The sequence below is a fragment of the Mirounga angustirostris genome, unplaced genomic scaffold (genome assembly GCF_029215605.1).
Source record: "Mirounga angustirostris isolate CCGP_5_RB_7025 unplaced genomic scaffold, mMirAng1.0.hap1 SCAF_2, whole genome shotgun sequence".
Lineage (NCBI taxonomy): Eukaryota > Metazoa > Chordata > Mammalia > Carnivora > Phocidae > Mirounga > Mirounga angustirostris.
In genome coordinates, this window is record NW_026991710.1 from 55,816,506 (window position 1) to 55,888,594 (window position 72,089).

Below are 72,089 nucleotides of genomic sequence, written 5' to 3' on the forward strand. Positions count from 1 at the left end.
TGTTTTGAGTAATTCTGAAGCTTAGCTTTTGAATTTCACTTCCATTCACACATAAGAGATTTTTCTCCCTTTTACACACACAAGATAATTTGTACCAGGGTGAACTGATATTAAAATGTAGCAAGTTAATTATAGCAAAAACTCACTCTTCATTCCTTTTAAAGATGTCAATAAACAAAAACACTAATTTAGTGTATGAGTTACTAAGACTTTTCCTCCATTATGTTTAATCATAATTGTGACAACTAATGCATTTTTACATTCAATTTAGAATTACAAAATGAAGATATTCACTATTTTTTTCTTTGCTTTTTTGAAAGGGAGCTGATTCATCTGAAGAGGTAAGACATATTTTCATTTATTGGAAAACTAGGTAAGTGACCATATATAAAATTTTAATGTTCTCTATTTTAACAGAAATTTGATCATCATAGAAAACATCACAATGTAAGTATTTTCTTGATAATGTGGTATAGTACAAACATGTTTCATATTGTCGTCTCTATTTCTTCTATAAGGAGAATCGATGCATATCTCTGAAACATATTTATATGATGAATGGTTAAAATACACATTGATTTTATTTATTTTTGACACTGGTAAAAGACCAAAAAGTCTTGTGCACTAGCACCATTTAATTGGAAACTCACAATGCCATCCTAAAGAAACCAATTATTCTCTCAGAACTTAAGTATCTTTGTCTGGCAAATAATTACCTTGACCTAAAGAATACTTGAAATTCTAATTCTATTATGTATAATATATACCTACTGGAGAAAAAAGGCTGCCAAAAACATATAAGAGGTGGTAAGTTTCCACCTTCTGATTCTTTTGGAGGCTGATGAACTCATTAGGTTAAGTTAACTTGACCATGTTAAATAAGATAAGAAATTTCATTTCTTTAACATTTTTCTTAACGAAATATATCCTTGATATCTCATATTATTTTGACATGTCATATCAATGTGATAAGCTCTCAAAAATTCTTACTAATATAGTATATAGATGCATTTGAAATGGTACCATGTAAGATTCAAGAGCAAGGATGGATGATATTTGGACTGAAAGAGGTGAATATTAAAGAATATGGGAGTTCTAAGAGACAAGATCACTAGAAGTTAAGAGTGAGAAGTAGCACTTCCATCTAACCTGGAATTCATAAAGAACCTCCTTCCTGGGATATTCAAGGACAGGCAAAGTAAAAACTTGGAGGTAATATTATAATATTACCTCTTGTGAGTGGCTGGCTATAATCAGTGGCCCTATATGTATTATAAAACAACAAAATGATCAACAAACAATAAAAATGTGACTGGTGCATCATTTCTATCTTCTTTTAAACATTTTTTTTATAAAAAAGTGAAAACCTAACCAAAAGTTTGAGAAAACAACCATGTATATGATATATGAGTTCCTACCAACTTTAACAACCTGATTTTTAATCGAAATTATTGTGAAATATTTGCAGGTCATTGTCTCATTTCTCTGCCACTGTCCCTTTCCTTTTGTTTGTATGCAGGGATGGTATCCTGAAAACTTCAACTATCATTACAAATATCCACCATATCAGAGATATGACGATAAGTAACTTTACAATGCTGCACAGTAACCCAGGACAGGATTACAGAGGTAAGCTGGGTCTAGTGACATTTTGTACTCCAGAAGTATCAATGGGGACAGTCTGAACAAGAAAAAACAAAAGCAAGGCATCAAACCAAAAGCAGCTCCAGTTTAGGAAATGGAACCTAGTGTAGCTCTCCTAAGGGGTAGTTATTTATCTGTTTCCAAAAGAAAACTTCTGTCCTGGGATGGTTAAGGGGCTGGGATTGGGGATGGGAAAAACTGTGTTTGTATCCTGGTCCTGACAACTACTATATTATGAGCTTAAATCATTCCTAATCTTTCATAACTTCACTTTGCCATGGGCAAACCAGCATTGTAATTAAGACAAATCACATAAAAGACTTTGATCAGAATTGTACATAAATGTCACTCCAGGCAGCCCTGCCACTAAACCTGTGCCTAGATATTGTTTAAAACTTTTCCTTCTAAATCATAATCTTTGGAATAGCTGCAAAAACACCATCTGGGAAATTGTCAGAAATGTAGAGTCTGAAACCACACCCAGCCCTATTGAATTAAAATCTGCATTTTAGGGGCCCTTGGATGGCTCAGTTGGTTAAGCGTCTGTCTTTGGCTCAGGTCACAAGCCCCATGTTGGGCTCCCTGCTTGGTGTGCAGCCTGCTTCTCCCTCTCCCTCCGCAGTGACCCCTGCTTGTGCTCTCTCTCTGTCAAATAAATAAATAATTAAAAAAAAACAGAATCTGCATTTTACTAAGATCCTTATATGACTCATAACACAATAAAGTTTGGAACTTTGTCTTGGGGATTCTGATGAGCAGTTAGAATAGGGACCACTGCTCTAATACAATACCAACAAGAGGAAAGGAAGTATTAGCAATTTACTTTGGGATGACAATTTTACCTAAAATAATATTGAATGTTCCAAATTCTATGAAAGATTCAATATTTCACTATAATATAATGCAATATTTTTGGAGAAAAATGAACTGTCATGCAATTTAGAATTGAAATAGATCCAAAGGATTTCAATTATTTTTAAATGCACATGGAGAATACAATCACATTGAATTCCCTGTTGTCATTAACGGCAGAACAAAGAATCTGAACTTGACTCCCTAAGCATTAGGTAATAGCGAATAATATTTAATCAAGGGAGGTTATACTAAAAATATTGCTTGGGAGAGATTAACATTCAATAAATGAGTAGGCTATAATTAAGAGGAGGGTGGTGGAATTGAAATAGCTTGGTGATAGACTCTGGGGAAATATGAAAAATAGACCGTAAGAAAAAGCAATCAATAGGTTTAAAGTTGGGTTGAATGAAGCCTACAGCAGGGAGGGTGACAAACAAAGAAATGGATGCAAGTTGTCAGAATTGGATTAGGGATTCAAAGTGCTGAGCACTATGGCATTCAGAAAGAGACAGTGCTCTGCTCTTACCCATCAGTTTCTTGGTTTTTGTTTTTTTCCCTACAGGAAATTTTCCTTTGTACATGTGTTTTGCTTTGTTTCAGTTAGGGATGTTAAAGACAATTTGGTTATGTTAAGTTTAAAAAAGAATAGCGTTCAAATTGAAAAGCCAAGGGAGCTAAAATGCAGAACTAAACCACTGAATCTCAAGTGAGAAGTGACACAGGAAGAGAAAAGAAGATAGAAAGTCATTCAATCAATTTTTCAATATTCATTCAATACATTTTTTGTAAAGATTTTATTTATTTGACAGAGAGAGAGACAGTGAGAGAGGGAACACAAGCAGGGGGAGTGGGAGAGGGAGAAGCAGGCTTCCCGCCGAGCAGGGAGCCCAATGCGGGGCTCTATCCCAGGACCCTGGGATCATGACCTGAGCCGAAGGCAGACGCCCCAGGACCCTGGGATCATGACCTGAGCCGAAGGCAGACGCTTAACGACTAAGCCACCCAGGCACCCCTGTTCAATACATTATTTAACTCTGTGAAATGCTGCAGACACAGGAAATGTAACTACCATCAGCCCGAGTCCCTGTGCTCCACAGCTTATTACGGATATAAAAAGAAGCAACATGCAATCATTTCATAAAGAAGTGATGTGAGTGGATGGGTTATTTAGGGCAATTATAAAAGCAGGAGTATGTCAGCTGAGTGAGAGGGATCTAGACAGACCATGAAGAAGGCCATTGAGAAACTACCAAAATAATTTAGGATGAGAAATAAGAGCTTAATGAAAAAAAGAAGAGAGAGATTACAATTTCCTCTATTGTAAAGTCTGATTGTGCCAGTTCTGTAGAATAATTCTGGTAAAGCTTTTTCCTGTGAATGATTTTAGCCATGGTACTGTTTTTGGTCAGGGATCCTTTGTCATGTCAAACCAAAACAAACCCAAACTTAGATAAAGAGAGACTTTCTTCAAAACAAAATCCATTGCATGGGGAGAACACTTAAATCTCAGAAATCTGCAAGTGTCTCAGAATCCAACAGAAAAGTCTTTTCTTTTACAGGCTAAAGAGAAGTCAGCAAAGATTAGCAGAAACTTTTGAGGGGAACTTGGGCAAGCAGTGGGAAAGGACCAGTAAGGTCTGTCACAAAGTGCCCACTGTGGTTAGCCGATTCTCTGGGTCAGTGGATAAAGGACACACTCTATCTTTAGTGCCTATTCAGACTTGGGGACAAGCAGAGCTCAGAGCCCGTAGGAAGGAAAGAAGCCTGATGAACATTTCATCTGGACCAAGCAAGGTAAAAAATGGGCACCTGCGAACACTTGGTCAGTCTCTGAGGAACGTATCTAGATACAACTCAAAGCCAAGAAAGCATAAGGGTATTGACAATGACTTGAGGTGTAGTTCAAGTTTAATAAAAAGAATATTTTCTCTTTCTCCACAGGCTTGGCGGAAAGTCCTATTTTCTCTCTTACTCACGATGATTCTTCCTATTCAGAAATCCTCTACCGATCTAGTCACATTTATTAGCCCCAATATAATACATTCACCCAATGTATTTTAAAATTATGTTTTGAAAAGTAATTTTTAAAAGTACAGTTTTATTTGCATTATGTTATGTATTTTATCACTATTTAAAAATGATTAGACCCACCAATAATTTCTAGTTTTTCCAAAACAAAAAGAAATCCAATCAAATAGTGTTATAGGAACAACACACACTGGAGATTAATGATCAATATTTTTAAAACAATAGTAATAGTAGTCTCTGAACTATTTGAAATTTTCCTCTTTTTTTCCTCTATGTTAATAGCACTATAAAAATTAAAAAAAAAAAACTTGTCATGCATAATGAATTGATTTATCAAGAATATACTGTTTCTCCCTTTGTATTTGTTTCCTGGAGTGGCCATTACAGATTATCAAAACTGGTGATTTAAAAAAAGAAATTTATGCTCTCATAGTTCTGGTGGCAGAGCTTTGTTCTTTCTAACAGCTCTAGGGTATAATCTTTCTTCACCTCTACCTAGTTTCTAGCATTTTTTGGCAATCCTGGAATTCCTTGGTTTGTAACTGCATTATTTCAATCTCTGCCTCTCTTGTCAAAGCAATTTTCTCCCTCTCTCTGTCTCTTTTCTTATGAAGACACCAGTCAAATGGATTAAGGGCCCACTCCATGGGTTATGATGAACTCATCATAACCAATTACATATGCAGTGACCCATATTTCCAGAGAAGGTCACTTTCTGAGGTCTTGGAGTTAGGATTTTAGTCATAAGGGGGGAGGGACACAATTAAACCCATTTCACCCACCTGACTTTTGATTCCCAATATAAATTTTCTGCAGCTATTATAGGTCAATGCTCATAATATGGCATTCAGAAATCTTCACTATGTCAACATTTCTAAAGAAAAGACATGCAGTGTTATTTCATAATCTTCTGGGACATGATTATGGAAGAGTGTAGTTTATGACATACTTGAATGGTTATTTAAGGGGCATGAAATTCATCTAAACAATCTCATTTTAACTTTGAAATATCCTACACTAGAAGACATTCCAATTCATGCAATTTGCATGAAATCACTAGAACATTAATCAAAATCTTACTTTAGTTGTAATCATACTCCTAAGTAAAATGGATCCATTTTTAGCAAGTGACTGGAAAGAAAATCTCAGCTGTACAATGCTTGTAAATATTGACAGTTAAGTTTACAAATTATGCTGAATTACAATTTTTATGAGATAGAATGTTTTATTCACCCAAATTCATGGAGACAGGGTTTCTCTTCTAGAGAAAAAGAGTCAAAACTAAAGGCAAATTTCTAATCACCAGAGAGATACACAAAAGAGAGAGAACCATGGTGGGACCAAAGACATTTGCAAGGAACAAAAGGAGGGTGCTAAGGCTCAGAAGATGGGGAAAGAACGGGAGATAAAGAAGGTGGTAGAATGCTGAGCTGTATGTATTGTGTGTTCCTCCTGAACTGCCTTTTGGCCCTCTACCTTGCATGATTTGGTGTGTAAAAGACTTCTGAGGTTTAACAAAACAAAATAGAACTCTTTGTTGAGCCCCTCCTCCAGTCTCAGTTTAATTTATGGTGGACTTGCTCAGATTAAAAAACCTAAGAATAGTCATTAATTTTTTTCTCCTCTGCCTTTCACTCTTTACCCATAACGATGTATATCTGGTAGACTGTACCTGTAATACATATACTACATGTATATACTCCACACACACACACACACACACACACACATTATATACACTCATTTGTGACCACAAAGAGAGTTTTATTTGTAAAGTGGTTCAGGTACAGTGCAGTTGCAAATACATATGTCTCAATACAGCACTGTTAATACACTTAGGCACTGAGAAATAACTCTGCACTGTGGTTTTCTTTGAAAAAGCTTACTTTCATGTATCAGCCTTTAAGAGTCAGATCAGTGGCCTAGCACTCAAGTAGACATCCTTACATATACATCCTTTTTTTAAGTTTTATTCTGGCTCTCTCCCTTTCTGATGTCATGATTCTCTTGTGTGATAACAGCCTAATGGTGTTGAGGGAAGAATTCACGTAGTAGCATACATAAATACAATGTCTGACATAGAGCAAATGCTTAAAAATTGCAGCAAGAGTGATTACCACTTTCCATGCTTGAGAACTGAATGCTTTCCCAGAAGTAATATTATTAAATCTGTACACAATCCTCCTGGATCAGTCTGATTACATCCCAATAAAGAACCCAACACAGGAGAGAATTCAGTTACATGCCCCAAATCACACAATTAGTAAATGGTTAGTGAAAAAATATCAGTATTTGGGTCCACTGGATCCCAAAGCCCAGGCTATAAGACTCCCACATTGCTTGATTTAGTTTCCTATTGTTGCTACAACAAATTACTGTGAACCTAGGGGCTTAAAACAACAAACTTATGTTTTATATTTTAAACCATTTTACTGAGATTAAGATTGAGATGGAATAGCTGTACATATTTAACATATATAACTCGATCAGTTTGGGGATAAGTACATACCCATGAACCACCATCCAGACTGGAGATATACGCATCACTTCCCAGTTCCCTCCTTCCCCCTTATTTATTTATTGTTATTACAGTTTTGTGTGCATGTGTGTAGTAACAACGCTTAACATAAGATCTACTCCCTTAGCAGATCTTAAGTAGACAGTAGAGTTTGTTAGCTGTAGACACCAAGCTGCACAGTAGGTCTCCAAGACTTACTTATCATGCAGGACTAAAACTTACTACTTTTGGACCATCACTTTCCCATTTCCTTATCACTCAGTCCCCCGGGCAAGCATTCTACTCTATGCTTCTTTGAGCTTGACTATTTGAGATTCTCCAAATAAGTGATATCACAGAATGTTTGTCTTTTTAATGTCTGGCTTATCTCACTGAGCATAACATCCTTCAGGTCCACCTTTGTTGTCCCAAATGGCATGATTTTCTTTTTTTTCTAAAGCTGAGTAATTTTGTAATGTATGTTTATACCCCATTTTTGTTATGTATTCATCCATCAAAGCACACTTATTTTTATATCTTGGCTACTGTGAACCATCCTGCAATGTACATGTGGGTACAGTTGTCTTTTAAGCTCCTCATTTCAATTTCTTTGGATATATTCCCAAAGTGGAATTACTGACTCACAAGACAGTTCTAATTTTTAAAGATCAACCACATTGTAGGGGCGCCTGGGTGGCTCAGTCGTTAAGCGTCTGCCTTTGGCTCAGGTCATGATCTCAGGGTCCTGGGATCGAGCCCCACATCGGGCTCCCTGCTCCTTGGGAAGCCTGCTTCTCCCTCTCCCACTCCCCCTGCTTGTGTTCCCTCTCTCGCTGTGTCTCTCTGTCAAATAAATAAATAAAATCTTTAAAAAAAAAAAGATCAACCACATTGTATTATTGAGTTATAATTGACATACTGCATTATATTAATTTCAGGTCAATCCTAGTGGTATTGCTGTATCACATGGCATTTCTATTTTTACTTTTGTGATGAGCCTCCCTACTGTTTTCCATAATAGCTGTACCAATTTTTTTCTGAGAGAGAGAGAGCACAAGAAGGGGGGCAGAGGGAGAAGGAGAGAGAGAATCTAAGGCTCCACAATCAGTGTGGAGCCCAATGTTGGGCTCGATCTCACAACCCTGAGATCATAACCTGAGCCAAAATTACACGTGGATGCTTAACTGACTGAGCCACCCAGGGGGTCCTACTTTTACCAATTTACATTCCCTCCAGTGCACCAGGGTTCCCTTTTCCCCACATCCTCACCAGCACTTATTTTTTGTTTTTTGTTTTTTTTAAATAATGGTCATACTGAAAGAAACCTTGCAAGGGTAGACTTCCCTCTCCCTCTCCCACACTTTGTGGTGCTGTTGTCTTACATGTTACTTTTGTTTTAAAAATATTTTCCTTTTAGAGTTTTAAGATATAAGTAATTAAGGTGATTCATATTTATCCCATTTCTACTATTTCTTTGTGCTTCCTTTGAGTAGTGACAGATTTCCAGGGGCTATTGCTTCTCCCTGCCATGATTTCCTTTACTATTTCTTGAAAGCAAGTCTTCTGGAATCAGTGATTATTTTGTCTTCATTTAGAAGCATATGTTCACTGGTTATAGAATTTATTGGAGAGATTTTTTTTTAGTACTTAAAAAACTTTTGTCACTCTCCTCTTACTTTAATTTTTTTTTTTTTGCAAAATCAATTCAACTGTCATTTGCATCTTTGCTACTCTGGTTACTTCTAAATGTTTTCTTTACGGCTGTTTGTAAGCAATTTGATTATAATGTTTGATGTAGTTTATTCATGCTCTTGCACTTGTCATTTGGTTGAACTTCTTGATCTGTGGTGTATAATATTCCTAATATTTAGAAAATTCTCAGCTATTGAATCCTTCCTCTTCCTCTTTACTACAATATCATATATATTCACACACAGTTTTTCCACAGATCATTCAAGCAGTTTTTTGTTGTTGTTGTTGTTGTTCACTTTCTTTTTCCACGTTATTCCATAGAGTTTTACTGCTGTATTTTCAAATTCCCTACTCTTTTCCTCTAAACATGCTGTTAACAATATTCAGTGTACTTTTCATCTCAGGCATCATATGTTTGAAATATGCTCATGCTTTCCTCTACTTAAACACATAGAATACAGTTACAAGTAGATTTTTTTATTTTATTATGTTATGTTAATCACCATACATTACATTATTAGTTTTTGATGTAGAGTTCCATGATTCATTGTTTGCATATAACACCCAGTGCTCCATTCAGTACGTGCCCTCTTTAATACCCATCACCAGGCTAACCCATCCCCCCCCTCCTCTAGAACTCTCAGTTTGTTTCTCAGAGTCCATAGTCTCTCATGGTTCGTCTTTCCCTCTGATTTCCCCCCCTTCATTTTTCCCTTCCTGCTATCTTCTTCTTTTTTTTTTTTTTGACATATAATGTATTATTTGTTTCAGAGGTACAAGTCTGTGATTCAACAGTCTTACACAACTCACAGCACTCACCATAGCACATACCCTCCCCAATGTCTATCACCCAGCCACCCCATCCCTCCCACTCCCCACCTCTCCAGCAACCCTCAGTTTGTTTCCTGAGATTAAGAATTCCTCTTATCAGTGAGATCATATGATACATGTCTTTCTCTGATTGACTTATTTTGCTCAGCATAATACCCTCCAGTTCCATTACAAGTAGATTTTTAATATGCTTATTTACTAATTCTATCATTTGTGTCACTTCTGACTCTGTTCATATCAATTGAGATTTCTCTTCACTGTGAGTCATATTTTTCATCTTTGCTCCATGCCTGGTAATTTTAATAGGATGCAGGACAGTGTGTTTTGCTTCTTTTTGGGTGCTTGTTTTTTCAGTGTCTTAAATGTTATTGATCTATGTTCTGGGACACAGTGAATTTCCCTGTAAATAATTTTTCATTCTAGAGGCTTGCTTTTAAGCTTTATTAGGCAATCAGGGCATTTAGAGACATTTAGAGCTTAATTTAAGCTCCTATTAAAGCATTCTAACAGTGCCATGTGGTTTACAAGTTAATTCCACTCTGGCTGGACTTAACCTGGTCTATCTCCGCCCCATTTGAGCTGCAGGGATTACACAACATGTTCCTTTTTTGATCAGTGCCCAACCTCATGGGGTTTCCTCACATTTATTTGTACTACTCAAAACTCAGCAGAAGATTAGGAGCAACCCTCTGTAGATCTCCAGAAGTCTTTTCTCTGGGCAGTTTTCTCCTGCCTTTGAAATGTTCTCCTCCTCAGTATTCTGCTACATTAGTTGTAGTCCCGTGCCTCCAGTATTCTCAACTATTTCTCCTCAACTCAAGGGAATTGCCTATTCTTCTAAAGCCCCACATTCTCTTTCCAGGTCATAAGCTGTGACAATCACATGACTTATCTGGCTTCTTTCCCTTTTTGTGGAGATTATATTTTACTTTCCTGTTGCATAATGTCTTAAAATTGTTGTGTCATATATTTTGTTCTTTTTTCAGTTATTTAAAACTGGAGGACGAATCTAGTCCCTGATACACAAACTTGGCCAGAAGCTGAATCACAGAATAAAAGTCTTTTAAAGTCCTGAGAGTGTTCCCAAAACCTGTATTACCTAGCCATTTTGCTTCTATGACCTCAGTTCCACCAAATTTCCTCAACTCCAACCAAACTGTCTTATTTTCTGTATTTTTAAAGAGTATCATGTGTGCTCCCATCCCATGGCCTGGACTGGAGTGCTCTTTTCCCAGCATTCAGTACAGTTGACTTATTATTTCCTGCAGATTTCACTCTTCTGCTCGGGAAGGCATTACCTGGCCACACTTTCTAATATTGAAAACCTATCCCTACCAAAACTTATCTCCTTTCTCCAAATGAAGTTTCTCTTAGTGTGTATCACTATCAAACCAACCACCTATTACATAATTATCTTGTTTTTCATGCCTCCTTCCAGTTAGAGTACAATTTCCATGACGTCTGAGATTTTTGCTGTTGTTGTTCATGGTCTGTTGTATGTGTATAAAAGAGTTCACAGCATATATCAAGTACTCACCATTTATTTGTTAAATAAACTGCAGTTACATATCAGCATCTATCTTCATATTCATTCTTATACATTTTTATTAAATATAAAAAGAAATCTTGCATAAACAATATAAAGAATTGTGTTTCTGTGATATTTGCAGTATATTTTCATAGCTGTGTTCAAATTTGAACTTGACCTAAAAGAACACATAGGAATTTATCATGTACCCCCACAGAAAATGTTAGCGGGGCATTCTTGGTCAAAGGCAAAATGCAGAGTCACAGAGATGTGAATATCCATGGTGTTCTCAAGGAAGAGTGTGAATGACATTTAACAAATAGCAAGAATTGGGGCCAAAGATATCTGTTGTGTAAAATGCAAATTGTCTTGAATCTGATATAAAATATCTTTAATATTACCTTAGACATAAGAAACCGGGGCACCTGGGTGGCTCAGTGGTTAAGCGTCTGCCTTCGGCTCAGGTCATGATTCCAGGGTCCTGGGATCGAGCCCCGCATCGGGCTCCCTGCTTGGCGGGAAGTCTGCTTCTCCCCTCCCACTCCCCCTGCTTGTGTTCCCTCTCTCGCTGTGTCTTTCTCTGTCAAATAAATAAATAAAATCTTTAAAAAAAAAAAAAAGAAACCAAAGAAATATTTTTAGGCAGTTAAGTTACCTGATATATACACTATGTTAAAAAGTTTTGTGAGGAAAATATATTTTTGAAATGACTAATAAATTTTGGAGACCAATTACAAAGCTAGAATGGATTGTCCATACAAGAGATGGGGAGACGTCTGGTGCAGAAGCAGTGGGCTGAGAGGTTAGGGAGAAGAAGCCATGAACATGGAGACTTTCAAAAAGCTGGGGAGTCCGTTAAAGAGTGAATTAGGTTGTGACTCCTGGGAGCACAAATTGATGGGATGGTACTGAGATAAGAAAGAACTAAAGATCACTGTAGATCGAGGGAATGAACAAGTGCAGACAAAGCAAGCAATGAAACATAGAGAAAGACGATAACCATAGGAGTAAGGTCTTAGAGGAACAAAAACAAGTAGATGGGCGCCTGGGTGGCTCAGATGGTTAAGCGTCTGATTTCGGCTCAGGTCATGATCCCAGAGTCCTGGGATCGAGTCCCGCATCGGGCTCCCTGCTCAGCAGGGAGCCTGCTTCTCCCTCTGCCTCTGCCTCTCTCTCTCTCTCTCTCCCTGTCTCTCATGAATAAATAAATAAAATCTTAAAAAAAAAAAAACAAGTAGATGGCCACTCATAGTAATTTGTAAATCATAGACAAGTTTTGTGGAGTTTAGAGAAATGAAAAAGCATGGCTGCATGACCTCCAGCCTCTTTGAATTCAAAAGTAATCAATAAGAGTCAAAAGGTGGCTGAAAAAGGCAAGCAAGGCTGAATGTAAAATTAAAGAAGTTACTGAACACCATGACATGCCAGGTGTCAGGGCAGGGGCTGGAACTACCAGAAGGTTCAGTCAGGTTTCCACCACTTTGGAAGGAAAAGTGATTGAATGAAGTAGTTCCATAAAATGCAGTATGATTAATTGGCAGCAACAAAGAAAATATGAGATCAAAAGAATTTCTTTTAAATGCTGGAAAATATGACTTTAAGAGAAATCAATTTATGAATGGCTGCTGAACTACGTATACTCTAATTGTCCTTTATTGTTCACAGGTACAGTGGTATGTGTGATAAATTTTAGAAAAACTCTTACACAAAATTATATGTTAACATAATGAAGCTTCAACCTTTTCCGGCTAACCAGCAAATTGGCTTTCTAAACATGACTATGACTCCAATAAATACAATTATGTGTAGGCATTGTGCACAAAAGTCATCCTGGTGGCACTTAGGCAAAACCTAGAGTGTTGTGTTTAATCAGCTTCACCATATTTCAAACATATTAAATCAGTCGACATTATATAAAAAGTAGATTCACTTAAATATTCCTCTCTTGTCCTACCCTTAAAAATTATAACGTGTGCCAAGACTGGGATATTATTTGTATAAATCAAAATAGACTAGAGCCGAGTTAACGCTTCCTTTCACAAGAGGTTGCTCTCTTAGGAAGCCAAGGTCTGGCCATATCTTACTTTTTTACACCTGGCTTTCACTTTATACTTTCACCTCACCTGCAAAGTCAATGTAGTCTTTTGCATTCGTAACTTCTATTTTAGAGATTTCCACAAAAATATGTATCTACTTTATACAAATTATTGCCAACTTTATAAGTCTTTACATTATGTTAGATGACATAATTATTTTTATTACTATGATAGCAATTTTATAGAATTAAAAACCAGAGAGAAAAGAAAAAATCCATTCCAGATATTTATTCAGGGTATTTGACAGTTGGAAAAGCATTAGAGAACTATTTTGGTCCAAAACACCATATTCCTGTACAGGAAAGCGGGTGCCAGGAGAAAAAGAAAAAAAAAATAAAGAAACTTTTATTGAATCAAAAAACTAGTTCAGAGCAGAGGAAGGACACACACAAAATACAGATAATCTTTATACATTGTAACATTCTCATTTTCAGCTATCATGCTCTAAACTTAACTGTGCTAAAGCACTCCTTGGAATCTGTGGGGAAAAAATCTGGAAGAAAAACAATTTCTAATCATAGCGACTTCTTAGAATTCAATTGGCTTTTTTTTTTAAGCCATTTTGAATGGCTTTTGAACCACAGAATTACCATACATGGAGGAACAACATTTAAATAGTACTGAGATAACCCTTCCTAGATCATTCAATGCCTGGTCTCTGGTCTTCTATTTGAGAAACAAGGTAATTTTCATGTATTCTTTCTCTCACATTAGGGCCTTGTGAACAATATTTCAAACATATTAATAAAAATTTTAAAAATTATAAAAAATAAATGATTTGGGGATATTTTCTTTTAATTGATACAAACTCATGATTTATCTTCTTGTTTTTTTAAAAAGGTGCAATTAATATGTAGACACTGCAATATTTACCTTGACTCTAACTCATGAAGGGCAATGTTTGATTCTGATGGCAGGACCAAGGTAACTAGGCTTATAGAAATCCAGCAATCTTTTCCTTTGTGTGTGGTTCCTGGACAACATTTTTCATCTAGAAATTGGAGATAAGAATACTTAAAAGACATACTTACTCTAAAGTTTATAAATAATATTATAAAAAGTCCAGCATAGTATTTGCCATAGAGCATTTGCTGAATAACTACAACTGTTTTAAATTTCCATTTCTAATATGTTCAATATATGTCTATTTCAGAGCTAACAGTTTTACATGTTTCAATGTCTTTCACCTATATAAAATACTATTTCTAAGAAAATTGATTGGAAAACAGTTTTATAAAATGCATTTATTTCAGATGTTTAATAAAAGGCGTTAAAATATACCTTACAATTTTCAATAATGCCTTTGCAATGTGAAATACATCCTGTCCATATTATATGCGTAAAAAATACTTTCATCTTAGAAGAACAAATGAACACATCAGCTACGTGTCATTATTACTCAGTGTAAAGATGAAGAAGTTTATACTATGGGACTGGAAATTATTTTAAAATTCTACGATGCCAATATTAAGAGATAATTTAATACCTGTACGTATATGCCCTTTTCAGTCACATAGGTTGTATCACAAACACATTTTGATGTTGCTTGGGTAAAAATTAAAATTATTCTTTAAAGTAGATTTCAAATGCACATAGTATAATGAGCAAAATGTATGGAAAATACATTAGAAAAACTTTATTTAAATCTTCGCTTACACTTAAACAAAAAAGTGGGGAAAAGTTGAATTATACTCGGTCAAAAACCCAGAGTGAGCTGGTTGGAGGCGACCTCAGACGTGGCGCGTCCCATTTGCTAGATGTGGTCAGCGAGGCCCCGTGATGTTCAGAGGCTTGGGAGCTTCAGCAGCCAGTCCGGGGTCAAGCAGAACTAGTAGCACACCTGATGTCCAAGCCGGTTACTTCCACCTGCTACTTCTTAGGAGGGAGCCAGGCTGCATTTCGCCTCACCCGATATCTGATACAAAAGGGTGCCTGTTGTGTTTTGTGTGTCTGATGGTCGTTCTTCACAAAGTGCCTGTCAGTGAGAACAATCCCAGACACTGACTATATCTGAATGGCCCTTCCACACTGCAGCAAGTATGGCTTGAAATTAGGTCCTGTGGAATGAGAACAACATAATGGCCCTTTCAAAATAAACTGTGATATTCATATTCATGAGCGTTCTTTAAAGCATCTGCTTTTGTGTCTCTTCATTGCCCTTTCTCCATTATCTGCTGTAAAGATAATAATAGAGAAATGTCAGAACATGTCATTTGTAGCAGACAAAATCTGTTCTTGATTTTCTATATATGTCTTCACAGCCCCAAGGAACCATGAAGTTTTTCATCTTTACCTGCCTTTTGGCTGTTTCTCTGGCAAAGCATGTAAGTATAATGGGACACATAATGGCACCCATTCTTACTTAGACAATTCAGAGTGAACCTTTAACTACACACAGAATATGGGGCATGGGCAGCAATGAATTGAGATTAAGGATATAACCTTATAATCCATGATCAAATATAGTATTGACATGTCTTACACAGAATGTGAAGAACAAACCTTCTGTGAAGTGTCTTCATAGTAGGTGTCAAAGAAGCTACAGTTTTAGGAAGAAAGGCATCGATTCGTATCCATCATATGTTAGATTATTGTTGGAATTTTCTAGAGGAGCATTCCCACTCCCCACCATGTCTCTGGAAATGCAAGTGGGTCTCACCACCGTAATTTAGAATTCCGAAGTCAGCTGTCCATGAAATGACAGAATTTCACCATTCTTCATAAAAGTAGTCCAGAAACCATGATGGCAAAATACAAAACAAGGACCTGCGACAGAGGACTGAGTTAATAGGTCTGGATTTGAGCGGTAACTTTGTACATGATTCCCCAGTGAGGTTATAATAACATCCATGTCACAAAATAGTGAGTCGATAAGTAGATAATACGTGAAAGAGCTACACAAACACAGATACATATATACACATATATATAATATTATATATGTCAGTCTATCAGCATTCTTAGCACACTGTTCTCAGGGGAACCTGCATACCCACATCCCTCCAACCCCAACATCTCACTCTCCCATTAGGGCAGATTTCCTTGTGGTGCTCAGCTATAACACACACCCCCATTTCTATGAGATACAGACAGACAGGCATTTGTACCTTCTTCCATTTGTACCCAATTTAAGAGTAAACCTAAAGTCAGACCCCATTTCTGATATAAATAAGCTACTTTAAAAAAACAATAAAAAGGCTTCAGTTATCACTACTGTACAGGATCAGTGGCTTCTTCTCTATTAAACTCCACTAGATATAACCACACAGGCACTTGTCCTAATTTAACAACTAATTCAATTGAAGAATATTTATTTATGTATGAATCAACATATTCAGTAAATCTTCCCCAGTTTGTTCTCACAAGGAATAGAGACCTAGAGATCTGGTCCTTTAGTATTTTTAATCAGTTAGACTAATATTTTATAATTTCTCAAAATTTACTCTTTTATGATCAAATAAATTTGCTTTTAATTGAAAGTCTCTGTAGTCTCTACCCAAGTCACTGATTTGATGATTTAATTATGTAATTTTTTATTATGTTCAGTTAGCCAACATATAGTACATCATTAGTTTTTGATGTAGTGTTCAACAATTCATTAGTTGTGTATAACACCCAGTGTGTAATTTTTAATATACATTAAAATAAGTGCATCTTAAAATAAAAGCATGAGGAGTATATCTAAAGTAACTACTACTATTCACTATTAAAATTTTTTAAAAATATACATGGACCACCTTTTTGAATTTTGTCTATTCATTCATTTAACAAACATTTATGAGAAAGAAATATACCCCACACAGTATCCTACGCTCTGGAATGCAACCGTGAATACAGCAGATATAGCCTATCTCTCATGGTGCTGATATTTCAATTTACCACTGTTGGCAAATTTGTTACTAATTCAGAAATGTTGATCTTAGTCATAGCAAACTATAGAAAGAAGATGAATTCATCTTTATGCTGTTCTGTATGCAAGATAGGTTTTCAGTATATATTCAATGGAAGTAAATTATAAACAATGTGTGGAGATAATACGTCTATTTTTTTTTTAATTTAGGAAAGAGTAAAGAAGATAGATGAAATGGTAAGATATTTTTATTTCTATGAAATGTATTTAATTGACAGTATTTATACTAATATTCAATATAAAGTTAGCCTATACATTGTTTCTGTTTTAGTAAACCAGAAAATAATTTTTATTTTTATTTTATTTCATTTTATTTTATTTTACTTTTTGAGAGAAAGAGAGAGAGAGTGCATGCGCAAGCAGGAGAGGAGCAGGGGAGAGGAAGAGAGAGAATCTTAAGCAGGTTCCATGCCCAGCGCAGAGCCTTACATGCAGCTCGATCTGATCCTGAGATCATGACCCAAGCCGAAAACAAGAGGACCTTGGTCCCCAGAAAATAATTTTGAAAATGTTTAAAATTATCACTTCACCCTGCCTGTATTAATTATAGACCCATAAATTTCCCTTATACTCATGAAGGAGAGACCATTACTTAAACAGAAGATAATGTTTATCCTTCTCAATAGTTTACCAAGGTGATTAGCAATAATTATTTATAAAAATTGATTTAAATGTTTTATTTCAATACATTTTGGTGTTTCATACTAATGATCAAGTGGGTAATTAATATGGAACATTTATAAAGTTACTACTGATATTCTAAAAATAATGCTGAAGATTCCATTTCTTTTTGCACCAGATATTAAAAATTATATTAGTTTTTACTATCTCAGGAATCGCCTAGCAGTTTGTCTAGTGAGGAAAGATACTCTTTATTTTAAAGTGAAACAACTATTTTAAGGATAGTGGCTTTCCATAAGTGTTATACAATACTTGGAAAATTCTTAGCAAATCCACATTTAAACATTCAAAGAATGTAATAGGAAAACCATACTCATTCTCAAAATCATTTTTAGGTGGCTCTAATTGACAGTCTTCTAGGAAGAATTATTTATTCTACCCTGTTCTCTCTGAAAATATGCATAGGAATCCATAAGAAATTGCATTTCAAATCAAGCTTGTGACAAATCAAGAACTCGCCAATTGCCTTCACCACAGCTTCACTTTGGGAAACCCTCTCATATCATTTAGAGGAGCAGTTCACACAGGGTTGTCACCAGATTAGTTACATCAGTAGCATCTGGAAAATTAGGAGACATACAAATTCATAGGCCCTGCCTCATACCTATTGAATCAGAAAATTTGAGTTGGAGCTAAGCAATCTGCATTTCAGTGAGGTCTGTAGGTGATATTGATCAGGTTCAACTTTGGGAGCCACTTTCAAGGAGGTTGAGTTGAGGGTTTGGGTAAGGAAATGTGTGTAGGTCACCAGTACAAGGAACACCTCCTGTAGTGGGAAAAGTCACAGTGTGAGAGTGTTCTGAAAGAGCAGGGATCATTAATTAACCAGACTATTTCTTTAATCTGAAGTTCACGCTATGTCATCCTTGTATGGGGGCCATGCCAATCTTCTCTGTATCATTCCATTTTTAGTGTATGTGCTGCTGAAGTGAGCACTGAAATTCACTCTATGAATGTAGAAATTATTACAGTGAATTTTATATTAAAAATGCATTTTGCTTGGTGAATTGGCATCATTTCGATTTCTTCTAATTAAAGTTTTAATCATTTGGTTTTGTCCTTATATGCTCTGGCCCATAGAAAAGATTCCATTCTGATCTTAAATATTGATACATTCGTAACCGACAAAATGGGAGAAGATATTTGCAAATGACATATCAGATAAAGGGCTAGTATCCAAAATCTATAAAGAACTTATCAAACTCAACACCCAAAGAAGAAATAACCCAATCAAGAAATGGGCAGGGGGCGCCTGAGTGGCTCAGTTGGTTAAGCGTCTGCCTTTGGCTCAGGTCATGATCCCAGGGTCCTGGGATCGAGTCCTGCATCGGGCTCCTTGCTCCGCGGGAAGCCTGCTTCTCCCTCTCCCACTCCCCCTGCTTGTGTTCCCTCTCTGACTGTGTCTCTCTCTGTCAAAAAAATAATAAAATCTTTAAAAAAAAAAAAAAAAGAAATGGGCAGAAGACATGAACAGACATTTCTGCAAAGAAGACATCCAAATGGCTAACAGACACATGAAAAAGTGCTCAACATCGCTCGGCATCAGGGAAACCCAAATCCAAACCTCAATGAGATACCACCTCACACCAGTCAGAATGGCTAAAATTAACAAGTCAGGAAATAACAGATGTTGGTGAGGATGTGGAGAAAGGGGAACCCTCCTACACTGTTGGTGGGAATGCAAGCTGGTGCAACCACTCTGGAAAACAGTATGGAGGTTCCTCAAAAAGTTGAAAATAGAGCTACCCTAAGACCTAGCAATTGCACTACTGGGTATTTACCCCAAAGATACAAATGTAGTGATCCAAAGGGGTATGTGCACCCCAATGTTTATAGCAGCAATGTCCACAATAGCCAAACTATGGAAAGAGCCTAGATGTCCATCAACAGATGAATGGATAAAGAAGATGTGGTATATATATACAACGGAATATTATGCAGCCATCAAAAAAATGAAATCTTGCCATTTGCAATGACATGGATAGAACTAGAGGGTATTATGCTAAGTGAAATAAGTCAATCAGAGAAAGACAAGGATCATATGATCTCACTGATATGAGGAATTTGAGAAACAAGACAGAGGATCATAGGGAAAAGGAGGGAAAAATGAAACAAACGAAACCAGAGAGGGAGACAAACCATAAGAGACTCTTAATCTCAGGAAACAAACTGAGGGTTGCTGGAGTGGTGGGGGGTGGGAGGGCTGGGGTGACTGGGTGATGGACACTGGGGAGGGCATGTGCTATGGTGAACGCTGTAAATTGTGTAAGACTGATGAATCACAGACCTGTACCCTTGAAACAAATAATACATTATATGTTAATAAAAATAAATAAATAAAAACTTTATAGATTTTAAGGCCTTTTAAAAAAATATTGATACATTTGTTTCATTTCAGAGCAAAATCAATCAGTTTTATCAGAAGTTGAACCTTCCCCAGTATCTTCAGGCTTATAATCAACATCATATACTTAGGAACCCATGGAATCAAATTAAGACAAATGACTATCCTCTGTTTCCCCTTCTGGTGAGTTCTACATTTTTGTTTGTTTGTTTCTTACTTTCTTGTGAAAACAAAAAAATTAACAAGGGAGGAAAAGATGTTTCAATCCCTTTAAATTCAGAGAGTAAAACAAACTTAAATATAATTTTTTAATGAAATGAGGTCACAAAGCATATAGTCAAAACACTATAAATTTATAGTTTAATACTATAGCTAACACCAATTATGAGTCAGGATAAGTTGAACTGTCCTAGTATTTATTTCTATGTTATTTTACTTGAATCTGACAGCTGTCTTTGAGGAAGGCAGAGGTAGAGAATTTCATCTCTATTTTACAAGGGGAACTGAAATTAAAGAAATGAAATAATTTGCCTACATACAGTCCAGTTGATATTTCCACTTACATCTGTAATCACCTTTGGCTAGTGGATTTTTCAAACATGAGGAATAAGTGATAGAACAGGAAACTGAATATAGGAAGCAGGCACTTAATTGTAAACAATATGAGAATTGGAGTCAGAAGTCCTGGAATTGAGTCCCAGACCTGCCATACCCAAACTATGAGACTACGTAAATCATCTCCCTTTCTGTGCTTCCTATTTCTTAAATTGTGAATGATTTTCTTAAATGGTCCATGGAGGCTAAAGATATCATGGCCATCGTTAGGGGAAATAAATTTTTGTGCTGTTTGTTTGAATGCCACATGCTTAAGGAACATCCTAAATGTCAAAATGGTTTTTTCATCTGAAATAGAAAAGCTTTGAAACTTTAATATCTATAATCAACTTTAATATCTATAATCAAACACTTAAAGCAGCTCCTAAATACAATAAATACACTAAGTTAGAACAATAATTTCTTTCAATTACAGAGTTATATTTCTATATTACTATTATAGGAAACCACAAGAATTTGGTGAGGAAGCCCAATTCAACTAAATTCCTCCTAAAGAGGGAAGATATCTCACATGCTGGTCATTTCATTAGACCATAAAATTGAAAATTACTCTCTAATTTTATATAGAAAACAAAGTACCACTCTGCCAGTGAGGTGAGGGGCTCTCCTGTGAAGACAACATGGCATCCAGAAGCAGATATTAATTAAGTTCTGTACAAGTTAGTTAGGGAATTATGGAAAATGAAACTAGAAAGTGTGGCAATGATCGGAAACATTTAGGGCAGCAGACTAACCCTACATAATCAAAATTAGCAAGATTCTATTTGTATGCTACCAGACCTAGCAGAAATGTCCAATGCCATTGTCTTTGCTAGAAATCACTAAATAATACTATGACTTCAGGAGTCCTGGTGCCCATCCTCAATTTTATAAAATGGGTGAGAGGAATCCCAACTGGAGTGAGGACTCAAGTTCATACATTAAGCTCCAGTTTCCAAATATCTTCCTACCAATGGTCCATAAGGTAAATGCCTAAAGACACCCTCAGCTACCTAAGGATTTGCCTTCTTTTGTTCCTCTGTGTTTCATTTATGATAAAATGGGAAACTGCTTGGTGGAAAACTAACATATAAATGGATAAGTGAATGAAATGCATTATTTCTCTTTTCTTCTAAGGAATCTATCAGCATCTCCCAGGAAGTAAGTCACAATACTAAAATTAAATCAAATTTTAAAGTTACTTCTAAATTTCTTATTGGTTATATAATGTGTGTTACTTACATTACTTTAATAAATGCAGGACTCAAATTGAGTAAGGGACAGGCAGGACTAAGGAGGGAGGGATAGGTAGAGGGGACTGCATGACTAGACTCATGTAGGGCCTACCTCATCAGGCTCACCAAAAATCCCAGAAATGCTGAGGCATTTCTCAGAGAGATAAGGGAACAAACCAGACCACCCTGCCCTGGGCATCAGAGGGCAGTCACATTATGAACAACAAAGAATAACCAGACCCAAAGAAGTAAGTCATTAAAGAGGTTATCACCAGTCCTTACTCAAACCAAGACGTCACAAGAATGTTAGGGCCACAAGTTCCCTGGTCAATTCCAAATAAAAGACTGTCAGTGGAAACCCACATTGCCAACCCTGTCTGGACCCCTCTCACTCCTGAGAGCTTTTTCTGTGCCCTTGCTTAATAAAACTGTATCACTTTACTCACTCTCCTCTGTACACGAGATTCAATCTTGACTCCATGAGACAAGAACCTCGCTCTCCCGCTTCAAAATGATTAACTAAATTCCTTGTTTCCAGTGAGGAAAGGAGATCTTATCGTTTAGTGGATTTGATTTTTACAAAATCCTACACTTCTCATTTATTGCGATTATATTTGCTTACCTAAGCAAATACTGACCAAATATTTTTCCTGAAATTTACTGTCATGGAAATTTTACATAAAAACCACCCAAAACACTGATTTGAAGGAATAGTTCTACATACAAATACCCACTTAAAGTACATTGCAGTAAACACAGTACCATTTAAATGTTTCTTCATATTGTAAGTAAATTAAACTTCTGTGTATATTTAGTTAAGAAATGTGTATTAAGTACTAAGTTCCTTATATGATTCTAGATCTTAGGGATACAACAATAAATAAAAGAAGGATATCATACCCCATATAGCATACTAGTAAAACACTGATTGTGTGTTTCCAGTTGGAGAATTCAGATACAATTCCAACAGTGGATATGAATGCATTATTCTTCTTTCTTTACGGAACATGGGTTTTCTTGGTGTATCCCAACAGAAATTCTGTATAACTAATAGAATGAGAATGAGCTTACTTTCCTTTTCTTTAAGGAAACCTCAAGGAAGATTGTTGATATGGTAAGGTATTTCTATTTATATACGTGGCTATATCTGGTTTGAAATATTAATGAGAAGAAGTGTTATACTTGCAAATTTCTTCTCTTAACAAACCATAAAAACAACATTTTAATTGCATTAAGAAATGCAATTTTTGACCCCTTGATTGTATTTCCTAAAATTGTTTTTAATTCTCTCATTCAAGCTCTTAATTTATATCTAATTACATTTTTTGTATATTGCACTGCTTTTGAAAATTAGACCGATTTTACAATTTTTTGAAAGACAATTTCTTTTTCCTTACATTATTCCTTATCTTATTCCTATGGTATGTCTGCCATACGAATGACCATGTTGGTACCATCAAATTTTATCCTACTACTGCTGGTCAAAAAGAGGCAATGCAGCAGATTCCACTCCTGGATTTCAGATTTTGATTAGTTTTACCCATTGTTTTAATTTCTCAAGGACACTTTCACAGCTCACTTTTTAAGTAATACTTCCTTTAAAGTCAAGAAAACAACTGATCCATCTAGGACAGCACATTTTCCAGCTGTCATGCTATTTAATGGCAACTTAGAAGCCGTTAACCTTTTAACAAAGTCACATCAAAATATACAACAAAAATAAAGAAAAACTGTGTAATACATATGCTCAGTTCAAAGTTAGTGGGGGTTATAAATTCACCATCACTTAGTGAAAATTAACTGTTCTATTGCATATTCTTGGATAATGCCCGTTTTACTCTGATTCTTTGGAAACTTCATTTTTTAAAAACAGCCCCATATGTGAAAAAGAGCCTGGAAATTGTTTTCACGGGGTTTTCCTCTCCCAACATGAACTAAGGGTTGAGTCGCGCGGTGGGTCAGATAAGCTGTGGGTGAGTGGTAAAAGAACTACCTCTTGTGACAGAAGAGCTGGGTGGGCGAGCACACTGGGAAGGTTGCTGGGAGGTGGTGAAGCATGGATCGTGGCCTGATGTCTTGTGGCCTGTGGCACAGACCGAAGTCTTCCTCATCAGAGCCCTAGGAATCATACTGGGAATCATCGCTGTCGCCTCGTGTCTCAGTCTCACACTGAGAGGCTGTGCCACCTCCAGAAATGACATGCAGGCTTCCCTTACCTCACACCTCACCAGCCCCTGTGCTCACCGAGTCATCTGCCCACTCTCCATGCTCCTTCTTCACTGTTTGCACGGACACAGCGGAGACTGTAAGGAAACATCCCCTCGGCAACGTGTTAGTTAGGTTAACACGGAGTGTACTCTCAGAATGAAAGTTTTAGTGTTGAGCGTTTCCTGGTTAAATCCTCCATCAGTAATTAGGACTGTATTTCTCAAAAGCAATGGGTTGGCTCTGAACTGTTCCCTTAGCCCTAGCTCCTCTACTATAGTTAGTTAGAGCAATTACTGTTGTGTCATCCAAGTAGAGCTGATTTGTGTTTTCTCTCCCTAAGGCATCCACTGAAGTAGGCCCCGAGGTAAGTAATTTTTATCGAAATGAAATACGTGCAATATTACCCAGTAGTGATTTCTTTTGTACTTTTATAACAGTTGCTTTGGGTTCTTAACAGGAAGTCGAGATGAGTGATGAAGAAAAGAATTACCTGAAACAACTGGTAACTTTCAAATAAACTTATACTTTAAATAAAGGAACAACCACTTTGGCCTCCCCCAAATTATCAGTATAATTTAATTCCAAATAAATGCTTTAAATCACATTCAAAATAAATCATATTTCTGTCACATAGTTCTGTGTCTAAGGTCAATATGAAGTAATTGTTTTTGCAAATAGATATTAATTGATCATTTAAGAAAAATGATTTTGAACAATTAATTATCTGATTGATTTTGAAACAGTTGCAAATCTCAAAATGTGTTGGGTTTTTTTGGTTTCTGGGTCTTTTTTGTTTTTTCTTTTTGTTTTTGGTTTTTCACAAATGACTACTTTGGAAGCCATGTACTGCAAGTATGCTTCACCTTCTCTTTGACAGTATGACATGACTTGATGTCTCAAAATTAAAGTCCCTTAGAGACTATTTTCTTACCACAGGAGTTCTTAGAACCTATATTGTGGCTGGAGACATGTGTATCTCAGTGAAAGGACACAGGCTTTGGAATCAGGAAATTTATCCTCCAACACCTGCTCCACCACTTTTTATGTGTGTAATAATTTTTAAGTACTTAATCCCAGTAAGCTAGTGTACCATCAACTGAAATATAAACATAGAAATACACTGTTGACTGAAGGGTTTTTGTGAAGACATTTCAGGCATTTATGTAAACTATATAACAAAATGCTGGGATACAATAAATATTCTAATAGTATTAGATATTCTAATCATCATCCTATATAATGTAGAAATGTCTTCTAAAGATTTTAGTTTATTTTTAAAATTTTTTTAAGGATTTTATTTATTTATTTGTCAGAGAGAGAGACAGAGAGCACAAGTAGGGGGAGTGGCAGGCAGAAGGAGAAGCAGACTTCCCCCAGAGCAAGAAGCCCAATGTGGAACTCGATCCCAGGACCCTGGGATCACAACCTGAGTCGAAGGCAGATGCTTAACTGACTGAGCCACCCAGGCATCCTCATTAAGATATTCTTAATATTTTATATTTTGAATAACATCCAGTGCTCTTAATATAAATAAATGATTAAAAATTGGCAGTTAAGAACTAAGTAAAATATGGGGCGCCTGGGTGGCTCAGTCGTTAAGCGTCTGCCTTCGGCTCAGGTCATGATCCCAGGATCCTGGGATCGAGCCCCGCATCGGGCTCCCTGCTCAGCGGGAAGCCTGCTTCTCCCTCTCCCGCTACCCCTGCTTGTGTTCCCTCTCTCGCTGTGTCTCTCTCTGTCAAATAAATAAATAAAATCTTTTAAAAAAAAAAGTAAAATAATGTATGGGTCATTATTACTTCTTCATGTGTTTGATGATTAAAATTTTTTAATAACCAAAAAAAAAAAAATTAAGTGCTAATGCCCATCAAGAGACATGTTCAAGAAAGTTCATAACATTGCTCTTCATAAAAGGCAAAAAAAAAAACAAAAAACAAAAAACAACCAACCCCAATGTCTATGAGCAGGAAAATAGATGGTTTACAGTTTACTCAAACAATGGATTATTCTCAGCAACGGAAATAAAGCAATTATCACCACATGCAATAACATGGATGACTCTCAGAGACGTGAGTGCAAGAAACCAAGTCCAAAAGGATATATATCCTGTATGCCATTTATATGAAGTTCAAAATCAGGTGAAACTAATATGATTTAAACGTTTCTGCAGTCCGTTTCTTAATCATCACCCCAATGCCATGTCTACAAGGGAGCCCTCACAATTACATACCAATCTATTCACACCCTTTTAAACGGTTATCCTGTCTGCTGTTTTGCCCCTCCCTTAGTCCTTTTCTATATCGATGCCATGGTGATTAATTTAAAATGCAATTCTTCTTACATCACATGTCAGCTTAAAGTTTTTCATGCTGCCCTCCGGCCCCAAAATGAGATATAGACTCTTAGCCCCTGTGAGCCTTTACTTCAGCTCCTGCTAATCTTTCTCTCACACTCAGCTCTCTACTCTTCTTCCACACTATAGTCTCTCTCATTCTTATGTCTTCTCAGCGTTCCAACACCTTCCATTTCCTCACGTCCTCATTTCTGTAACCATCCTCATATTGTAGGGTTTGGCACAACATTTACTCCAATCCTTTTACCTAGATGTCCCCTGCTTTATTAGTTTGGGTGATAGGAACATTTCAGGATCTCATAACATTTTGAATTTTAAGTATATTCCCCCTGCAGGATTTTGGGTAACCTATCTTGTATAAATTCATGAGAATTTCAGCTCCTTGAAACCAGGGAATATAACCTTTATTTTGTTTGTACCACTAGTTTCGCAACATTTTGGAACACAGAATGTTCAGTATATGTTTAACCAAGGAATGAGTGAGTTAGTACTTTATCACATCTACTTTATCGAGGCTCAGATAAAATCAAGTGTCTCCTTATTACCTTTATTTTGTTCTGATGGTTGCAATGCCTATAACTACATGAGAAAATTTAGAGGAGAAATTCTTATTCATTACATTAACAGTATCTAATATATTTGTGATCTGAACTATGTTTGTATTTATCTATGTTCATTCAATTATATTTTTCACAAATTTTCCTCAAATTAGCTTACAAAATTTCCTTAAGGTGACCAAATATATTTACACACATAGACACACACACACACACAGATGTATTTGGCTCAAAATCAAAATTGAAAAAGATTGCTCACTACAGACAGAATGCTTTTAAATGCAAAAATCACTGGAATAAAAGTCAGTATTTCCTGACCTGAGTCCAATGGTGTCTGTAGGCCCATCGTATATCTTCTCTGGACCTCTCTTCTGCTTCTGGTAAATTTAGAAGAAACTTCTACCTCAGGTATTCCTTGTATCTAGCTACTAGGAAAGTCATACGTAATTAGAGGCAATATTCCAAATACTAACATGTGCTGTACTCTGAATTTAAAATTACAAATGAATTATGAAACCAAAGTTTACCACCTCACATGGCATGGAAAAGAAAGAGAGAGAGGAAAGAAAGCATAGCAGAAAAGAAAGGGAGAAAAGCCAGAATAATGAACCTATAAGCAAAACAACAAATCTTTATTTATTTATTTATTTAAGGGTTTTTTTATTTATTTATTTGAGAGAGACAGGGCCAGCGAGAGAGAGCACGAGCAGAGGGAGGGGGAGGGGCAGAAGGAGGGAGAGGGAGAATCAGACGCTCCACTGAGCAGGGAGCCTCATGCAAGACTCCATCCCAGGACCCCAGGATCATGACCTGAGCGGAAGGCCACCCAGGCGCCCCCAAAACAAATATTTAAATTTAAGAAACTCTTGTTTTTTGAACTTAGGAAACATCTTCATTTTAATCTATGTTTACTACTAGTTTTATAATAAGTCTTTAAATAGAAACAGCTAGTTTAGTACACAAATTACCCAACGATATGTATCAATTCTATGTTTAATCATAATAATGACTCAGGGTCAGTTGTAATTTTACTTTCAACCACATCATAAGATTAAGGTATATTTCTTTCTGCTTTTCTCGTCCTATAAAAACTAATGATTCATCTGATGAGGTAAGACCTTTTTATTCACAGAAACTATTCACAATCTATTTTTTCAAATATTTATGCTTTACTTCAACAGAAATATTATTGTAAGAAAGGTTACTACATTGTAAGCATTCTCTGAGAAAATAAAATATATAATCTTGTATTGTTTAAAGATACTAAAGATACTTTCCGCTTAGCATTTATTTTATCTTCAGTATAGGCATTTGTCAAAATGCCAACTCGAGGGAGCAATTTATCCTTTTTAAATCCCATTATTTTCAGGAAAAATAAATGGATTCATCTGAAGAAATTCTGAGATTCTGATACTATTATGTATGGTATATACCTAATTCAGGATTCTAATGACATTTGAGGCACTATATATTTTTAGCCTGTATTTTTTACAGGATTTTACATAATTTTACATGTTTTATAATTATTTGAATTGATTGGAATGAATAAAATAGTATAATGCAAAAAGTCATTTATAAATTTCATTTCTTAAAGCTTTTTTCCAGTAACATGTGACTTGGATACCTCATAACACTTTGGTATGGCATAGAAGATACCAAAATCAAAATGTCTTCTTACTAATTGATATACTAAATAGATGAAAATAACTACACTAAACAAAATGTGCAAAATTTTGTCCAGGAATAGTACAATTAAAGCATCAGAGGCATGTGGCTTCTAAGAAATAAATTCTAAAGGATGTAGCAGTTAGTGCTCAACCTTTTTAATCATCAGGAAAATGCAAATTAAAACCAACATGATATACACTCCTATACACATGCTAGAATGGTCAAAGTCAAAGTGACTCAAAAACTAAATGTGCATTAGGACATAGAGTGACAGAAACTCTAACATATTGCCAGTAAGAGTGTAAAATGATCGCAAATGATATCTTGGAAAACTGTTTAGCAGTTTAAGAAAATATTAAATGGGGGCGCCTGGGTGGCTCAGTTGGTTAAGCGACTGCCTTCGGCTCAGGTCATGATCCTGGAGTCCCGGGATCGAGTCCCGCATCGGGCTCCCTGCTCGGCAGGGAGTCTGCTTCTCCCTCTGACCCTCCTCCCTCTCATGCTCTCTGTCTCTCATTCTCTCTGTCTCAAATAAATAAATAAAAATTAAAAAAAAAAGAAAAGAAAATATTAAATGTGCATCTACTATATGACACAGCAATACTGTTCCTCTGTCTTATCCAAGAGAAATAAAATCCAACATCTCCGAAAATCCTTGTGCAAACAATATTGTAGTATCTTTACTCATGACAGTCCCAAACTAGAAATAGTGAGGGTGTCTTTCAACAGGAGATGGATAAATAAACTGTGTAGATTCTTGCAATAGACTACTCAGCAATAATTGCAACAACATGGATAAATCGTAAAAAAATTTTGCCATGCGAAAAAAGCTACCCACCACAGAGTATACTCTCTATGATTACATACAAATAAGGTTCTAAAACAGGACAAACTAATTATCGATCAATTCAGATAATTGTTTCTGAGAGGGATAGTCAAGCAAGGAAGGGCAGAAGGAAACTCACGGGGGGGTAGAAATATTACATACCTCCACTCTGGTAACCCACCCACCTATACACTTAAAATATCTGTATTCCACTAAATGTAAATTATACCTTAATTTTTAAAAAGCTCTTAGTTAATGAAAAGAAAGATTGTTATCAATACAACTGAAATTTTGTTTTCCCCACTGGATTCCATTTCCAACCAAGCTCTTCAGCAGTAAGCATGATTCCGAAATTTATTTCCTTCCCTGGCATTACTTTATACCTGCACTACACATGCATTTGGCTATTACAATGGGCAGTAGATGTTTAGATTAAAAAATGGGTTTTTTTTCTGTGTATTAAAGCAACATTTTCATTTTAAAATTAGAGGTGCATTTTTTGAGCTTGCATTTATGGATTTCTCAAAACATGCCAAAAATATATTGAATTAAACCTTTATAGAAATAGAAATGGTTATATATATTTCTCACAAATCATTCTTCACAGTGCACATTAATTTAATGTTATTTTTTCTACCAGAGACCACTTCTCCTCAGACTTAGAAATTAATGGAAGTTTCCAAATCATTTCCAATTAGTCAGTGTTCACTAATCAATTATTGACATTTTTAATGATAATTGACATTTTTTAAATTATTCCTAGCTCTTATTAACCTGTGTTTGAGTTTTGCTTCTATTCTCAAAGGACTATTGGCCTTTGTGCTTGTTTGCTCATGACCTACCTCTTAATTCCCTCAGCTTTGCACTAACTTCTCCACACATTATTTTCTTTCTGGACTACCTGATTCTTATACCAGAGGACATTCTGTATATAAGTGTTTTGATGAACTATAGATATAATCACTGTAAAGTATTAAACAGATGACAACACATACATACACATGCCCAGAATTTCCTGAAATAATATAGGACATCCTATAGGACTATAGGACTTCCTTTCTCTCTGTTTATTTATATTCTACTGAGCTTATCTACTCCAAGCTTTTTATTTCTAACTGATGTGTAAGAGCTTCCTTTTCTTTCCATTCTCCTACTAGCTGTACGTTAATAGCATCAGCAAAGGCTGAAATCTTGAGTTGACACTGAGAAGGCACTTATACTCAGTATGTCCTTTAGTATTTTCATTGATCCCATTAGGGAATTAATTATAATTGTACACTGTGTACTCTATATTTCAACTTAAATTTGTAATTGGCACCTGAAACTTAACTTTTTATAAAACCAAGCTCCCGATGTGTTCCCCACAAACCAGCTCCTCTCAGTAAATGGTAACTAAATTATTCCAGGTGATCAAGCCAAAAATCTGGAGTAATTATGGAACTTTTCCTTTCTCTCATGCCTCACTTCTACTCTATTAAATTCCATTTGTTCTGGGGCACCTGGGTGGCTCAGTCGTTAAGTGTCTGCCTTCGACTCAGGTCGTGATCCCAGGGTCCTGGGATCAAGCCCCGCATCAGGCTCCCTGCTCAGCGGGAAGCCTGCTTCTCCCTCTCCCACTCCCCCTGCTTGTGTTCCCTCTCTCGCTGTGTCTCTCTCTGTCAAATAAATAAATAAAATCTTTAAATAAATAAATAAATAAATAAATAAATAAATTCCATTTGCTCTAACTTTCAAAGTATATTCAGAATATAACAATTTCTCACCATCCCCAGTGCTGCCATAATCACGTGCCTGGATTATTACAATAGCCTCTAAACTGCTATCTCTTCTCTCAACCCTTCAGTCTATTTTTCCCCAAGTTATCTTCTGCTTGACATCAGTTTCCAATCAGTATAATTGTTTTCCTGAAGTCCTGGCAACACTGAAGAGCTCTGAATTATGGCCCCATTTCCTCTCTGACTTTGCTTCTACCAAATTCACTATTTTCCAACCACACTGGTCTATTCAATATTTCTGAAACTTGCCAAGTATACTTACATGTCAGGGCCTTTGCAGATGAGTTCCTCCTGAATTATCTGCAAGGTTTACTTTCTTTTTTCTTTCAAGTTTTTGCTCTTCTGCTCAGGGAGGCACTTTCTGGCCATCTCACCAAATAGTGAACACCTCATCCCTACCAATATTTCCTATTCTCTTTCTTCAATTTTCCCCATAGCGTGCATCATGATTGAGCCAGTGATTTATTATTTATCATGCATTAGTATCTTAACCAGTTAAAATATAAACTTCATGAAAACCAAGTTTTCTTTTGTTCATGGCTTTCTTCCGGATGCCTAGGGTAATTCCCAGTACATACGAGGTACTCAAGAATTATTCACTGAATAGAGAGTCTTAACTACATTTTCAACTTCAGCATCTGTCTAAGTATTTTGTTCATAGCATATATGAAAAGTTCAAGTACATAAAAGATTTGGGAGATCTTTTCACACATGGTTTAAATTTCCACTGGAGCTTTTATGAACACACGGGCATTTACAAGGCAGAGAATGTGATGGAAATGCGTTCCCAGTCAGAAGGAACATGGGACATTTCATAGTGTGCTCTGGAAAGATTGTGATAAGCCATAAGACATGTCAAGAAGTGGGGCCAGAAATGTCTCCTGAGAAGATTCTGAATGACCTTGAGTTCTATGTTCAATATCGAACATTACCCTAGACAGTATAAGAAACCGTACAAATGTTTTGCTTTGGTAACCTAATCTATTACATCCATTTTAGAAAGAAAATCTTTGTGAAGAAGGTGTGGAACAGGCGTTTTAGAGATAACAAGAAAATGGAAGACCTATGAGGAAGCCCGTTACAATGATCTAACCAATGGAAGATAAACCCATGCAGAAGCAACAGATTGAAGAGGTTAGAAGGAAAAGCCACAAGTAGGAAGTCTTCCAAGAAGTGTGGTGAGGAGTGAAAGGAGGAATGTGTAACATAGCTAGCGTGGGTGGCCCAGAACGATGAGATGGTGCCTGTAGACTGAAGAATTGAGGACACCCTAGACTAAGCAAAGGAGCCAGTATAAATGCAGCAAGTAAAACTGTTGGAGGGAAAGGGGATAAATATATAGGTAAGTGCTCAGGGGGTTGGAGAGGAACAGATGGACTCCTATCTTATAGAGAAGTAACCGCTAGGAGGAGAGTCATAGAAATCAACAAGCATAACTGTCTGGTTTTCATGCTCTCAAAAATTTAAAGCCATAGGTAAGAGCAGAGCTGTTGCTGCTAAAGGCAAGTAGTCTAGATTGTTAAGTGAAATGAAAGCGTTTACTAAATATCAACCTAAGTGGCAGATAAGCAACAATGAAAAGTCTGATTTCTTCTCCTCCGGAAGGCAAAGTTATTTAAATGATTTCATTAAAAAAAAATACGCAAGATGGCCGATAGCAAAGGAGTCATAAAAATCTGACAGAGATGAAAAAATAGCAATTGCATGAAACATAATCCTACGGGGGAAACAGCTTTATGTGGTACAAAGGGGGGCTGCTACTGGAGGCATTTTGAACGAAGTATAGGAATGCCCCTTATAATAATTAGAGTTCCCTAAAAAGAGAGGTCTTATTTGGAGAGTCCCATTTTTAAGTGTTCAAAGAAAGACTGCTCCTATTATAAAGGTTTTCAAAGGAATGTCTGTTCTGTGTAGGGAGATGATAATAATACTTGTCACTTTTTTAAGTGCATCTATCGACTGTGTTCCGAACATTTGTAACATAATTTACATATATCATCTAATATTATTCTGCAGGGTCAATATAGCTATCTTCACTTTTAGTTGAGGAAACTATAGCTAGGAGAGATTAAGTAATAATTTGTGAAATTATAGTTGGAACACAAGTTGCTGACTCCAAAGCAGGTACTCTTCCCTTGTGCCCACGGCAAACTTCTTTAGTTCACAGAGGATGGGTTACATGACCTCCTATGTGTGGCTTGGAAACCTTACTCTTGAGACATCTGTCTACGATGCCATTGTCAGAAGTTGAGCGGGCAATGATGTGATGCCTCAGCTGCATTGATATCATTCTGCAATAAGGACTCTAGTTCATCCAAAACCATATAAAGTGCTATTGTCTGCATGTTTTCATGTATATCACAAATGACTAAAGTAATTTTCACATCATCTGAGAAATAGCCTAGTTGTAGTCCTATTTATTTCATCCCTGAGAATGAATAAAAGTCCAAAACAGAAAGGAAAAGAAAAAAAATAACAATTTTAAAAATAAGATTACAATGTATAACTTAAGGAATTTTTAAGGAATCTGGCAGCTTATCTCAGGAAGTAAATCAAAACCACTTATATATTTTTTAAAAGATTTTATTAATTTATTACAGAGAGAGAGAGCATGGGGGGGAGGGTCAGAGAGAGAAGCAGACTCCCTGCTGAGCAGGGAGCCGGATGCGGGACTCGATCCCGGGACTCCAGGATCATGACCTGAGCCGAAGGCAGTCGCTTAACCAACTGAGCCACCCAGGTGCCCCTCAAAACCACTTATATTAAATATGTATTTAAGATATTATTTTTTATTTTGTTATGGCTATATAATAAATATCATTTATGTTATAATTATATAAACAGGAAAAGAATGTGGTTATGCCTAACAAATAACATTTATTTATTTATTGGTTAATTAATGAGATATGTCATTCATCATTCATTTAATAAATATATATTTAGCAAGTACTATATCCCTTACATGATCTTAGATCTTAGGGACACAAAGAGCTACTTTGTGTCACAACAGTGATTAAAAGAATCAATAAAAATAAATTTACATTTATTCTTCCACTTTATAAAAGAGGGTTTTTTTTCCTCTATATATTCAAGAGGAAATTACATATAACCAATACAGTGAGAATAAAGTATCTAATTCTTTTCTTATTTCTTTAAGGAAACCCCAAGGAAGACTGTTGATATGGTAAGATATTGATTCTATATAAAGCTATATTTAATTCATATTTTTAAAAACTAATATTAAAATAGTAATAGTTAGGCCTATCTAAAATGCTCTTCTTTTAATAAAAAAGAATGATAATTTTAAGTTACTTAAAAATAAAATTTCTCTCTACTTCTTTAGTTTTCTCAATTATCCTAAATTCTTTCAATTAAGTCCTTCCATGTAAGCAAGACCCTTCCATGTAGCATAAATTTTATGTGGTTTCCACTGTTTCTTTAAAAAAAAAAAAAAACTGGTTACTATTTTTTGAACTGAAAACTTTACTACAATCCTTTTTCACCTATCATACTAATACCCTTATAATATGAGAAAGATCTTTAATTTCACAAATATTAAGAATATACTGCTAAGGTTTCAATTACCTTGGTCCCCCAACTTTGATGATGGTAAGGCTGCTGCTGATTTTTTTCCTCAAGAATTCTTCTAGCAGCTCATCTAGTGAGGGAAAGGATACTTCTAAAATGAAACAACCTAATAGTTTATTGAGAAATACTGTACTTCCCTGCTGTTGATTAATTATTTTAAGTAAATTAGGTATTGCTAATTTTTTAACAGAGCCACATCAAAATACCCAATAAGGAAATACTGGAAATAAAGAAAAACCTTTATAAAAAAATATACACAGACTCAAAATCATTTTAGAGATTTGAAATGATCTATCTACACAGTCAAGAGTGCTGTTCTATCTCATACTTTTGATCATGTATAGCTGAACTCTGGTTCATTGCAAACATGCATTTTTTTTTTTTTTAAATAAGCCAATGCCAAATCAGGGTCCTGCAATTACCTTCACCATAGTTTTTACCCCGATTCTCTCTCTCATATCGTTTAGGGAGTTGAATACCGGATTGGGTTATGAACTGGGTAAATCACAGGTACGAGAGCACCTGCTGTGGTAAAAAAGCCAAATCGATGAGCACAATGAGAAAACATCTCAGGAGAAAATAAAGCATGGATTGTAGCCCAGAGTCTTGCAGGCTGAGGCACAGCCCAACATCTTCCTCCTCCGCGCTTCAGAAGCATGCTTTACGCTTTCTCTCCATCTCCAACTGTGGGCCTGTGGCTACTGATAAAAAAACAGAGGTCTTTCTGGAACTGGCAAGCAGGCTTTGCCAGATACCTCCACAGGCCTGCTTCAGTTTTCTTTCTTCTCTCTTTCTCTCTCAATCATTCCCCTTTGTATATAGTTTGCATCTGCCTATACTCCATGAGACTTTGACATTATATGAACAATGTAGATAAACAGAACATTTGGAAATAAAACATATTTTCAGTCAAGTATCATAATGCTGACACAGAATGCTCTGACAATGACTATTGAAACTCACTTAATTCATAGTAAATTCCTATAAAGTAGCACTTTGTTTCTTGGCAGCCATGACTTGGCCCTTAATTATTAAAATAATTAGTTCTAATTCTCTACTATAATGACATAGATAAAATTACTGGTGGGCTATCCAAATAAAGTCGATTCTTATTTTCTTTCCTTATTTTTTTCCTCAAGGAGTCAACTGAAGTACCCACTAAAGTAAGTAATTTTTATTCAAGCAAAATTAAAATATGACCCCATTATATTTTTTTGTATTTATCACAGTTTATTTTTATTATTAACAGAAAACTGAGCTGACTGAAGAAGAAAAGAATTACCAAAGAATTGGGGTAAATTTTCCCATACAAACATTTATAACATAACCAGACTGGATGAACATTGTTGAGCTACATTATTGAGCTCTCAACAAATATTTTTAATAAATTCTAATTTCTATAAAACTCTTCCTTATACTCTGTCAACACTGTTAGAAAAATATTCTCCCATAGTACTAACTGTATCATTGCCATGTACCCACCCATCCATTATTCCCTGGTTATTCTAAAAACCCACCGATTGTCCATTTTGTAAAAACAGGAAATTATTCTGAAGGTTGATGCCACTGTGTTTAATTCTAATTTTAATCCCCATAATAATCTATAGTCAGGTCCATACAGATGGTTCAAAATAGAACATGGAAGAGGGGAATATATATTGATTAATGTATTAATTAATTAATATTAATTAAAATAGGTGACGGCACTATGCAAAGAGCTCCCTTCTATATTAATTCATTTATTTCTACAAGGTCAGTGACACTCAGAAAGATTAATAATGGTTCAGTGTCACAAATTCTACTAAATTAAATCACACATTTATGTATATAACTGTAAGGAAACAATGTTTTCTACCAATCATGGAAATGCAACCACAATCTGAGACACTTATCCTAGTAAATTAAGACATTATCCTCTTGCCTCTTACACGTACTTTTTCTTCTTTAAGTGTTTTGGCCTTGGGATCTGAATTAACCAAAGAATTTTTTCAATTCTATAGTTCATTCTACAAATGAACTATAGAAAATACAGAAAAATTTTGCATGAATTAACTTTCTTTGGTTAGGTCTGTTTAGTATCATTTAGAATTTATCCAAACAAACCAAGTTTTAGTTTCTTTGGTTATGTCCAAGTATCATCTGGTACATGCAATATTAGGATAATTACTTACATTTTTTTCTAGAACAAAATCAACAAATATTATCAGAAGTTCACCTTGCCCCAATATCTCAAGACTGTTCCTCCATATCAGACAACAATGAAGCCATGGAATCAAATTAAGATAAATGCTTATCAAATTATCCCTACTCTGGTAAGCTCTCCCTTTTTATTTTATTTTTTTATTATGTTATGTTAGTCACCATACAGTTTTTGATGTAGTGTTCAATGATTCATTATTTGCGTATAACACCCAGTGCTCATTACAACATGTGCCCTCCTTAATACCCATCACCTGGCTACCACATTCCCCAACCCACCGCCCCTCTGAAACCCACATATTGTTTCCTGGAGTCCATAGTCTCTCATGGTTCATCTCGCCCTCTGATTTCCCTGCCTTCAGTTTTCCCTTCCTTCCCCTAATGTCCTCCATGCTATTCCTTATGTTCCACATACGAGTGAAACCATATGGTAATTGTCTTTCTCTGCTTAACTTATTTCACTTAACATAATCCCCTCCAGTTCCATCCATGTCAGTGCAAATGGTGGGTATTCGTCCTTTCTGATGGCTGAGTAATATTCCCTAGGAAACAAAACTAAGAGGCAACCCACAGAATGGCAGAAGACATTTGCAAATGACATTACAGATAAAGGGCTGATATCCAAGATCTATAAAGAACTTCTCAAACTCAACACCCAAAAAACAAATAAGTCAAAAATAGGCAAAAAACATGAACAGACACTTCTCCAAAGAAGACATACAAATGGCTAGCAGACACATGAAAAAATGTTCTCCCTATTTATTTTTAATTAAAAAAATAGATTTATTTTCTGTAGTAAAAGTAAACTAAAGAAATGAAATAAAGAAATAAAATTTCAACAGATTCTGTTCAGTAGTAGCTAAAACAAAATTAAATAAAAATTTCTAGGCTGGAAATTAAATTATAAATCATAAAGTGCAAACACAGCTATAAAAATAATTAAAATGATAAATTGCATTTACATTGGATTTAAATCTCTGAAGTGTTTGCTTATAAGATTTCAATTGATTCCTATAGCAGTTTTTAGCGGTAGGTTAAGATAGAGAATATTATTTTCATTTTACGTAAGTATCTGAAATTCTAAAAAGTAGTCCAAGCTCTAGTTAACATTTTTCTTTTATTTAATTTTTTTAAATGTGACTTGGCAAACATTCTTTTTCAATACGAAGAGTAAGTGAGAGAGCAAAAAATTGAACCCAGAGAACTAACAATTTAATATAAACAATATAGAATTTAGAATCAGAAGACCTGACATAATAAGCTTTTGATTTTGGGCGCCTGGGTGGCTCAGATGGTTAAGCGTCTGCCTTCGGCTCAGGTCATGATCCCAGAGTCCTGGTATCGAGTCCCGCATCCGGCTCCCTGCTAGGCGGGGAGCCTGCTTCTCCCTCTGCCTCTGCCTCTCTCTCTCTCTCTTTCTCTCTGACTCTCATGAATAAATAAATAAAACATTTAAAAAAAATAAGCTTCTGATTTTGAGTAAGTCACTCCATTTCTCAGGTTATTTTTTTTTTATTCTTATGTTAATCCCCATACATTACATCATTAGTTTTAGATGTAGTGTTCCATGATTCATTGTTTGTGCATAACACCCAGTGCTCCATGCAGAATGTGCCCTCCTCAATACCCACCACCAGACTAACCCATCCTCCCACCCCCTCCCCTCTAGAACCCTGTTTGTTTTTCAGAGTCCATCGTCTCTCATGGTTCATCTACCCCTCCGATTTCCCCCGCTTCATTCTTCCCCTCCTGCTACCTTCTTCTTCTTCTTCTTCTTCTTCTTTTTTTTCTTAACATATATTGCATTATTTGTTTCAGAGGTACGGATCTGAGATTCAACAGTCTTGCACAATTCACAGCACTTACCAGAGCACATACCCTCCCCAGTGTCTATCACCCAGTCACCCCATCCCTCCCACCCCACCCCCCACTCCAGCAACCCTCAGTTTGTTTCCTGCGATTAAGAATTCCTCATATCAGTGAGGTCATATGGTACATGTCTTTCTCTGTTTGACTTATTTCGCTCAACATAATACCCTCCAGTTCCATCCACGTCATTGCAAATGGCAAGATCTCATTCCTTTTGATGGCTGCATAATATTCCATTGTCATTTCTCAGGTTATTTTTTTTAAAATATAACTTAGTTTCTTCAATACATATGAACATTAAAATTATCTTCCACATTATTAGAGAAAATGTGAATTTAGTATCTGTAGTTGAATGTGAGACACCTAAAATCTGTTCTAAATATTTCCATGGAAGTGTAAATATTATTTTTGCTTGTTATTAAAAACATTTAGCTAAAATATGCTATTTCTTTCTCTTTTAAAGAGGCACCTTTAAGATTCTTGAATTAACAACTTCTACTTGATTTTGGTAAGTGCCTTTATGTCTATAATTTAAACAGTAATCTAAAATAGAATTGCTTTTTTTTTTAAGATTTTATTTATCTATTTGAGAGAGAGAGAGAGAAAACGAGAGGGGTGAGGAGCAGAGGGAGAAGCAGGCTCCCCGCTGAGCAGGGAGCCAGATGCAGGGCTCAATCCCAGAACTCCGAGATCATGACCTGAACCGAAGGCATACCCTTAACTGCCTGAGCCACCCAGGCACCCCTAAAATAGAATTGTTATGTGAAGAATGTGACCTTAATATTGTTAGGTAATGTTTCAATTTTAATTAAATGATATTTTGGCTTATGAAATATTTTATATTTTGTGTATACCTTCTTGATTCATAAATGTCAGTTACCTGTGTAACTTTTTCATGCATGTTTTATGAATATTTTATAAAATATATTATAATAAATTAAGAAAATAAATTATAAGAAATTTTCTCTGTAGCTGATGATGCATTCAGCCAGAAGCAATAGCTCTGGGTGGAAACTGTCACAAACTTAATGTTCACAGAGATGTGTACCCATGTCCTTGAGTTGAGCCAAGAAGTGCAGACTCAGCATTTCTGTTTGGTGGAAGAGGTATAATATCAACTGAGTTTCCTAGACAAGTCAAGCTACTCTAAAATAAATTCTTTGCATCATTTTCTCTGGAAAAATCATCATTTTTTTAATACCCAAAGCCTATTTTTCATAGTTTCTCTCTTAGATATTTTACCCATTGCTTTAAAGCCGTGGTGGAGATCCAAGGAAATGAATGCACATGGGTGTTGCTTTTATGCACTCACCTTTAACTTTTCTTATATTTTCCTTGCAGTATATAGGATATCTCTTATCTTAGAATTCTGTCTCATTCAATTTATCTCCTTGTTTTTTTTATATGCCCTGCAACAGGACAAAGTTTCAAAGAAATTAGTAATAACATCAATTTATTAAGGATTTTACCATGTGCTGGTCACTGTTCTGAGTCCTTTGCTTATATTAACTAATTCGTGCTCACAAAAAATCTATGAGGTAGTTAATATGATGAGCCGATTTGAGGTAAGGAAACTGAGGCCCAGGGGGTTAAATAAGTTGTTTGTGATCACCCCGCAAAAGTCAAAGAGCTGAGTCTAATACAGATTTCTGGCCCTAAGGGTCAAACCCTCCCCTACTGATTCCAAACTATACCCCAAGTCCAGATAGGGTATTTATCGAGAGGATACTTTTTAATGTTAGGTACACTGTCACAAATTTGTTTTGTCATGTCATTTTGGTCTTCCTAATGATGAAAAAGAGTCAGGCAACTTCACAAAATAATCTTTTATGAGGAAAATACTAACATAGCTACTATAGATAAGAACTAAAAACACAGTTGTATTTTATAAATAGCAATATTCCCTTTGCTATCATTATTTATATATTTATTCTACGTTTTTAAAAAGCTGATCATGTGCTCCATCATGTGAGGGACATTAGATAGAAATAAGATACCAAACTTACCCTCATTAAGCTCTGTTCTAGACAAGGACACAGAAATGGCCATACGATGTACTAAATGCTAAGTTAGAGGCATGAGGATATGGTGGTACAGAAAGGTCAAGTGATACATCTGAGTTAAGTCCTAAACTAAGTCCTCTCATATAATGAGACTAACCAAAGCAGTGGCAGCAGAAATAATAAGACAAAAAATCGTGAATTAAAAGAAAAATTACAAAAATTATAAAAGAAACAGAGAAACCAAAAAAAAAGGACAATAGATTCTGAAGAATTTAGTAATTGTAAAGTAATTTCTTAAAATATCAGCCCAAAGTCATTCTGCATAATAAAATTCTTTTAATAAAATTTAGACTTCAAGTAGATCAAAGGATTAAAATATAGGAAGCAGTAATATTTTATGTCTAATAAACTATTTCGGAAATAAAAGTAATTAAATATTCCTTCAAAATTGGCTGAAAATGTAAATATTTACCATTTAATAAATAAAGACAAACATTACTTTTGTATGCTAGATTGAAGAACCTGACTATTAACTTTCATTCACTCATTAATTGTTCAACGAACAGTTATTAAAATCCTACTATGTGCTAGATATCATTTGAGGCACTAGAAAATAATTAAGTAATAATAGTTATAAATAATAACATTCTGCCAGACTAGGGTGGGTGAGTGTTGGTGTGGTTCTATAACAAACATACATTATTTCAGGAGATAAGTCTAGTAGATAATACAGTATTGTCTTTTTCCTTTTAGGTTTGACCGGAAAATCTATCTTCTACATCTTCTTATCTACCATATTACTTCATATTACCAGCTTAGACAGACCTGTTAATAAGGCAAAAATATTGAGCCAAAGGAAGACTGTGCACAATATTTCCTGAGTCATTTATACTTTTCCTGTTAATTCATGTTGAATATTCTGGGTCTGTATTGTGGTTTCATACAAACTGGGCTGATGATTATTTAAGATGTTTTCATCATTCTTTCTGATTTGGAAAACCACATTTCTTTTCCCCCCAAAATAAAATTTCAATTGCATTCTTTGGTGTGTAATCATCATTTCCATTGTTCATACAGGCCCACTAGGCTACTAATGATAATATAAAGATTCCTTTACCAATTGACTTTATATGAGCTTGGCTATCACTGACATAGCTTTACATTTAGATTTTATTTCTCATAATGGATAACCTTGAACACTACTAATTATATTCCCCAACCACAGCTGGGTTTACAGTACTATTCAGCCATCATCCTACCATCTTTCTGATTTATTCATGCTCATAATGTGCCACAGCCTCAATCCCAAACCTTCACCAGAGCCCTCAATCCTCCTCTCAGTTCACATTGTCCCACTGAAGAAAGGAGCCAGGCATTGAAAATATAAACCTTCCAACGCCCCCTATTAATGGTATCTAACAAATGGAGAAACATAAAGAGCAAATGAGTGGGCTCATGCGTATATTATAAGGAAAACTCTAAGGGGATGAATATATCCAGAAAAGACAGAGGGAAGAGAAGTTAAAGGAAAGTAGATCAGAGGTCAGAAAGGAAGGGATAAAGATGAAGATTATTGAGCTTAGAAATTTGTGTTACACATTTGGTTGTGATGGGAAGACACTGGAGGGGTATTCATAAGAGAGTGACATTATAAGATGTGTGTCTTTGGTGAAAAGATTTGAAAATTGAAGACTTTTTCTTTGACTTCATAGAATATTCCAATCCTTTAGCCCTTCCATTATATTCCATTCTATCCAATCCCACTTAGCTTCATTTCCTTTCTTATTCAGACTGAACACTCAAGGGTTGTTTTTTTTTTTTCAGAAGGAAGTAACATATGACATATACTTTGAAAGGGTGGAACAGGAAGAACCTAACAGAAGTTTTCTTTGTCTTATAGAACACTCCATGCCTTAACACTCTGATTATATTCCGTTCTCTCTATTCCCTATTAGCCTCACTCCCTTTCTTACACAACCCAGACTTTATCTTTGACTATTTCAAATATTATCTTCATACTACATATAACACTTCTGCCTCTCTGCACTTAATCCTGTCTGGAAAACGCCCAGCCGTGAGCTCAATTTCTACTGCCACTCCATCCAAGCAACTGAATCCTAAAGTAAGTTAGTTTTCTGAACTTTTTTTGTCACCAAAGAGTGTTTATCAAACTTTGTCTTGTTGGCATTAGAGTTAGCTGCCTTCCTCAACTCTCCTTACACTTTCAATTAATCCTAATAAAAAACAACTTTCCTTTCTGTTTTATAGACTATATTGAGTCCATCAAGCCCAAACACTATCCACCACCTACTACAATACTTCAATCACTTGATAAATCTCAACATAACTTTGTCTCCTTCAAGTCTCAAAGAATATGGTGACCTTCCTTTATGTCAAAGCTAATAGCTCTGTTGATGCTTTTTAAAAATTTCCTCTGTAATCTCTCCTTTTAAATAGATTGTGGTAAAAGTAATACTGATGATTATAATACATGAAACTGAATGAGCAGCTATGTGAAGGGTAATTTATATATTTGCCTCAATTAACCTTACAACTATTACTATTATATTAACTAATAATGATTAATATTATACCTTACAGATGAGGAAATTGTAGTAGAAAATGAATAAGTTGCCCCCAGGCATACTATTCTATTTGGACCTATTAAGATTTACTTCCTGGTAATTTTTATAATTCTCTTTCTTCAGCTATTTCTTCTAGGTATTTTGCATGGATACCTCTTCTCTACACAAACATTGATATTTTCTAGCATTCTGACTTCAGCCACTTCTTTTTAACTCTACACATTTTTCCTATATGATCTTATCCACTTTAACCATTTTAATTGCCACATACAATTAGCCAATTAAAATCAGCTTCTAATTCTCTAGATTCAGCTCTATACCTGTTGTCCCTCAAATTTAGATAGGGAACCAAACTGAGTCCTGATTATCTCCATATATTTGTTGGCTTCCCAAATTAAAATGTAAGCAATATGAGAGGCAATGTGTAAGCAGAATCTTACTTTAATCCCTAGTAGTCAAAGCACCATCCAGTGTTCATGAATTCCCAGGTTATTCTATATATTCCAGACCTAATATTTTATTATAGTAAATTAAACTGGAGCATAGCAGCTATAATAGCTCCTTTTTGAGATCAGTAAATAATTTTCAAGGATTTGTCAAAGAGTCAGTCTCTCCAGATTCAACTTTATCTCATTGGTAATTGGAAGAGATTTAAAAAATATTAAAGTAGGAAAACATTACAAAAATATAGCCATTGCTTGCATACTTCTGGCAACAATACTTTGTAGTATATCTTTATTATTTCTCTTGTAAGTTAAAAACCTTGACAATTCCAAGAGTGTAGCTGTCAGTAACAGAGGAAAAGGCACCCTATCTCCATTACTACAAAAGCACAGGATATGTTCTGGTCCATCACTATTCTAAAATCACCTACTGTCTGTGGAGTATGATATTCTTCATAACAAAAGAAAACTACTGTTATGCTTATTTTTCACATCCCTTCTTTCCAACTGTCAAATATATCCCATAGGTTTCCTATACAGTTGAATCACAAGATAAGGAACTTAATAATACCCATTTTTTTAGTATAACAATCTGAAATAGGGGGTTAATTAAGTTTATACCTTTTTAACTTCTTCATTCACAAAGAAGTGATATCTCTGGAGCTTTAAATTCTGAAGGCCTTATTTTAATGTTGCCCCCAACTACCTTTTATCCACTGGGTTGCCTTTCTCATATTCTCTAGGGTCTAGAACAGTACTAAGTGACTAAGTAAATGATCAAGTGAAGGAAACAAAGGAAAGAAGAAAAGAAGAATGGAAGGAAGGAAGGAAGTAGATCTTCAAATTCTCTGGTTCTCTCCTGGGCTGTATTGAGTCTAGTGATGAGCTAAATCAAATGCATTCTTTTTCTTTGTTAGTGAACTTTTGATTTCTAGCATTTCCATTTCATTCTTTCTTATACTTTCCCTCTCTGTGCTGAAACTATCTATGTAATCTTCATCTTGTCTACCTTACCATTAGAGTCTTCTATTCAAAACTATTTAAAATCTCTGTTTGAGAATTCCAACAAATCAGTTTAATAACTGACTTTGGTTCTGATGATTGTTTTTTTTTAAATCTGTAGACTTTTTCTGAAGGCCAGACTTAGGCTATACTTTAGTAGATAATAAGGTTAATATTTTAATGGTTGTACATGAACACTTTTCCTTCTGTGAGACCATTAGTGGGGGGAGGGGTTACATTTATTGATTCTACAGGAAGAAAATTATGTACTTGAAAAAGAGAGTTTTCTCATCCTAACAAACACTGCAGCCCTTACCATGATTCAAGAGGGTACCAAGCTAAATCACTTCACATTACTCTGATTATGACTTGGGCACTGCCAGCCAGTTTTTTATCACTTCTTATTTATATTGCATATTACTAGAAATACTTGGTTGTCAATAATATATTTACAGGACAGAAGAGCTTTTCAGTTTTTAATATTTATTCATAGTAGGTAATTCATGTTTGTAACACTAATACAGAAAAAGACACCACCCTGTTATTTTTTTAAATATTTATGTTAATCCATTTTATTCCATGTTTAACATAAAATGAATCAAGCATAAAATTCCTTCTAGAAATGTCAAAATTCAATCAAGTAATCAATACATGCAAAGTGTATTTAGTAATTAAGTTTTAAGCAGTTCCTAAATTTGTCTTTTACTGCCACATAATGGGAACTTCCCTATTTTTAGGATTCTCTGAAATGAGAGGAGTAATTTATAGCCAAATAAGTCAAATTGATAGGTCTTTATTTTTTCAGATATGATGCTGATTTATTTCAAAACAAAAGAAGTAACATTAAATTAAAGACTTCCTATAAATAGGAAGGAAAGTGAGTGAGGCACAGTGTCCAGAGCAAGACCAGATTTACAGCCATTAGTTTCCCTCCTGGAAACAAGGTATCCTTCCCCTAACCCTGGTATAAAGATGCTTCCATTTGTAAAAGATTCTCCCCTAGGTTTCAGTTAGATAGACTTTCACAGAGTGCCTATAAATGCATATTTACATTCTCTCCTGGTTTGGAGAAGTTAGTCACACGGGGTGTTGTGTAAATCTAATCCACCACATGTCTGAATGATCACTTTAAGACTACGTAAGAGAAGATTCATCAGGGGAATTTTTTTTTTTAATCTCTACATTCAGACTGGACTCAGGAGTTCAGATAAACCCTAAAAGGGTGGGTTTGTTCTACTCAGGTACTCTCGTGTTCCTTTGAACAACTGAAGAGTGGAATCAAGTCATCCCCTCTCATGTAAAAGCTAGTTGAAGGAAAAAAAAAACTGAGGAAAAGGAGAAGAGAAAATTATTATTTGAATGAGACATGAATGCTTTGTTCCTTCTGGAGCATTCTAAAGTACTAAATTACAAGTGATATATGGATAGATAAATAAACTGAGACAGTGAGACAAGGGAGAAAAGATTTTTAAATACTGATAAATCTGGGATTTTCCATTCTCAAGTGATTTTTTTAGAACTCTAAAATTATAATTGAGTTATCCTTTGTTGGCTGTTAATTATTCCGATAGGAACACTTTATTTTTTTGTATTCTTTATGAAGAAAAAATACTTATTCATCTTTAATAGAATTGCTGATGCATAAGAGCCTCATTAAATTAATAGTCACATTAAGACAAAAGTCAAATTAAGTAAAACTATGCTTACTGGATTATCTATCATATAATAATTTAAGCTGGTATTATTTGAACCAGTTATACAGGATTTCTGTTCAAAGCACATTAAAAAAACGGCGAATGTGCATTTTCTCACATAGTTTCTTTTATCTATATGTATCTATATTTTTGGGCCATTACATATAATCAAATTGATAGGTTCCCAGAATAATAGTGGGATAAGGGGAAGGGGGTTCTTCTAAATTATTGAAGTGCCACACAATTTGACAATTATTGGATAATTATTAGACAATATGACAATTATTATTATGGCAAATTAGACATTTGCCATATAATAAGTGTATGAAAATCTGGCTCCAGCCAATTAAATCTTCCTATTTCAGAAACCCAGATAAGGCTAAAAGGAATGATTTTAGAGAGATCAATAAATATATCAGTTAACTTTATATTATTAATTTTTAGGTCACATGTGCGGTACAATGAAGTATAGGCTAATTTAAAAATAACTGATCTATATTAAAGAATAAAATATTATCTTCTTTAGGTACAAATTCTTATTTTTGTTTCACCAGTTAACATTTTTATTTTCTTTCTACAAAAATGTTAAAACAACACCAAAGGGAAATTTTGGCACTATAAACAATTTTAGGAGATTTGTTAGATTGCTTAATTTGTTCCTCTGTTTGTTTATAATATGACCCATTCTAAAAGGATTTAAGACAGCTTGCAAAATATGTAAAACAGAATTTTTTAAAAAAGATATAAATATTTTGATAAGGGAAAAGCAAGGCTAGGGGAAATAATATAAAGCCAGAGATGCAGTAAGCATTCCCAAATGAGATCATAATGCCCTGTAGAGTTCTAAATATGGCTAAGATATTTGACTCTAAAATTCCTGGTAGGCAAAAAACAAAAATAAATGCAAAAACAAGAGATAAATAATATCAATGTATCTAGGACATGAAAGTTTATCCATAGCTCAAGAAAGGCCTACGTATTGGGACCTGTCAGGAATTTCTCCAGTGTTGTCTATAGGGAAAGAGAATGAGGCACAGATCTTTGTCCCATGCATCTTTACAACTTACAAACAATGGTAAAACCTATCGGTTTCTTTTTTATGTAGTCTCTCAACAAAAAAACAGATGTATAATACCAAAGAACATTATAGAAAAGACCATCCAATATGTGGTCAAAACCATGTTAAACAGGTAAACAGGTGATCTAAAATTAGATTTTTTTTTTTTTGAGAAATGGATGGAGTATATAATTTGCAGGGCTTCCCCCATTAATATAATTTTGCAGCCAAGATCTTGTTATGAATTAGGCACTAAAGCATTCATGGTCTCATCAAAAACTTGAAAATACTTCATTTTATTGGAATATATATACCATACAAGTAATACATTCTCACTTCACACAAAAAAATATACACTATAGAAGATAAAATGAAATTATGGAAATTATTTTAAAAATCAGACATCATCTAATTAAAAATAACCCATTAAATACTTTAGCTATATTTAACATCTGAATATTCATTTGGCAATATATTATGAACCTGACATCATTATTAATAAAATACTTCTTGGCACTTATATTTTTCACATTTTGAGATATTAAATAATGTTATATAAGTGTCTTGTATATATATTTTTAGTTGAGTAGAGATAATTTATGTTTTGTGGGAAGGGAGAAGACAACCAACTAGAGATTGGCTTTACTTTCTTTGAAGAAAATTGAGCCTAATCAAGACACACACCTGAACATAGGGTGTTTTCAGAGAAAGAGGAAAAATGGATGATTAAGAGCCTAAAGGTTTATGCCACAGCATACAGGGGCAACAACATTAGGACTGGAAATTTTTCCAAGCGGTTGATACCAATCTCCCAATTATCCTGTAAAAAGAAAATACTAATACATCACCCATAGAATGGCTACTAAGCAATTTTATTTCATGGTAAGCCCTCCATGACAAATTAATTGCAAAAATGTATCCCTAGGTAACTAAATGAGTTCACTCCCACTTAAAGAAGTTGAGGTAGAAGCCAATTAATTGTTGAAAGACATTTGCAGAAAAGGGTAATTTTGTTTTAGCATCATTCCTGTTAGGTAACAACAGTAGTTAATAGCAGGACCAAATTTTCTGTTGAGGGTGCTTCTAATCGGACTAATAAAGCCATGCATTCTTTTGTCTCTCTCTAGGAGAAGAGAAATAACTAAGATATATATTGTATGTTTTCTGAAACAACCACTTTATAAAATTAATCTTCATAGGGTCACTCAAAATGAAGTTTCTATTATTGGCCTGCATCTTGTGTGTTTCTTTTGCAAAGGTGAGTGAGTAAATAAACTTCCAAATTATAGCAATAGTGTAACCATCGAACAACTGTAGATAGGAATTCGTATGATTAACATAAGTTAATATAGCACTGAAAACAATGAAGCCAAGAGACGTGTTAATGGGCATGAGGTTTGTTGTGCCAAACTTTTCAAAAGAAATTTTAAAAAGCAAAATAATAAAGTTGTGTTATCTAAGTGGCTAACCAGCAAGGAAAAGAGGTTAGTTCAAAAATGCAGTGGGCTAGAAGAGGACAAAGTTACAGGGAACCAGAATCCCATGCAGATTGTTTTAACAGAGTTTATGTCTTCAAATTATAGAAAGCTGGATTGGGCTTCTTCTGGCAGTGATGTTCCATTGCTGGAAGTGTTTAGGTAGAGTCCCAAGGAACACTTGATGGAGTCAAAGTCAATGGACATAATGACCTTCAATGTAGCATAAGCAGATGAGACTCTGATGTAAGAGATAGCTGATGGAAAATTCTAAATCCTAGTCAATGAGTGTGCTAAATATCCTCTTTTGTAAAAGGAGAAACTTATGACACTTACCTCATAGAATGGTTTTGAGCATTAAATATTTATCTAAAGTGCTTATTAGAGTACCTAGGAACTCAAATGCTACTTGATATTATTAACTACTATTGCAATTATTGTGATCACCCTGGGCAAATCTTAAGATATTATTCTATCTCCTAAAAAAAAAGAAAGAAAGAAAGAAAAAGGGCACCTGGGTGGCTCAGTTGGTTGGGCGACTGCTTTCGGCTCAGGTCATGATCCTGGAGTCCTGGGATAGAGTCCCGCATCGGGCTCCCTGCTCAGCAGGGAGTCTGCTTCTCCCTCTGACCCTCCCCCCCTCTCATGTGCTCTCTCTCTCTCAAATAAATAAATAAAATCTTAAAAAAAAAAGATATTATTCTATCTCCTAAAATTACCTGAATTAAACTCTAATTCTTAAAATAGTAAATGATGAGTTTCTACACTATTTTTTATTCTTGGCATAATCTGTGGTGAATTTATAAACTATGTTGAAGCTTAATTGGAGAACAAGTGAATATATGATCCTTCTGCAAGTGTAAACAAGTGGAAATTATACTTGCTTATGCACACACACACACACACAGAATGCAAACAAAACCTGAGAGTGAAAGACAGCAGCAAAACCAGAAATATGAATAACAGCCAGATGATCTTTCAGATTTACAAATTTCAAACTAAAATCCTTCAGCCAAAGTAAAACTTTCTAAGGCAACTATTGAGCTCAAAAACATATGTGGGGCACCCGGGTGGCTCAGCTGGTTAAGCATCTGCCTTCAGCTCAGGTCACAATCTCAGGATCCTGGGATGGAGTCCCGCTTCCGCCTCCCTGCTCAGCATGGAGTCTGCTTCTCTCTCTGTGCCCCCACCCCCTGACCCCTGCTCATGCTCACTCGCACTCTCTCTCTCTCAAATTAAATAAATAAAATCTTTAAAAAAAGGACATATGTTGATCCCAGGTGGAGCCCCGAGAGCCTCCCTGCCCAGTGGGGAGTCTGCTTCTCCCTCCCCCTCTACTCCTCCCCACCCCCCCACCCCTCCCCGCTTGTGCTCTCTCGCGCGCTCTCTCTTTCAAATAAATGAATAAAATCTTATAAAAAAGAAACACTACTAATAAGACTGTACAAATTCTTCAGTAATATGGCAATCTGGGTACAAGTGTTTTCAAATAAATAGCCACAGTGAATTAATTTTTCCTTTGTTTTAGATGGGCTTCCACTTCCCTGATGAGGTAAAACTTTTTTTCATTTACATATGAATTTTTTTTTTTACCTTAAAGTGTATTTTACATTTTAAAAGTCCCTGATTTCTTTACAATGCAGTTTTGTGACTACTATTGCTGTTAAAATATTAGTGCTATTAATCTATTCTTATTTGATAGAAAAATGTTTACGGAACACAAATATATTTGTGTTTAACCTATTTCCCATAAGGTATTTATTTCTTTTCAATGAGCAGAAGTTACTAAGTACGTGCACTCTCTCTGCAGTGTGATAAAGTTTTTGCTATGCTCGATTTTCCTCTACGTGCACCTATAAAATTTATGACAATGTACTAAACTTACTTGAACAAATTAAGTGATGAATCTGGAAAGGTTGTGCCCGTATGAAAGATTAGAGCAGAAGAAAGCATGATCTAGGAATTACTAGCAGAAAGAATGTGTCCCAAGGAGCTAGATAACTTCTGGGCAGAAAATACCCAGAGAGCATCCCTATGTAGGAGACCACAGCATTCATCAATTAACTGATAGTAGATTTTTTAAGTTCTTTGTCATTTTTGCTTCATATTCTGATGACGGGAGTGTGCTAAGAAAATTATCCTTGCACCTACCCACAAGTATGCACTAGAGAAACATGACAATCTAGCAAAGAAAAGCCAAGAGATGTGGTCTGGATATGCACACTTTTGACCTAATACCATGAGACATATGGCAAAGCTGTAGAAAGGTTTTGAAAATAACTATTAAAATGAAAACAGTATGAGATATTCTTCTGAATTTCTTATAAGAGTTAATATTTTACTTATGAGAAACTAGGCCTCTGTGGTCACAATACAAGTCACTGACATTTGTCTCTGTGAACACTCTGAAACCTGTATCTCTTGTGCTCCATGCATCATACTTAAGGATGAAAATATGATGCATAAGGAAACATTTTTAACTCAGTAGTTCAGGAAACCAAACTAAATTGGAAAGAAATATTATATACAATATTAAATTCTTTTTTTCTTCCATGTTTTATTTGAGTATAATTGGCACACAATGCTATATTAGTTTCAGGTGTCTAACATAGTGATTCAGCTTCTCTTATGTTATGCTGTGCTCACTACAGGTATATCTACAATCTGTCACGGATAACGTGCCATTACAATATCATTGATTATATTCCCTACTCTGTGTCTTTTTTAGTCCCATGACTTACTCATCCAGTAAGTGGAAGTCTATATCTCCCAATGCCCTCCACCCATTTTACCCTCCTCCCACCCCCTTCCCTCTGTCAATGATCAATTTGTTCTCTATATTTAAAGGTCTTTTTCTACTTTTTGTCTATTCATTGTTTTGGTTTTTATACAATATTAAATTTTAATGAGGAAGCTGGCCTGGCTGGGAGATGTAGTAACTAGGTCTGAACAAAGAAACCTTGTTTGTTCCTTCCAGTACTTAGGATCCCAATATCTAGCACATAGACAGTACACAATAGGCACTCATCTTATACTTTTTAAAAATAAATCCTTGATTATCCATCAAGAAAAAGCTTAAAATATCCCAAAGCCACTGAGGAACAATCTGCATTTATTGAGAATTTATATTACAAAGCCTTGTTTAGTCACAGGGAATTTTGTAATAAACACAAATGATGCTCTAATGTAAATATGTGGTGTAAATAAGCCAATTGTGCCCTGTATATGAAAGTTTATAAATAAATATGAATGAGAAATTTAATGATAGTGTAGAAACACTGGCACTAATAGAATATTAATTTTAGCCATTTCATATCTATTTTGTAAGAATGTATTTAGAAAACAGAAGAGTCTACATAGTCACAGGAAAACAAGGCAAACAAGTCTATCACTTAAGAAAGAAAATTCCAAGTTGCTTGGAGAGTTTTGTCAGTTATAGTCACTCTGAATGTAGGTAGAGCTCTAAAGAACGGTATTTTTTAGTGGCATGGAATTTAAAACAAACATTATTTTCTTTGTTGTTTTAGAAAGTTCTCTCTTCTGGTGAAGAGGTAAAATATATTCATATTTATTTATATTTTAAGATATTAAAATGTAGTCTATATTATTTTCTTTTTAAAATAGTATTTTTTAAAAATGGTGTTTCTATCTAATAATGTTAAATAATTCAGTCTAATGTTTTTTTTCTTGAAAAGCTAAGTAATTTAGAAATGCGTTATTTGTTTGCTATGATGGGCTCATTAAAAATACATATATAAATATAAGCATATGTGTATTTATATATCTTGTAATTTTCCTATTCATAGTGATATCTTGTCTGGTTTCACTGCCAGCACTTTAGATTAAATGATTTAAACTCAAATTTAAAGTTATATATCATAGAAAAGTACTGTTGATAACGAAGGCAATATTTTCTAACAAATATGAAAACTGTATCTATGATAAATGGTGTCTGCCATTGACAAATTAACTTGGAATATATGTAAAGAAAATGTCTGTCAACTGCTAGCATTAACATAAACACATAAGAAATATTAAATATAGTTTATAATATTTTAAAATATGTATGTTATAAACATTTAAAATTCTTTAAATCATAATTAAGCTATGCAATGAATCAAATAATCTAGAATCTTGATATATAAACCAATATATACCAAAATTGCTTATGAAACGTTTATGATAGTAAATAAAATTTTTTGGATGTGAGACCAAGAAATGTCTTAATTTTCTGTAAATTCCTACATAATTTTGGGACCTTGGAGCTCCCCGCCAGTCTCACATACGTGTAATAGACAAATGTGGGGCAACTGGAGGTTGTAGAGGTCCTTCTACAGAAAGAAATAATTTGAAATTTAATAGTGAATGCATCAGCAATATTAATAATCTTATTTAAAACACAAACAGCACAGGGAAAGTTAAATGTGAAAAGCCAGTAGTAGATATTGCAAAATGATCACCACATTAAGTCTAGTTAACATCCATCACCACACAGTTATAATTTTTTTCTTGTGATGAAAATTTTTAAGATCTACTGTCTTAAAAATGTTCAAATATACAATATGGTATGAATTATCATCAATTATATCTCAATTTTTAAAAAAAAAAAGTCAGTAGTCACTCATCCACATCCACTCTGCTTTCCTTCTTAATAACAATTGGAGATGCTTGGCCTTGATGAGTGGACTAGGATGCTATAGGATGGGGGAGGAGACCAAAAGGGCGCCTGGAAGAGGTATATCTAAGTGAATGCTTTGGTGGGGCGCTTAAGATGTCTGGGAGCAATGAGAGCAGTGGGCTGGGCAGAGGGTACAGAGAAGGAGGCCTGCCTGGAAATACCAGTTCTATACTGTGCTCACACTTTCCTTCTATTTTTCTCCTGGCCTAAGCTGGCATATTGTTCAGTTTGTAACACTCTGATTTGCTTAAACACAAAATATTTCTCCCAGAATTGAGATTTATTCAGTTTTCTCAAGAAATTATTGGTTTCAATCACAAAAATTATGGAAGCACATTACCCTTAAGAAAGAGACTAAATTGGAATTCTTACAAAAAATAATCTTCACTCATTGTATAGCATCATGGTCATAACATGGGTAATATATAGATAGGATAGGTATAAACAATCAACTTTAACTGACTTCTTTGCTTCTCCTTTAGGATTACAGTGGCAATCATTACCTTCTTGACCCATCTCTGAATACTCCTCCTCCCACATCAGGCCTTAATTTTGCTCTTCCTTTTCGTCCTTCAAGGAATAAAATCCCCACTTACCCTGGGAATCCTGACCCTGGTTCAGGGGTACCTTCATATCCCTGGATTCTCAATTCTCCAGGAGCCCTCCTCCACCACAGTCCTAGTTTTACCATAACTACTTCGTCAGTCCCCTCTCCTCCTCCTCAGAAATCTTCCTACTTTGTCCCTCCCTTGAGTAGACTTGAAGGACCTTTTATCCCACTCAGTGCTCCCATGCCTATGGCTACTGAGCCTTATATAGCTACACCTCTTGTAGTTACACCTACTACACCTCCCAACCCAAAGCTTATTGCGGTTGAGCCTGGGCCCCTAGAGCCTGATGACGCCGAGCCTGCTGCTTCAGAACCTCAGCTTTCTTGACTAGGTGGGTTGCCTAAACCTTACTCCCATAGAGCATGGAATTTGTAGGAGATAGAAAGAAACTGAATCTCCCCATAAGCAAACAAATATCAGACTAAACATTCTGAACAGCTTTATTAAGATACAATTGGCATATAGCAAACTACAGACACTGAAAAGGTACACCATGGTAAGTTTTGACATATCTATATACCTATGGAAAAAAAAAAAATCCCACCCTCCCCTTTCTCCTATCGCTAATCTATTTTCTGTCCTTACAGATTGGTTTGCATTTTCTAGAATTGCATGTTAACAGAATAATACTGTAAATACTCTTTTTTGTCTGGCTTCTTTCACTCAGCATAATTATTTTGAAATTTGTCCAAGTAGTTAAGTATATCAGTAGTTGTCTTTTTTTTTTCAGAGTAGCATTTCATGATACAGCCATATCATATTTTTTTTTATCCATTCATCTGTTAGTAAACATTTTAATTTCCAAACTGGATGCTACTGATTTATTTCCATTTATTTGTTAATGCATACTGTACTGGTTTAAACCTCCGGTTCAGTGTTCAATAAAAGTGATCCGACAGACATCCCTGCCTTGTTTCTGATATTAAGGGAAAATACTGTTTTTCACATATACACATGTTCATGAGCTTTATTTTAAGATGGCATTAGATTACTATGCTGTTAAGGCTTTCAAGCAGTAACAAAGAAACATTTTTATCTAAGGCTCCTTTTTCCCATTACAGAGATCAAACCATTCTGAGTACTCAAGTTTATGCCCTGTGAATTTTGAGATTTTTTTACTCTTATGAGATCCAAAACTTTTCCCTGCCTTCTGTGAGCACTAGATATTGTTCCATTTTGTCTTTCAGTGGTTCTTTAAACCTGGCTTCAGAGGGTATCTTCGTATGAATATCTATACTCAGTTGAAAATATGAAGGTATCCTCTTTGGATCTTTGGATCTTTATCTTTGTCCCTCTCTTTCCTCTCCCATGCTCTCCCCTGTGAATCTCAGCTACCTCGTCTTCCTGGACTCCTAGTTCCATCTCCCTCCATGAAGGCCAGGAAACTCCCCAGGCAGTAAGCTAGGACAATCATAGGGTTCACATTATTTGCTTCCTGTGTCTTAGGGATCACTGTCCTTCACCATTTAATATTCAGATCTCAAGAAACTGCTGCTTCTGCAATGTTTGGTATCTTTTTAAAAATTTGTTCCAAGTAAGAGAATAAAACCACTTTCTGTTACTCATCTTGATCTAAATTATACTTTTTAAAAATAATCATTCTTTAAAACATCTTTAAGAAGCACCTATTCCCGTGCTCGCTTCGGCAGCACATATACTAAAAAAAAAAAAGACGCACCTATTCCCTAAGTTTTAGTAGATGTAGTCCAAGCAATGGCTATTTTATAATAGGGAAAGTGGGATTCCCAAATACATGGAAGATACTCCATGGGGTGTGGGAAGTGGGGTGTGGAGAGGCATTTGTCCTGTGTCCTAGAGCTTCTGCAATTATAAACTTATGTCCTGTGTGAGGAACTCAGGAACTGAGTAGATAGTTCTTCCTTAAATTAATCCAAATTGATTATGATGAATATTCTCAAATAATAGTGGTCGATAGAAGGAAGAAACTTCCATAGGAGGTACAGGGGTTGAATGGTGGAGGAGAGAAACCATTGCTAAAGCCGACACAGGCCGTTCTGTGTTGTATCCATTCAGCTTCCTTTCTTACCCCACACCAAGAACCACTGCCTCAGAAAACAGGAACAATAATTTAGATCTGAAATCTCCCAGTCCCCACCCCTTCCCCCAACAAATGTGTCTTCCATCCCCTGTTATACATTATCCTGGGAAGAAAGGCATTGGTCAAAAAGCTCATTTGTGCTCATTCTACCTGAGTTCATCTGAACAAAAAATTTGGTTACCCTCATTCCAAGTTCCTACTCCTTCATCGCATCCAAAAGCCATTCCACTTTTACTGTTATAAAATTGAACAGGAAAATGTCAAGGCTTTATTTTACTTTATTTTGCAAGTCAAATCAGAATTTCTATTGAGGTGACATCAACTATTAAAGTAGAATTGAAAATCAAATGTGAGGGCAGTTAATATTGTTGGTGATGCCTCTTAATAACAGTTATTGCCGAGACAATTAAAAAGCTTCAAATTTTAATATTGCCATATTCTTTGGTTTTTACTTATTTTACTATTATATAAGATCAAAAGATATTGGTTGGTAAATCAGTTCAAGATATTAGACAAATTTAATAATTTCATATTTTCAGTAAACATTTATGTTTAGTTTCTTACTATATTAATTACTTAATTCATAACAAGTAATAGAGAGAGTGTGCTACTTTTCTGGAAAAGTCTCTTAAGGCAGAGAAGGAATTCTATCTTATATCACTCGGTATCAGAAGATTGTGTTGATCTGGACCCAAGGCCCTCACACAAAGGAATCCTATATAATATATACATGCATGCAAATAAAGCATAATACTGAATGAACATTGCATTTTAAAATAAATTGTTACAAGACTGCATGCGTAATATATACAAGAAGATAGAAGAAATAAACTTGAGTCTCTTAAATGTGTGTCTTAATCGTAGTATAGATTTGTAGGTTATCTTTCAATATAGACCTTTAACATTAAAATCACAAAACAATATTTTGCTGTGTGAGTAATTCTATAATTCTGTTATATAAAACTAATATGTTATTTTCCTTTTTCCAGATATTGTTGAACAAATCAATGAAATCTACAAAAATCTACTTTCTTTTCCAGACTTTCATTCTGTTATATTAAAAACACTATTCTCCCATATTAATTGGTTTGTCATTTTTTTATCAGACTTCATTTATACAGAAATGATGTTTATGTTGTACTTTTTCCATTCAAAATTTTAAAAGGCTATTTCCTAAATATGTAAATAATTGTCAGAGATTTAAACATATGTTGGCAATATGTGTCTTTCTTTTGAATAAACACTATCTAGAAAAAACTCAGCACAAATATAATTTTTTAACAGTTTGTTTCCAAATTATTTCTTTTGAAAATGTGACAGAAGGTAGTTAAAGGGAAGACAACCATCATTCCACAGCTCTCCCTCTTCTCCTTCCCTCGAAATGTTTCATCTACTTTTTAAAATATTTATTTAGGGGCACCTGGGTTGCACAGTCGAATAAGCATCTGCCTTAGGCTCAAGTCATGATCCCGGGGTCCTGGGATCGAGCCCTGGATCGGGCTCCCTGCTCAGCAGAGAGCCTGTTTCTTCCTCTCCTTCTCTTGCTCCCCCTGCTTGTGCTCTCTCTCTCTGTCAAATAAATAGATAAATAATCTTTTAAAAAATAAAGTATTTATTTAATATCAATTTACATTATACTTACCAGTGCTAAGTACTCTTCTAAGCTCCTAAAAATGTTAACTTAAGCCCTTAGAATAACCATTAAGTAGATACTATTATCATCCTCGTTTTAAACATTAGGAAAATGAATAACAGAGAAGATAAATGATTTACCGAAGGTTACACATTTAGAAAAGTGTCAGAAGCAGGATGAGAAAACATACCGAAGAACATGGAGTTAGTACTTTATTAAAAATTAGAAGACACACAAACTGGCATGAAGTTGAACATGAAGGCTATATTCGTTTTTTTCTGCCTGTTGCAATAAATTATCATAAAGTTGGTGACTTAAGTCAACAAAAATTCATTCTCTCATAGTCCTGGAGGTCAAAAATTAATTTTACTGGGCTGAAATTAATTGGAAGTTCCCTGGATAGGCTTTTGGAGAGCTTTGGCTCTTCTAGCTTCTTACTGTGGCTGCTAGCTTTCTTTAACTTGTCTCTGGATCATTCTAATCTTCAAGGAATGCATCATCACATCTCTGTCTGCTCTGAGCTTTCTATTCTTTTCCTCCTGTGTGTGTCCAAATCTACCTCTGCCTCCCTCTATAAGAATACATGTGACTGCCTTTAGAACCCACTCAGATAATCCAGTATCTCTCCATTTTAAAATTTAAATCACAATTTGATTTAATCACATCTCTCAAAGAGATTTTTGCCAAATAAGGTAACATTCACAGTTTCCAGGGATTAAAACAAAGATCTCTTGGGGAGACATTTCATATCCTACCACAGTAACAACAGATAGGATTTAGACTGAAGTTAGGTGTTGCGTTGATGAAAGAATAACTACTTAGTTGAATCACTGTACTCAGACATGGGAATATGGATGGTATTTGAGCAATGAACCAATGCTTTGGCAAACACACAGCTTCATATCTTCAAGTATATGAATCCCCATAAGTCAGTTCCTAGTGAAGTGTGTTTGAACCTGAAAATCAGGGGAAAGAAAATGAACGTATAGGCTGAGATCCTGCTAACAGAGTTGACTCTACATGAGGTAGGAAGGAAAGGAACTTAAATAAGAAGTTAATATTTTTAAGGCTCCCCTGGGACTGCTGACAAGTAGTAGAAGGAGAAACCAGGGCAGAGGGGCACTGATGGAAATTGTGGTGGAAAAGTGCGGCAGCATGATGTATCTGCTGCTAGCACAGTGACATGGGTTACACATGGCCTGGAAAATTCAGAAGCTGAGAAAAAGGTTGTGAAATTTTGATTCTTTGGAGCCCAAAAGGACACAAACTTTGACATCATTACAATTTTGACTCATTGTAAGATTGTGCATTTAGTAACACAGTAATACTATTATTATCCCCATTTTAAACATTAGGAAACAAACATGTTAATTAGCAACAAACATATAATGAAGATCTTTAAGAACAAGGGAGGAACACAAGAGGACAAGGAAACCTTGGATCAAAGTTAAATAATAGCAATGTCCCAACATGCAAAAATATTCAAAAATTTTGAAATCTCAATGCCACTATCTAAAAAGACCTTATGATGTGAGTAAAATTTCCCCAATGAAATAAATGGTGTTACAAATGACAACAATCTGAGAAACTCCTGATGACAGTACTTACATTCAGAGTTATAAATAAAAATAACTGGCACAACTAGCTAGTATCCTATGGAAGTGGTAACATTAATCTTCTCTATTTTCTCATTGTTTCTCTATCCCCCCACATACTAAGTTTTGACAAGCAAAAGCAATAAGACAGAGATCAACGCTATACTCACTTCTGGGAGTTCTCTTGGAAACTTCCTGTAAGAATGAGAATTTATGGCCCAGATTGCAGTTGCTAAGTACAAGACCCAATTCCATCCAGCAGGGTTAATGAAATGCTCAGACTCACCTGAATAAGAAAAGGAGGAAGTCTTTTTTTTTTTTAAAGAGAACTTTGCAAGGAGAAAGAAATTTAATTTTTTGAGAGTTTAAAAATTGGAAGAAATTTGTATGACTTAATTTCAGTGCAATTTTTTATTACTGACCGGGAGTCAACCTTAATTAGTAGGCTTGAGAAATATTCAGTTTGACCTATTCCTGAGCCTCCTAGGAGCAGAAGCTGAACTGCTCACCTTTTTTTCTCTTTTTTAAATTTAAATTCAATTAGCCAACATATAGAACATCATTGGTTTCAGATGCAGAGTTCAGTAATTCATCAGTTGCATATAACACCCAGTGCTCATCACATCACGTGCCCTCCTTAATGCCTGTCACCCAATTACCCCATTCCCCGACCCAATTCCACTCCAGTAACCCTCAGTTTCTTTCCCATAGTTAAGTGTCTCTCATGGTTTTTCTTCCTTTCTGATTTCTTCCCATTCTGTTTTTCCCTCCCTTTCCCTATGATCCTCTGTACTGTTTCTTATATTCCTCATATGAGTGAAACCATATAATTGTCCTTCTCTGGTGGACTTATTTCACTCAGCATAATATCCTCCATTTCCATCCATGTCGATGTAAATGTTAAGATTTCATCCTTTCTGATGGCTGAGTAATATTCCATCGCAGATATATACCACATCTTCTTTATCCATTCATCTGTTGATGGACATCCCGGCTTTTTCCATAGTTTGGCTATTGTGAACATTGTTGCTATAAGCATTGGGTGCACATACCCCTTCGGATCACTACATTTGTATCTTTGGGGTAAATACCTAGTAGTGCAATTGCTGGGTCATAAGGTAGCTTTATTTTTAGCTTCTTGAGGAACCTCCATACTGCCTTCCAGAGTGGCTGCACCAGCTTGCATTCCCACCAACAGTGTAGGAGGGTTCCCCTTTCTCAGCATCCTCGCCAACATCTGTCATTTCCTGACATTAATTTTAGCCATTCTGACTGGTGTGAGGTGGTATCTCATTGAGATACTGATTTGTATTTCCCTGATGCCAAGGAATATAGAGCATTTTTTTCATGTGCCTTTGGCCATTTGTATGTCTTCTTTGGAGAAATGTCTGTTCATGTTCTGCCCACTTCTTGATTGGATTATTTGGTTTTTGGGGTGTTGAGTTTGATAAGTTCTTTATAGATTCTGGACACTAGTGCTCTATCTGATATGATATCACCTTTCGTGTTCTAAAGACAAGGCAAACTGTCTCTTCTGCTATCTTTCCAATCTTAGGAAACTGCCACACAATTCTTGGAGGCTCCTTTACCCATCTCTTTTACTCATAAACCACATCTAAGCTGTCAGTATGCACTGTCAGCTCTACCTCTGGACTATATGCACAATCTAACAAATTCTCACCATTTCCCCTGCTACCATCTGGCCAAAGCCATCATCATTTCTTCCTTGGATTACTGCAACAGCTTCCTAACTGCTGCCTCTGCAAACCTTATCCATCCACTATCTCTTCCAACCCTAAATCAGGTTGTATCATTCCGCTAACTCTGAGCAGTTGCATGACTTCCAGTATCAGAATAATTCCTATCTGCTACGCTTAATAACAGGACTTCTCATTACCTCTATGATTTTGGTCTTCTTTCAAGCATTAGTTAAAATAAGCTGATTCCTGTAACATAGAACCCCAAGATCTCAGCAGCTTAATGTGGTATTATTTCTCAATTACACCACAGTCCACTGGAAGTTGGATGGCTCTGCCAGGGGCTTTTCCTTCAAATAGTGAATCAAAAATCCTGTGTTCCTTTCAGTGTATGTCTTATCTCAAAATATTCTGCTTCCATTGAAGCTCATAGGGGGAAAAAAGGAGGTGAAAGATTTCAAGAAAAGTTTTATGACTGGGACTGAAAAAGGAATCCTCATTTCTGCCCATCTTCCATTATTTAATAGGCAAGCATATGTTCCCAATGTAATAATAAGGGTAATTGAGAAAAACTAGATTGGTGAATATAGAACTATATCTGCACACCCCACCTTGCTAGGTAAAAAGCATCCATTTTACTCTTCCTCCTAAGCATACAGCACTGTCATTTTCTTGCCAATTAGACAAAATTCAGGATTACAACTCTCCACCAAACTGTTATGTGACTCCTCCTGCTCCTGAAGATTGAGCTGAAAAGACAAGTTATTTGCCCAACAAACATACCCCATGTGCAATGATAAAGCTGAGGCGGGGATAAACAAAACAGACTCTCCTTCGGAAACAGTCATCACTGTCCATAACAATACTAAAATTTCACTCAGCAGATATTGTAAAGACTTGAGATGAAAGAAGTTCCCCAACTTTTCTTTCTCTCCAGAAATAAATACTGGATCCATTATTCTCTTCAGTCATACTTACAGTGGATTTTCCATCCTTGGTGGCTTTCAAAGCCTACTGTCTGCTGTGGAAGACTGGCGGCTCAAGAATTCGTTATTTGGGGTCTCAAATAGTCCAAGGATTTTTTTTTAGTCTGAGCTCAAGGTTTCTCTGATAATCTGGCTCAATAAAAAATCTTGTAGGAATCTGATCTATGTGCCTCCAGTCAATTAGACATGCCAGTGACTATTTCAAATGTCCTTTTCTAAAATAATTTTCTGTCACCCTGTGCTACTCTTAATTTGCTAATGACTTCAATAAAGTCTTCAGGGAAAATATGTGGGACTATGACACTATTAATCTGACCTTTTCCCTGAGTCACTTTAAAACATTTATTTGTCCTTTGTTGCTCAAAAACTTTTAAATCTTGCTACTTACTATTTGGGGTGTGTAAGAAATCAGCTTTCCAACCCTACAAAGTCCCAACATTTTGTATTCCCTCTATTCAATTTTATGTCTGCTTATAAACCAGCCAGGTCTTCCTTAAATTCATTTTATTTCTTCTTTGTATACAGGCAACAACAACTAACAGACATCAATCAGTAAGGTTGTACTTGCCAACTGCTTCCTAAGAGTTGCTGGCTTGCCTGATAACAGACACGTCTGCTGTCACCTGTGTTACTCCAAAGATTAAAGCGGGTGACCAGAGAAAAGGGTCTCCCAATTTAGCTTCCATTGTTTTGTTTTGGTTTTTAAAGTTCTTCTTGGATTTTATTTATTTATTTATTTATTTTTAAGTGGTCTCCACACTGGGCTCAAACTCATGACTCTGAAATCAAGACCTGAGCTGAGATCAAGAGTCCAAAACCCAACCGACTGAACCACCCAGGTGTCCTTCTTCTTGAATTTTAAGTCCTTATTAACTGCTCTGGCCATTTCTCAAATTGTTTAAAACCTATAAGGGATCAGGAATAACAAGTGGCTGCATTAAATACCAGCACCAATTACTTATTTTTTTCTCTATAAAACCCGTAGTTAAAAATTCCTTCAATACTGTTAAGAAAATTCTTAAACTCAATACACTTATCCGATATTACAGTCATTTTCTTACTCCTCAAGTCAGGTAAGGCAGGATCCTTTAAATAATGATGCTTGAACAGATCCGGCTTATTCTTATTCTTTAAAACACACATATGCACGCATGCACACACATATCCCACAAAGGGAGGGGAAGAGAGAAGAAAGCCATGTAGTTCAACAATTAACCCTCTTTGCTCTCTGGTTAATGGCACTCTGGCATCTCTTCTTGCATCTGCATAAACAAGGAAATGAATCCTTGCTTGGTTTCCAAATACACTTGCTGGGAGACATTTCCATTGGGAAGTGAAGTGTGAAGGTGTGAATGCCTGTGAGGCTAAACCTTACTGAACTCTAAAAGAGGGTAAGCAACCTGAAACTTGAAAGGATTAGAAATCACACCATCTGAAAAGTGGAGGCAGGAAGTGGAGACTTAACCTGAAAAAGAAAAGTATTTCTAAGGGAACAAGATAGCTGTCTTCAAATATCTGAAAGATTTCTACATCTTCACAGAAAGATGTTGAGAGAAGCTACCCTGTGACTGAATAGCTGGACTAAATTAGTGGTAACTAGATGGATTATTAACACAGTAAGATATTTGCCAAAAAACAGTAGACACCAACGCTTCTTATTCTCTTTTAGGTATCATAGTTCCTGTCAATAGTTTATTGAAAAAAAAGAATAACCATCTAAAAGCAAATTTTTTAAACAAATTTATTTGAGTGTAGTTGACACACAATGTTATATTAGCTTCAGTTGTACAACATAGTGATTCAACCTCTCTATATGTTATGCTATGTTTATCACAATGTAGCTACCACCCGTCACCATACAACACTATGGCAATACCATTGGCTATATTCCCTATGCTGTACCTTTTATTCTATTACAAAATTCACAGGCCAAAAAAATTTTTTTAATTAAAATAAAATGTAAGACTGAGAATTTAAAGTGCAGAAAGAGAAAAAAACCAGCGGTCAAAGTGGTCAGTTATCAAAATTAACCAAAGGCTCTAAAACAAAAGATTGGAAAGGAAGCGGTGACAGCTGGGGCCTGGCTCTTTATCTAGTCGTGCGGCTGGCAATGTGTTTGTTTGAGATAGTCATCTTGAATTGGGTGTCTTTTTGTAGTGGATGCCTTGACGATCAAAGTTTAAATCAGGCACTCGGATTACAGAAAAAGAGAAAACCCAACGGTCAGGACTTACACTACAATGTATCTCTAGAAATCTCCTGATAAAGAGCAGCTAGCCTTTTGGAGAAAAGACATTGTCCCGCTGCTAGCCATTCATATCTTCACAGGTTCTCCTGAGCTCAACGAACATTGACTGAGCATCTGCTTGAGTCCAGGCGTGGTGTTAGAGCACAGGGAAACAGAGATGAATCCACGCCAGTAAGCGTCCCCAGGGATTATCTGTGTGACGTGTTAAAGTGTTGTTTATTTTTAGTCCTTCAGAATCAGAAGTAGCTCCTGTCCTTAGAGAGCATGAGTTCAAAGGCTGGGTTCTAGACACAAAGAGATTGTATCCTCAGTCTGTGTCATGGCTTAAACAACTGTTAGCTTTATGACAGTAGGCATGTAACTTAACCTCTCCAAAACAGACTTTCAGACTCTGAAATCTCAGCCTATTCAAAAATTGTAAAACATATGGAAAATCACAATATATACAAAGCACTAGTACACTTAAGCTATTATCATTGTTACCTTACCTCTAAATCATCCAGTAACAGAACCTGGCACACAGGGGTCATTTTAGTTATTTTTTTTAAAGATTTTATTTATTTATTTGAGACAGAGAGAATGAGATAGAGAGAGCATGAGAGAGGGGAGGGTCAGAGGGAGAAGCAGACTCCCTGCCGAGCAGGGAGCCCGATGTGGGACTCGATCCCGGGACTCCAGGATCATGACCTGAGCCGAAGGCAGTCGCTTAACCGACTGAGCCACCCAGGCGCCCATGCTTTATTTTTTTAATATGGAGAAAATAATTAAAGAAGACAATTTGGTTATATCAATTTTGAAATGCCTGAAGTGACAGAAAACATCCAATCAGAAATGCCAGGTAGGAAAAAAGAATGCAGAAAACAATTTCATCTGAGAATTGAAGACTAGAGGTAAAGATCTGACAGATTGTTATTTAAGATATATTGAACATTCCCCATAGGCCAGGTCACTTTACAGTTAACACTTGAATTCATGCAAATAGAGGAGTTGGAAACAACAAAGATTTATGCTTCAAATATGATTTTGCATAATAATAAGGGTTCAGGCATAAGAGAATCAAAAATACTACTTTACCAATAATTTATCAAATGGTGTTTGAATGGCTGCTACCCCTCCAATTTATGATATATAGAGACTAACAAGGCATCACCTCTAGGAATTCGTTGCCTAGTTTTAGAGAAATATAAATAAGCAATCATAACATAATTTGATAAGCAAAAAAATGATATGATCATATGTGTTATTAGCAGTATGGTATCTAGAGCTGTTGAGGACATTCCAGACAGAGAAAATAAAGCCATAACAGGAGGCATAGTTGGGAAACCGTCGGAACAATTTAGAGAAGGAATGATAAAGCCTGAATGAAAATGATGGGAGGAGGGATTAAAATAGTGATCATTTAAAACAAAAACAAAAACAAAAACAAAACAAAAGAAACAGCAATCATTCATCCTAGTCTGGAGTCTGATTATATAACTTCTTTAGGATGATCTTAGCATTGCTTTTGAATGTAATAGATTTTTTACTAACCAAGTAAAATTTTTAGTCAAGTATCTTTCTGTCACAATCAGTATATCTTCCGAATGCACTTAATTTACAAAGAACAACATATTATCTATGCTATCCATGACTTCAGGGGTGATTCAAATGTGCCACCCATAGTCTTCCACCAAACTTTGGCCTTCCTATGCAATCAGTCTTCAGCAAGCCCACTTTAATTTACCTCCAAAATATACCCCTAAATCCAGACACTTCTAACCTTCCCCACTGCTCTGAGCCACGTTCACACTGTTTTCATCCCTTACTTCCTAACTCATCTGCATGCTTCCACTTGCTTCCGCTTTTACCCTACCATAACTGCCCCCCCACATATGTTACCTGCCCAGCAGTAGAAATCACATTAAGTCAAACATTATTCAAATCATATCACTTCTCCCCTCAGAAGCCTCTAGTGCCTTCTCTATTAACATAGAATATATTCTAAGCCCCTCACCAAGGACACAAGACTTCCCTGCTCTAACTAATGACTTTTCTGACCCCAATTTCTATCACATTCTCCATCTTGCTCCATGCTCAAGGTACAAGGGCTTTCCTTCTTTCTCCAACTATTTTGTGTTTGATCTTATCCAAGAATCTTTGCATTGATTAAATCGACTAGGTGCCTTGCCCCCTATACCCACTTTGGCACTCACCGAAATACCTTGTTTCAGAGGATATCTAAATAGATACTTCCCACCAACCCAGTTGTTTTATGTTCTGTTGCTGGTTTCTTTTCTTAATTGCAGCTGTTAATATCTCTTTTTTAAAGTTCACCTTTTTGTTTTTGTAATCTCTACACCCAGTATGGGGCTCGAACTCATGACCCCAAGATTAAGAATCACTGGCTCTTCCAACTGCCAGCCAGGTGCACCATGAGTACATTTTTTTAGGTTGTTACTTATTTGTGTATTTGTCTTTATTGTCACCCTCATCCAACCTCCACAAAAAATAAGCTCCATAAGGCAGGAATTTCTGTGTCTTATTCACATTTTGTTACCAGGGTCTGCAACAATGCCTGGGATATACTGGGTGATCATTTTTTTTTTTTTTGGAAAAAAAGGAGGAAAAGAATGAAATAAATAAAGGAATGAAGGAATATAGGAAGAAGAGATTCTTAAAAACCTTTATCATATTCTTAGTCTGGGAAATGATATCTTGGGAACATTTCTTATATATGTAATTTTGCCTCCTATCTTACAGTGGATCAGAATATTAATGTGTGTAACCATTAGGAGATAGATATTTTTTGAATGAGAAACTTAGTAAAATTTTTAATTTGAGATAAATTTGCCTCTATCTCTTAGAATCAAATAGGGGCTAATTTTAATTTGAATTAGCCAGTAATCTGAAACTAAGACAAGTAACAATATCTTTTCTTTCATATATTTTCAATATCCACTACTAAATATTTTATGATAAATTTGTGACACACTGAAGTCAGTTTTAATGATTGTGTTGTCAAGACTCAAGCTCTTTTTTTTTTTGGTACAAATTTCAGTCCTATGAAAGAATTTATAAATATGAGTGGATAAAAAACAAGATGAAAAAGATGAACTAAAATGTAAATATGAACAGACTATAAAGCCTTCTTAAATCATAATTGCTAGTGGAACATTATGTGGTGTAATAGTATCATTTCTAGAACAGTCTTTAACTGAGTTTTTCATGGAGTGAAAGAAGAGTGTTAATCCAAGAAAAATTTGGCATTTTTGAATAAACATGACATTTTATCACAGAGGAAGATTTATCTTTTTTGCCTTTATTATGAAGTACTATGAAATGTTCTGGTCCATTAGTCGTGAGGGAATGAAATTTTAGTTACATCTATCATTACAATAATATTTTGGTTTTTCTTTAGTGTTCATTCTTTCTCTTTTGACTGTATTGACAGAGGTTAGGTTGAGTGAAAAGTGCTAATGCTCTGAATTGATGTCAGGTCCTTTGTGAAGAACAAGCCACTGGGAATGAGAAGACAGGAATCAGGTTTGAGACACAGGAAATTCACCCAAACCAGAAGACTGGGGACTTTTGCAAATTCTCTGTCTCCCTCATTTATTATATCCAGTGTGTCAAAAATCTTAGCTATACATTTTAAGGCTTTTTTTTTTTTTTGGTGAGATCTAGGACACATTCAAAAAAGACCATTAGATGTACATTATAATAATTCTAAAGCAAACACACATGTAGCCACCATCAACTGGAAATTTCATAACAAGTTATAAAACATTTCTATCACCTCATGGGACACTTTTATGTGTCCTTTTACCAATCTACCCCTTCCTTATCTCTAGAGTTAAAAACTAGTGAGTTAAGGTCATTAATTCTGTTTTTCTTTTTAATATTACCTCCTCTGATGCATTCCCTAAAATAACATTGTTTAGCTTTGCCTATTTTTTAACTTTTTATAAAATAAATACTACTACATACATTATTTTGAGTCTTGCTTCTTTTGATCAATATTAAAGAACATTTGCAGGATTCTCTATGTGTGTTTCTCCATTTTATAATTTGTTGTTGTTGTTGTATAGTGTTCCACTAAGCTACTGGAAAATGATGTGAATGCTTATCAAGGGCTTCTACCTTTGGGGAAGCTCTCAATAACTAAGTGTACATGATGACATGTTTATGAACGTTGGCCATCCTTTTCCCCAGCCATCACAAGCTTATTTAAGAGGCCCATGTATAAAGTGACCACAGTGGACAAGATGGAGGCCAGGCATGATTTTAACAACATAGACTTTCACTTATACAGTCTGACATGGCTCAGCATCTCCTGGCAGCAGCGGGGACCAAAGTTGAGCCCTCAATAGAGCCCCACTCCCCAAAGGAATCAATCAGCCCACTTGGTGACAGACTGGTTATAGTCTACTCCTATTATGAACGGAGTAGGATTTTGTTCACACAGAAATAGGTTCGTATCCTTGATATAGACTAACTCTCCCTTCCCATAGTATTCTGTCAGCAGCATCATCTACAGACTTACTAAATGCCTTATTTGCCACAATAATGTTCCACATAATACTGTCTCCTTTCCAGGACCCATTTCACAGGAAAGGAAGAGTAGTAATGTGTTCACGGCCAAAGGATTCATAGGTCTTGCCAGGCAACCCATCATCAAAAGCAGCTGGCCTGATAGAATGGCGGAATGGTTTACTAACAATTCGATTCTGGTGCCAGTTGGGAGACCAAGATTCCTGAAAAGATGCACTTCTATCTTATAAGCCGCAGTACTGGTTTCAAATATTCTTTCCACCATGATTATAATACATAGCTTCTGGGATAATGGGGTCGAAGTATGGGCAGCTTCTCTAACTTTGATACTTAGTAACCCAGGCAATCTCCACAGTTCTGAACTCTGCTGATTTGGAGATCTTGTGTCCCATGAGAAGAATGAACCCTTGAGAATCGAAAATATTCCAAATGAGTTTGAAATTGGGATGACTCCAGACTACCAATGAATCTAAAAAAGAAAAAAAAAATCAGGTTGCAACTAGACAGTGGTCTCAAGATAGACTGCCTGCAACTCAGGGGTTTTTTGTAGAGTTTCTTTTCTCTTAGGAAAAATTAATGGAAAATTATATAACTTAAAAAAGAAAAGATGGGACCAGTGAGGATCCTAACCTTCCAGAAATAAAAGTTTAGGTCACTTCCCCTACTCAGGTAAAGAGCTGCAATCTCCTGAAGTCTGGGCTGAAAGCAAAATAAACATGAAATGGGTTGTATCTTCATTTGTATGCAGGATACTTAGACCTTCTTAGACGAAGGCATGAAGTTTATTTGTTGTATAGAAATTGAAACATATATAGAAAGGAGTGTTAAATGCTGAGTAACCAAAGGGATGAACTACAACTGTCAGTAAGCTATTGTCTTAGCTCAAGGCCATCCTTCTGTACTCTGTGAAGGTAAGGCTGAAAACCCGCAAACCATATTCCATTCCTCCTTCTGCTAGTGATCTATTAGACTTTTTCCATAGAGGGTCTGAAGAAAGAGATAAGGGACACTCCTATGTCTTTCTATTCCTATCAGCTTTTCCCAACAATGTCTCTTTATTACAGCAACAACAAATCATTATAGTAGCAATAGTTGGTCCATGTTTGCAATTTTTCCATTACACCCCAAACCAATCTTATCACTCCCTCTCAGAGATACCAGCCAGAGCCAGCCTGTGCCTCATTTTCAGAATTTAGGGTACCAGCCAGGCAAAGCCTACCTTACAAAATTATAAGCTTTTAAAAATATTTCTTCTCTTAGTTCCCCTAAACCCATGGATCAGGGGTGTATCCTAAAGTTTTCCTTTTGCCTTTTCACTTCTCAACACTTGGTTAACACAGTCAGTTATATTATGCGACCTTTGTTCAAATAAATGTATTTTCTCTTCTGACAGGACCCTGCTTGATATATATTTACAGCCATTCTGTCACTTAAACTATTTACTATTTTTTTTTCTTATGAATCTCCCTTAAGCATCCTCCACTCAGGCTTTCTACACTTAATCTCACTGAAAGTTTCTGGCCAAAGACCAATGACGTTCATGCTACTAAATCAGTGGTCATGTCTTGCTTCTCAACTTACTTGACCTATTTATAGCATTTGACTCATTTGCTCACTCCCACCTCCTTAAAATACATTCTTCAGCAATTTCCCAGGATACCATATTCTTACAAATTTTCTCCTATCTTCCATAAGATTTCACATTTGCTGATTCCTTTTGTCTCCCTGATTTCTTAATACTCCAATGTCCCAAGGATCAGTCTTTGGACTTCTCTTTTTGCTCTCTACACGTATATCCTTGCTGGTCTCATCCCATCACATAGCTTAAATGCCATGTAAATAATGTCATGTTGGTGATTCCTAAATTTCTATCTAAAACCTGGATATATTCTCTGAATTCTGGATTCATATATTCAGCTGCTTACTTGACTTGACTTGGGTGTTATATAAGCATCTCAAATATCCTATCTGTTGAATACCAATCTCCTGATCTTCCCTCTACCAACCTGTTTTTCTATCTTTCTTCAGTAAATGTCAACATTAGTTTTCCAATTGCTGATGGCTAAATTCTTGGCATTGTCCTTGATTGCTCTCTTTTTCTAAAATTATACATACAATCTTTCAACAAATCTAGGAAGTTGAACTTCCTATTATGCAGAATCTAGTCATTTGTCATCATACCTGTACTGTTGCTATGACATAACTCCTGGGTTTTTGTAACAACCTCCTAACTGGCTTCCCTGTTTCTATCATTGTATACCTCCCACCCCATTTGATTTTTTTTTTTAAAGTAAGACTCAAAATGATCATATGAAATGTTCATCAGATCTCATTATTTTACAATAGTGCACACTGCCATGTATACCTTGTCCAAATTATGACAAAGAGAGGAGATTTAATATATGAACCAGGTATTGATGAAAGCCTTTTTCCAGCAAAAATAAGCAACTCTACTGTTCTACTGGGGACATGTTCCACTTTATTTGTGTAGACAAAATGTTGACTTAGCCTTTGAGATATCTATTTAAAATAGCTTAAATGGACATTTCAACCCAGACTTGCTATGATTTCTCATTATAATAAAAAAGATTAAAGTTTTCTGAAAAGGTAAATGTCATGGAAATGATTAATTATTTGACTGACCATATAAAGTTCTGGTGATGCTTGAATGAAAAGACTGACATGAATAAATATAACAGCTACACCCTAAGCACAAAAAGATTTTAAAATAGTTGTGGGACTGAGTCTCAGATCATAATAGAAAGACTCTTTGCCTGTCACAAAGGTTGGATATCCAGTAATACTATTAAAAATT

At 35.6% G+C, this 72,089-nt stretch overlaps 1 protein-coding gene and 1 non-coding gene across 2 annotated transcripts; one reads left to right on the plus strand and one right to left on the minus strand.

Moving 5' to 3' along the window:
• Positions 1 to 18,590: 18,590 nt before the first annotated feature.
• LOC123842401 (U6 spliceosomal RNA) lies at positions 18,591 to 18,698 on the minus strand. Its single transcript, XR_006790403.1, has one exon. It is a non-coding gene; the product is annotated as a U6 spliceosomal RNA (small nuclear RNA).
• A 5,911-nt stretch (positions 18,699 to 24,609) lies between these two features.
• Positions 24,610 to 54,853, plus strand: PRR27 (proline rich 27). Its single transcript, XM_064584008.1, has 2 exons — positions 24,610 to 24,645; positions 54,398 to 54,853. The coding sequence occupies exons 1-2, from the start codon at positions 24,610 to 24,612 to the stop codon at positions 54,851 to 54,853; spliced, it is 492 nt and encodes a 163-aa protein (XP_064440078.1).
• The last annotated feature ends 17,236 nt before the right edge of the window (positions 54,854 to 72,089 follow it).

Bases quoted from the DNA above. Each gene is read 5' to 3' on its own strand.
- PRR27 (XM_064584008.1), top strand. From the start codon at position 24,610: ATGAGTGATGAAGAAAAGAATTACCTGAAACAACTG. The intron at 24,646-54,397 runs GTAACTTTCAAA...CTTCTCCTTTAG, and splicing joins AGAATTACCTGAAACAACTG to GATTACAGTGGCAATCATTA.